Source organism: Manihot esculenta, chromosome 11, assembly GCF_001659605.2.
Source record: "Manihot esculenta cultivar AM560-2 chromosome 11, M.esculenta_v8, whole genome shotgun sequence".
Classification (NCBI taxonomy): Eukaryota; Viridiplantae; Streptophyta; class Magnoliopsida; order Malpighiales; family Euphorbiaceae; genus Manihot; species Manihot esculenta.
Genome location: NC_035171.2, coordinates 21,766,528 through 21,838,616, shown reverse-complemented (window position 1 = coordinate 21,838,616; position 72,089 = coordinate 21,766,528). Strand labels below are relative to the sequence as shown.

Genomic DNA, 72,089 nt, shown 5'->3' with positions numbered 1-72,089 from the left:
GGTAGAGGATATTGGTGGCCTCCCAGTTTTTTTATTTTAACAATAATATAGAGCCGAACGTTGCGCTTTTCTACTAACTGTACCAGCTGGGCACACAAAAGAATGAGGAGCTTTGGTTCTTTAACGGTAGAAAATATTAGACACTCTTTGATCAGATTCCCTCATTTTTGAAATGCTGGAAGTATAAATTTTTTATTCTCCGCCACCGAGTGTTCGGAGGATTCAGTCCCCTTCGAATGAGCTAGAATGTATATATGGAGCTGAGAAATGATGGAGTCCAGCCACAGAGGAGTGAGGAAGAGGCTTTAGACTTCCTCTAGAAGATGGCCACATCCCAAAAGATAAACATCACCATGGCTATGAGGAACACCATTTTATCTTGGCAAAGCCATCTCCTGGCAAGCTAATCTCGGGTTCCTCACCCGCCCAGCTTTCCTTGCCTTGGAGAAAGCATCTCTCTAGTTGGTGAAGTGATTGACACTTATAGTAGCTACTCTGATACTCAAGTCAATAAACTGAAAAAAGGCGAGTGTAATGAGATGTTTTGAACTCAAGAGTAGTTGTGTAAGAATGCGTACCTTGATCTCTGTATTCATCTGCTTTTATACTATAAGAAAATAGATTTGGTTATCACATCTCATGGAAATTCGATTAATACTGGCTAATGGATATGTGATCTGGCGATTATAGGTGTAATGAGGATATGCTGAAACGGTAACTTTCCATGGAGTTTCGCCCTGCAGTTGAGAGGGCGAGTCTTGACGAATAGCTGAGACCTATGGTAACCGAATCTTCTTTTTCGCCAGTGGAACCAAATATCATCTGATTATACCCTTACCACGTAATCTTATCTTTGAGTGCCAGCTCCTAGCCTATTTTGGACAATTGTTGTATTATATCATATATAATACTTTGTTTTATTTAGAATATTATTATTAATATAGCGTAAAGTTTTCTAAATATAAATAATATATACATAATTTATAATATTAAGTATAAATATTTAGTGAAATGCTTTAATATATATTATTTACATGTGGTGTTTTATATAATAAAAATTTATTTGTAATAAAAATTTATTTAATATAATATATTTAATATTATATAAAATAAATATAAAATATATTTAATTTCAATATAAAATTTAAATTATAAGAATATATGTTTTGTGAATAATATACAACTTTAAAGATTTTATTGTAGTTTATCATTAATTTTTTTTAAATTCAATTTAGTCCTTTCGCTAATAAATTGAAAAAAAGGTTTAATTTTATTATGAAAATTTAAAGTTTTGAATATAAACGTGAATTATTATAAATATTTAAATTTTTTAAGTATTTTTAAAATATTATTTAAAAATATAAAAAAATTTTAAAATATTATTTAAAGTTATAAAAATTAAGTAACATTGATACTTAAAATTGCAGTGATATATTATGTAATTTCAGTTCTATAAAATTAATATATAGTATAAAATAAAAAAATATTTTTATAATAAAACATGTATATTATAAAAATAATTAAAAATATTTTTATTATAAAAAATTATATTATAACATTATAAAAAAATAAAATTCTTATAAATATAATTATGATTTTTTGTCGATAAATGATTAATAATTTTTTTATTAATATTTTAAATAATTTCTAATAATTTTTAATAATTTAGTTGATAAATTTATTTTTTTAGTGAAATAATATTATGAAATTAATATAACGTAATATAATATATTATTATTTTATAAAGTATTGTATTTTATATTTTTATTTTTAATCAAAATAATTATATTTTATATTATTATAAATAAAATAAATATTAATGAATTATAAATTTTATTTTATTTATAGATTTCAATTTAGATATTTAGAAAGTTTTAATCGAGATTTAACTATAATTTAATTGTAATTGTAAAATTACAGTTTAATTATTCAAAATTTAAAAGTAGTAATGTAAATATAATTTCATAAAAAATGATTGGATTATTTTATAGAATATATTAGAAATATAGTTAATTAAAAAATAATAAAAAATTAAATAAAATAACGTATGGCAATTATGAGCTTTGATAAAAATTAATGGTTTAATACTTAAATTGTCCAAATTTACAAGATGGAGATATAAAGACACACCAAAATTTCCATCACAGAAATTTGCTCTTAAATTCTCTCATGTATTCTAAGATAGTTGTATTCTCAATTTGTAAGGACACTGTTGTTTACTACAACACAGTGGTAGCAGTTTATTTTTAAAAATTTTGTACAAAGTAAGTTTGTAATTTTGTATTTTGCATTCAAATTTTAATACAAAAGTATTATACCAACTATTACTATATAAGTCCGTGTTGACGGCACCTATTTCTTTCTCTCTTCGTTCTTCAATCTGAGTTAATTCTGGGCTTCCAGGTTAACAGTGCAGGAACCCTAACCAATTTAAAATCAAGTGCATTCATATTAAGTATGCTCTATGGTTGCGGTTTATACCGATCTGCCACATCAGAAAGTGTGTTGCTCATTTGAATTAATAATGTTTATTGTTCTATTTGATATTATTGAATTAGACAATGGTTATATTTTAAAATATAATATTTCCACAGAAATAGAATATATAATTGCATATTGCTTTTATGAATATCTAATATAACCATGAGATTTATTAAATCAGCTTTAGAAAATTTAAGTCTAGTCGATTTAACAAATAAAAGAGAAGTAGAAACATTTAAAAGAAATATAATTCAACAAGGTAGATTTATTAGTGATTATCATACTACCAACCATAATGAATATTGCGATTGTAGAGAAGTAGAAAGAACATTAGAATTATTTAACTCTATGCTTATGTATCTTGAAATATTATTGAGTAATAATAATTTCTAAAACCATGTCTATTAACTGTATGTATTTTTATATATTTTTATACTTATCTGGTATGATGTATGTATGGACCATTGTATGTATACTTTATGAATTTTGTTTTAATTACTGGTATTATACGTTTTGATTATTAGCAATTTAATTTAAGGAATTTATAAATCATAAAATATTTAAATCATACACCTGGGATCGTAGAAATGGTATCAGAGCCTGTGAAGACTCTATGGATCTTAAACAATTCAAATTAAAGTTTTAGGGTTGAAACTGTGTCACGAAAACCATAAGTCAGGCAGAGAGTGGTAAGACCTGCAGTGTGAGTAGAGAAGGAAGTGTATGTGAAGACCCTAGAAATTTAAGATGAATATGTTTAGGAGAAATAGATCTTCTAGGTCTAGGAGACCAGAAGACGAACTCATAACTGATTTAAATATTAATATAGATCATAATCAAACAATATTATCAAGAGAAAATATATGGAATGACCAGCAATTAACAAATTGGAAACCTCCAAAAACACCAGTAGATACAATTTATAAAACAGGTATATTAGATTTCAAATCAGCTAGAGCAATTAAAACGAAAGAAAAAGTTATACCCTTATATGCTGATAAACAATCCATGAGTTTATTAAGTCAAAAAACAATAATAAAATATTTGGACCAAGGTTATAAATTTATGCACATAGGACTAGTACAAATTGCTATAAAACCATTAACTGTTGAAGGATTAAATACTAGCATGCATGTAGCTTTGCGCGACTGTAGACATATTAATTATAAAGATTCACTATTAGGATTATTTGAAACCAGTTTAACAAATGGACCAATTTATTCAAATTGTTTTCCAAATTTTACCATATCATTAACAGACCCTCATATAATGAAAATTCTAACATTAGATATTCTAACTCATAATTATAATATGTTAAAAGGATCTCACATATATGAGATATTTTATAGATTGAATTATAAAATAATGAATACAGGATTATGTCCTAATGCTATAAACCATAAAAGGACAGAAGGAGAAACAATATTTTGGGAAATTGATCAATCCAAAGCAAATATAACCATTCCCAGAACTATACAATGGAAAGATGTAACTTTACCAGAAAGCTGGAAATATCCAGTCAAGACAATCCCTAACAAACCTTTTAAGGAAAATAAAGAGATAGACTATATCATTCAAAATGATGATGGATCATTAGAATTAAAATATAAGAGATCAAACTCTTTTAGACAAGCAACTCCTAATATATACCAACCCTCTCGACATTCTTTAGATACATCTCGTAGAAGACATAGTATAGAGATAAAACCAGATAATAGTATATCAGAAGACTCTACTATTCCTCTTCCTCATTATCAAGGACCTTTTGTTGGAGAAACTTCTGGAACAAAACCAATAGAAGAAACATTTGACCAACATACTAAACCACAATCTACAAAAGGTATCAAAATACAAGAAGGTATATTCAGACAAGGACAATTTAGTCAACCATATGAAGACAGTGATTTTACCATAAATACCTTAACCCAGGTTTTTACCCTTGATAAAGACCAAATTCAAGCTGACTATATGTCAGATCAAAACCGGGGGAAAAGGGATCTATTTTTGCAAACCTATTCTAGAAAAGAACAAAGTTTAATTAAAAGACAATTCTTTGCATTTTGTGAACCAGTAGAGAAAACTATACCATTTTTCACATATTTAAAATATTTTCATGAAAAGAAATTAAATATATTAGAAAAGAAAATACATAAATGGCACAAAGTAAATAATGAAGGAGGAGTTAGTGATCTAGCTCATGAATGTGAAAGACCACCACTTGATAGAGTATTTTTCAAAAGAAACCAAATATCTCATGGAATGCAAGCAATTGTAAATACAAACAATATCGAGGAAAATAATATAAGAGAAATTAATTTACAAAACAACTGGACCAATGTATCATTACATATCATAGGCCAACAATTAGATAGGATCGAAGAAAAGATAGATAGAAATCACGAAGACATTACAAATATAGAACACATAGAAACACCACAGGCACCATCTCCTTTAATACCAAAACCAAACACTATATATTTATCCCAAAGATATAGTAATCCAAAACCATATGATATAATAGATCCAGCTATAAAACCCATTAAGCAACCTTTCACAAAAATGATACCTCCATCACAAAATCCCATAGAAATAGTAACACTAAGTCCAAAAACAGAATTACATGATATGTCAAAATACTTACAAAACATAATAAAGGAACAAAGTACTTCCCCAAAACCTACAGGAGGCGTTAAAATAAAAGCACCTACACAAAGTAAGATATCAAGTGAGAATATGAGTAAAGATAAAAATAAAATAACTATTCTAACAGAATATAATGACACTTCTTCGTCAGAAGAAGATACTATATACAATCCCTTAGAAGCATCAGACTCTGACCAAGACAATGTTATTCCTTTAAATACTATAGGCAAAAGGCAATATGAAACTAGACCAGATGATTTAAAAATATTAGATAGAAAACAAAAACAGTATAATGCAAAAAATATTTATGAATGGAATATAGATGACTTATCTGAAACAGAAATAATACAAATCACCAAGGAAATGGTCATTGTAGGGAATATTTACAAACAAAGAGTTGGCATTACAGAAAAAGATGCCGCTGAAAATATCATATTAGGATTTACAGGAGAATTAAGGACATGGTGGGACAAATTATTAAGCAATGAAATAAAAACAAATATATTAAATGCAAGGAGAATAGATAGTACTACTGGAGAACCAGTAATTGATCAAACAACAGGACAACCACAATCCTTTACCCTAGCATACTTAGTATATAATATTATATCACATTTTATTGGAGACTTAGATTTATATACAGAAAGAAACAGTGAAATATTACAAAATTTAAAATGTAGAAAATTAGAAAATTTCAGATGGTACAAAGACAATTTCCTAAAACGAGTTTATGCTTTAGCGGATCCTAATGCATACCATTGGAAAGAAAAATTCCTAACAGGACTACCAAGATTATTTGCAACCAAACTAAAAGAAACAATTGAACAAAAATTTGGACACATATCATATGATGACTTAACCTATGGAGACCTAATCACATGTGTAAATTTAACCGGAATACGACTATGTAGAGATATGAAACTACAACAAAAATTAAAAATGGAAAATAGACAATCTCGAAAAGAATTAGGAAATTAGTGTGAACAATTTGGATTCGGAACCATAAAGAAACAGAAACATAAAAGATATAAACCTTTTAAAGAAAAAATTTATAGACGATATAAGTATCCTAGGAAGCCATATAATAAATATAATAAGCAAATTACTAAAAAACCTTTTACAAAGAGACCCTTTAAAAGAAATAATTATAAGAAAAACAATTTTAAAAGATCCAATGATAAAACTAACATAACTTGTTATTTGTGTAACCAAAAAGGACATTATGCAAAAGAGTGTCCTGCAAGAAGAAAAATACATGAATTAGGTTTAGAATTAAAAATAGATAACATAGAACAATTGTTAGAAAAAATTGACCAAATCAAGTTATCTTCTTCAGAATTAGATGATGAATATAGTAGTAACGATTCATCAGATACAATAAGTAGTTCAGATAATAACCATAATTGTCAAGGAGAAATTTGTAATTGTAACAATAAAGTAAATGTCTTAACAGAATATCAACAAGTTTTAGAACAAATCGAACAAGTACAAGATTCTAATATTAAGCGAAAAATGTTTAAAAAATTAACAAAATTAATTAATGAAGAAATAAGACAAGAAATTGCACCACCAACTAAGTTCGAAGATATTGAACAATTATTTAAACAGAAAAAACCCGTAACAACAATTTCTTCTATAGATTTACAATCAGAAATAAAACAATTAAAATCAGAAGTTAGACAATTAAAATTAAGATGTGATTATTTAGAACAAAATCAAAAGCTACAACAAAATTTAAATGAAAATCAAAATATAGGACAAAGTTCAGGAAAGGACAAAACTAAGATAGAAGAATTAATAAGCACAGACACAGAAGAAGAACAAGCATTAAAATTCAATGATATTACTAGAATTAAATACCAAAAATGGTATGTACGAATAAATTTGACAATCAAAGATTTTAACTTAGAAACCATTGCCATGTTAGATTCAGGAGCTGACATGAATTGTATAGATCAAGGGATAATACCAAGTAGATATTTTCATAAGACTAAACAGACATTATCTGCAGCTAATTCAACTAAAGTCAAAATAGATTACAAAATACCTAGTGCACATATTTGTAACAATGGAATATGTTTTAAAACCAGTTTCATGTTAATTAAAAATCTCAATACACAACTTATATTAGGAAATCCATTCTTACAAATGTTATATCCCTTTAAGGTGACACAATTAGGTTTAGAAACCAATGTATTAGGTCAAGATATTATATTTCAATTCATAACACCTATTAATTACCATGATGTTAATTTATTCCAACAAGAAAACATAAGTAAAATTAATAATTTAGAAAACCAAATACAATTCTTAAAGAAAGATTTACATTCTATTAGAATAGAAGAACAGTTAGAAAATCCAAACATCAAACAACAAATTAAAACACTTCAAGAACAATTTGAAAAAGACCTATGTTCAGATTTACCAACAGCATTTTGGGATCGAAAACAGCACATAGTAACTTTACCATATGAACCAGACTTTAAAGAACAAGATATACCAACTAAAGCCAGGCCTATTCAAATGAACCAAGAAATGTTAGAATTTTGTAAAAAAGAAATTCAAGATTTATTAAACAAAAATTTAATTAGACCAAGTAAATCACCATGGTCATGTGCAGCTTTTTATGTCAATAAAAATGCTGAAATAGAAAGAGGTGCACCTAGATTAGTTATTAATTACAAACCTTTAAACAAAGTTCTAAGATGGATAAGATATCCAATACCAAACAAACAAGATCTTTTAAACAGACTATACAAAGCAGAGATTTTTTCAAAATTTGATATGAAATCAGGATTCTGGCAAGTACAAATAGATGAAAAAGACAAATATAAAACTGCATTTACAGTACCATTTGGACAATATGAATGGAATATAATGCCTTTTGAATTGAAAAATGCACCAAGTGAATTTCAAAAAATTATGAATGATATTTTCACACCATATGATTTCATCATAACCTATATAGATGATGTTCTAGTATTTAGCCAGAATATTGATCAACATATTAAACATTTACAAATATTTTACAAAATAATAAAAAGAAATGGACTAGTATTAAGCAAATCAAAAATGAAAATATTTCAGATAAAAATTAGATTTTTAGGACATGAAATATATAAAAATACAATAGTACCCATCCAAAGAAGTATAGAGTTTGCTGACAAATTTCCCGATGAAATTAAAGATAAAAACCAACTACAAAGATTTTTAGGATCATTAAATTACATCTCTGATTTTTACCCACATTTAAGAATATTTTGTAAACCATTATATAATAGGTTAAAAACAAATCCTAAACCATGGACAGAAGAACATACAAAAATTATTCAAGAAATTAAAAGATATGTCAAGAAGCTACCATGTTTAAATATTTGTAACCCTGATTTTCCTAAAATAGTAGAAACAGACGCATCCAATCAAGGATACGGAGGTATTCTTAAACAAAACATAAATGGAAAAGATTATATTATTAGATATTATTCAGGATTTTGGAATCCCACACAAGAAAAATATTCTACAATTAAAAAGGAAATTTTATCAATTGTTTTATGTGTAACAAAATTTCAAGGCGATTTATTAAATCAGAAATTCACAATTCAAGTAGATTGTAAAGCTGCTAAAGATGTTCTTACCAAAGATGTAAAAAACTTAGCAGCCAAACATATTTTTGCAAGATGGCAAGTTTTTTTTATCTATTTTTGACTTTGATATTATTCATATAAAAGGAACTGACAATTCTATTGCTGATTTCCTAACACGTGAATTTTTGCAGGGACAGCATGACTGACAAAGGAAAGGAAGTTGAAAAAAGAATTTCTTTACGATCACCAATAATTAAACCATGCAATATAAACTTACTACCTTCAGGACAACATAGTCCTAGACCAATTTATACCAGTACCTCTTCTATTCTACAAAGACCAATGAATCCGATATCTAGTGCATTAGTAATACCAACTTCTCCAAGACCAAGGTTACCCAGTTTTGCTTCTACCAATAGATTTAAAATCAAGTGCATTCATATTAAGTATGCTCTGTGGTTGCGGTTTATACCGATCTGCCACATCAGAAAGTGTGTTGCTCATTTGAATTAATAATGTTTATTGTTCTATTTGATATTATTGAATTAGACAATGGTTATATTTTAAAATATTATATTTCCAAAGAAATAGAATATATAATTGCATATTGCTTTTATGAATATCTAATATAACCATGAGATTTATTAAATCAGCTTTAGAAAATTTAAGTCTAGTCGATTTAACAAATAAAAGAGAAGTAGAAACATTTAAAAGAAATATAATTCAACAAGGTAGATTTATTAGTGATTATCATACTACCAACCATAATGAATATTGCGATTGTAGAGAAGTAGAAAGAACATTAGAATTATTTAACTCTATGCTTATGTATCTTGAAATATTATTGAGTAATAATAATTTCTAAAACCATGTCTATTAACTGTATGTATTTTTATATATTTTTATACTTATCTGGTATGATGTATGTATGGACCATTGTATGTATACTTTATGAATTTTGTTTTAATTACTGGTATTATACGTTTTGATTATTAGCAATTTAATTTAAGGAATTTATAAATCATAAAATATTTAAATCATACACCTGGGATCGTAGAAATGGTATCAGAGCCTGTGAAGACTCTATGGATCTTAAACAATTCAAATTAAAGTTTTAGGGTTGAAACTGTGTCACGAAAACCATAAGTCAGGCAGAGAGTGGTAAGACCTGCAGTGTGAGTAGAGAAGGAAGTGTATGTGAAGACCCTAGAAATTTAAGATGAATATGTTTAGGAGAAATAGATCTTCTAGGTCTAGGAGACCAGAAGACGAACTCATAACTGATTTAAATATTAATATAGATCATAATCAAACAATATTATCAAAAGAAAATATATGGAATGACCAGCAATTAACAAATTGGAAACCTCCAAAAACACCAGTAGATACAATTTATAAAACATGTATATTAGATTTCAAATCAGCTAGAGCAATTAAAACGAAAGAAAAAGTTATACCCTTATATGCTGATAAACAATCCATGAGTTTATTAAGTCAAAAAACAATAATAAAATATTTGGACCAAGGTTATAAATTTATGCACATAGGACTAGTACAAATTGCTATAAAACCATTAACTGTTGAAGGATTAAATACTAGCATGCATGTAGCTTTGAGCGACTGTAGACATATTAATTATAAAGATTCGCTATTAGGATTATTTGAAACCAGTTTAACAAATGGACCAATTTATTCAAATTGTTTTCCAAATTTTACCATATCATTAACAGACCCTCATATAATGAAAATTCTAACATTAGATATTCTAACTCATAATTATAATATGTTAAAAGGATCTCACATATATGAGATATTTTATAGATTGAATTATAAAATAATGAATACAGGATTATGTCCTAATGCTATAAACCATAAAAGGACAGAAGGAGAAACAATATTTTGGGAAATTGATCAATCCAAAGCAAATATAACCATTCCCAGAACTATACAATGGAAAGATGTAACTTTACCAGAAAGCTGGAAATATCCAGTCAAGACAATCCCTAACAAACCTTTTAAGGAAAATAAAGAGATAGACTATATCATTCAAAATGATGATGGATCATTAGAATTAAAATATAAGAGATCAAACTCTTTTAGACAAGCAACTCCTAATATATACCAACCCTCTCGACATTCTTTAAATACATCTCGTAGAAGACATAGTATAGAGATACAACCAGATAATAGTATATCAGAAGACTCTATTATTCCTCTTCCTCATTATCAAGGACCTTTTGTTGGAGAAACTTCTGGAACAAAACCAATAGAAGAAACATTTGACCAACATACTAAACCACAATCTACAAAAGGTATCAAAATACAAGAAGGTATATTCAGACAAGGACAATTTAGTCAACCATATGAAGACAGTGATTTTACCATAAATACCTTAACCCAGGTTTTTACCCTTGATAAAGACCAAATTCAAGCAGACTATATGTCAGATCAAAACCGGGGGAAAAGGGATCTATTTTTGCAAACCTATTCCAGAAAAGAACAAAGTTTAATTAAAAGACAATTCTTTGCATTTTGTGAACAAGTAGAGAAAACTATACCATTTTTCACATATTTAAAATATTTTCATGAAAAGAAATTAAATATATTAGAAAAGAAAATACATAAATGGCACAAAGTAAATAATGAAGGAGGAGTTAGTGATCTAGCTCATGAATGTGAAAGACCACCACTTGATAGAGTATTTTTCAAAAGAAACCAAATATCTCATGGAATGCAAGCAATTGTAAATACAAACAATATCGAGGAAAATAATATAAGAGAAATTAATTTACAAAACAACTGGACCAATGTATCATTACATATCATAGGCCAACAATTAGATAGGATCGAAGAAAAGATAGATAGAAATCACGAAGACATTACAAATATAGAACACATAGAAACACCACAGGCACCATCTCCTTTAATACCAAAACCAAACACTATATATTTATCCCAAAGATATAGTAATCCAAAACCATATGATATAATAGATCCAGCTATAAAACCCATTAAGCAACCTTTCACAAAAATGATACCTCCATCACAAAATCCCATAGAAATAGTAACACTAAGTCCAAAAACAGAATTACATGATATGTCAAAATACTTACAAAACATAATAAAGGAACAAAGTACTTCCCCAAAACCTACAGGAGGCGTTAAAATAAAAGCACCTACACAAAGTAAGATATCAAGTGAGAATATGAGTAAAGATAAAAATAAAATAACTATTCTAACAGAATATAATGACACTTCTTCGTCAGAAGAAGATACTATATACAATCCCTTAGAAGCATCAGACTCTGACCAAGACAATGTTATTCCTTTAAATACTATAGGCAAAAGGCAATATGAAACTAGACCAGATGATTTAAAAATATTAGATAGAAAACAAAAACAGTATAATGCAAAAAATATTTATGAATGGAATATAGATGACTTATCTGAAACAGAAATAATACAAATCACCAAGGAAATGGTCATTGTAGGTAATATTTACAAACAAAGAGTTGGCATTACAGAAAAAGATGCCGCTGAAAATATCATATTAGGATTTACAGGAGAATTAAGGACATGGTGGGACAAATTATTAAGCAATGAAATAAAAACAAATATATTAAATGCAAGGAGAATAGATAGTACTACTGGAGAACCAGTAATTGATCAAACAACAGGACAACCACAATCCTTTACCCTAGCATACTTAGTATATAATATTATATCACATTTTATTGGAGACTTAGATTTATATACAGAAAGAAACAGTGAAATATTACAAAATTTAAAATGTAGAAAATTAGAAAATTTCAGATGGTACAAAGACAATTTCCTAAAACGAGTTTATGCTTTAGCGGATCCTAATGCATACCATTGGAAAGAAAAATTCCTAACAGGACTACCAAGATTATTTGCAACCAAACTAAAAGAAACAATTGAACAAAAATTTGGACACATATCATATGATGACTTAACCTATGGAGACCTAATCACATGTGTAAATTTAACCGGAATACGACTATGTAGAGATATGAAACTACAACAAAAATTAAAAATGGAAAATAGACAATCTCGAAAAGAATTAGGAAATTAGTGTGAACAATTTGGATTCGGAACCATAAAGAAACAGAAACATAAAAGATATAAACCTTTTAAAGAAAAAATTTATAGACGATATAAGTATCCTAGGAAGCCATATAATAAATATAATAAGCAAATTACTAAAAAACCTTTTACAAAGAGACCCTTTAAAAGAAATAATTATAAGAAAAACAATTTTAAAAGATCCAATGATAAAACTAACATAACTTGTTATTTGTGTAACCAAAAAGGACATTATGCAAAAGAGTGTCCTGCAAGAAGAAAAATACATGAATTAGGTTTAGAATTAAAAATAGATAACATAGAACAATTGTTAGAAAAAATTGACCAAATCAAGTTATCTTCTTCAGAATTAGATGATGAATATAGTAGTAACGATTCATCAGATACAATAAGTAGTTCAGATAATAACCATAATTGTCAAGGAGAAATTTGTAATTGTAACAATAAAGTAAATGTCTTAACAGAATATCAACAAGTTTTAGAACAAATCGAACAAGTACAAGATTCTAATATTAAGCGAAAAATGTTTAAAAAATTAACAAAATTAATTAATGAAGAAATAAGACAAGAAATTGCACCACCAACTAAGTTCGAAGATATTGAACAATTATTTAAACAGAAAAAACCCGTAACAACAATTTCTTCTATAGATTTACAATCAGAAATAAAACAATTAAAATCAGAAGTTAGACAATTAAAATTAAGATGTGATTATTTAGAACAAAATCAAAAGCTACAACAAAATTTAAATGAAAATCAAAATATAGGACAAAGTTCAGGAAAGGACAAAACTAAGATAGAAGAATTAATAAGCACAGACACAGAAGAAGAACAAGCATTAAAATTCAATGATATTACTAGAATTAAATACCAAAAATGGTATGTACGAATAAATTTGACAATCAAAGATTTTAACTTAGAAACCATTGCCATGTTAGATTCAGGAGCTGACATGAATTGTATAGATCAAGGGATAATACCAAGTAGATATTTTCATAAGACTAAACAGACATTATCTGCAGCTAATTCAACTAAAGTCAAAATAGATTACAAAATACCTAGTGCACATATTTGTAACAATGGAATATGTTTTAAAACCAGTTTCATGTTAATTAAAAATCTCAATACACAACTTATATTAGGAAATCCATTCTTACAAATGTTATATCCCTTTAAGGTGACACAATTAGGTTTAGAAACCAATGTATTAGGTCAAGATATTATATTTCAATTCATAACACCTATTAATTACCATGATGTTAATTTATTCCAACAAGAAAACATAAGTAAAATTAATAATTTAGAAAACCAAATACAATTCTTAAAGAAAGATTTACATTCTATTAGAATAGAAGAACAGTTAGAAAATCCAAACATCAAACAACAAATTAAAACACTTCAAGAACAATTTGAAAAAGACCTATGTTCAGATTTACCAACAGCATTTTGGGATCGAAAACAGCACATAGTAACTTTACCATATGAACCAGACTTTAAAGAACAAGATATACCAACTAAAGCCAGGCCTATTCAAATGAACCAAGAAATGTTAGAATTTTGTAAAAAAGAAATTCAAGATTTATTAAACAAAAATTTAATTAGACCAAGTAAATCACCATGGTCATGTGCAGCTTTTTATGTCAATAAAAATGCTGAAATAGAAAGAGGTGCACCTAGATTAGTTATTAATTACAAACCTTTAAACAAAGTTCTAAGATGGATAAGATATCCAATACCAAACAAACAAGATCTTTTAAACAGACTATACAAAGCAGAGATTTTTTCAAAATTTGATATGAAATCAGGATTCTGGCAAGTACAAATAGATGAAAAAGACAAATATAAAACTGCATTTACAGTACCATTTGGACAATATGAATGAAATATAATGCCTTTTGAATTGAAAAATGCACCAAGTGAATTTCAAAAAATTATGAATGATATTTTCACACCATATGATTTCATCATAACCTATATAGATGATGTTCTAGTATTTAGCCAGAATATTGATCAACATATTAAACATTTACAAATATTTTACAAAATAATAAAAAGAAATGGACTAGTATTAAGCAAATCAAAAATGAAAATATTTCAGATAAAAATTAGATTTTTAGGACATGAAATATATAAAAATACAATAGTACCCATCCAAAGAAGTATAGAGTTTGCTGACAAATTTCCCGATGAAATTAAAGATAAAAACCAACTACAAAGATTTTTAGGATCATTAAATTACATCTCTGATTTTTACCCACATTTAAGAATATTTTGTAAACCATTATATAATAGGTTAAAAACAAATCCTAAACCATGGACAGAAGAACATACAAAAATTATTCAAGAAATTAAAAGATATGTCAAGAAACTACCATGTTTAAATATTTGTAACCCTGATTTTCCTAAAATAGTAGAAACAGACGCTATGGTGTTTATTATTATTTACATGTGGTGTTTTATATAATAAAAATTTATTTGTAATAAAAATTTATTTAATATAATATATTTAATATTATATAAAATAAATATAAAATATATTTAATTTCAATATAAAATTTAAATTATAAGAATATATGTTTTGTGAATAATATACAACTTTAAAGATTTTATTGTAGTTTATCATTAATTTTTTTTAAATTCAATTTAGTCCTTTCGCTAATAAATTGAAAAAAAGGTTTAATTTTATTATGAAAATTTAAAGTTTTGAATATAAACGTGAATTATTATAAATATTTAAATTTTTTAAGTATTTTTAAAATATTATTTAAAAATATAAAAAAATTTTAAAATATTATTTAAAGTTATAAAAATTAAGTAACATTGATACTTAAAATTGCAGTGATATATTATGTAATTTCAGTTCTATAAAATTAATATATAGTATAAAATAAAAAAATATTTTTATAATAAAACATGTATATTATAAAAATAATTAAAAATATTTTTATTATAAAAAATTATATTATAACATTATAAAAAAATAAAATTCTTATAAATATAATTATGATTTTTTGTCGATAAATGATTAATAATTTTTTTATTAATATTTTAAATAATTTCTAATAATTTTTAATAATTTAGTTGATAAATTTATTTTTTTAGTGAAATAATATTATGAAATTAATATAACGTAATATAATATATTAATATTTTATAAAGTATTGTATTTTATATTTTTATTTTTAATCAAAATAATTATATTTTATATTATTATAAAAATATATATTATAACAAAAATATTTTCTTATATATTATAAAAGTATATTTAATTTATAATAATATATATTTAATATAATTAATATTTAAAAAAACAAAAAAGATACGACAAGGTGCTCTTGCCTTACCTCAACTTTATATATATATCTATATCTATGCGAGAGGGAAAAATAGTGGGGCTTTATAAAGTACCACAATTATATTTTATTAATTATAAATTAAATGTTTTTTAAAAAATTTTAATTTAATTATTTAATTATATTAATATTTTATTTAAATTCAAATTGATTGATGAAATCTTGAATATTTAAATTATAATTGATTAAATTTTATAAGAATTCTTTTAATATTTAAATTACTTGCATTTAAATTTTATTTTTAAATTAAATTATAATTTTTAAAAAATAATTATAAAATATTATTATTTAAAATTTTTTAATTTAATTATATTATTATTCTATTTAAATTGATTGAAAATATTCTTAAATTTTATTACAGAAGATTTTCACTTCTAATTTTCTCTTTTAATTTCTTTATTGAAAAATTTTCTATTCAGATCTTAGATTTTGTCAATAGTAATAAGTTGATTCCTTTATTTTAAAAATTATATCATTTAATTTCTCCATTTTACTTCATTTATATTCTAAATATTATAAATATTTATAATTTTATTTAATTTTTAAATTATTTATAATTTAATCAATTAATTATATTTTTTTTATCTCTCCTTTCTCCTAAAGAAGAGAAATAATAAAGAGGGACAGAAATAGAAAAAAAAAGAATTTAAACGGTAAAATTATAATTTATAAAATTAAAAGATAAAACTATAAATATTATAATATTTAAAAATTAAATAGTAATTTAATAAAAAATTAAATAGGTGATGGAAGCAAAATAAAACACTAAATAGTCTAATTTTTATTAACGATAAAATTTATGAATTAAATAATATATATATATATATATTTTAATTTAATTTTATTTTTTGATAATGAATAATTGTTTGCTGATTGGATAATTTTTCCTCTGTTGCCAATTGAGATTGTCTTTGGAATTTCTAGTTGAGATTAGTTTTTTCTTATTATTTTTTAATTTTTATTGTTATGATAGGGCGGTGGTGTAAAGCTATCTCATATTAAATTTACTGATAAATAAAAATAATTATTTTATTTTTCTTCCTTGAAAGTCATTCACACTAATCTTGGGCTTATTATATACTGCTAGATTTTCTCTTTTTATAATTTATTAATTAAATAAAATTTTAAATTTCTTTCAAATAAAAATTCTAATTAACACTTCATAAACAAAATTATGATGATAATAATTTTTTATTATTTTAAAATTAATAATTTTATTTCATTTAAAATTTCAACATTAATTTAATTTAATTTTTTTTTGGATACTCTGAGTTTGCTGGCGCTGATCATGTGAAGCTGAGTGGTTGAAGTCTTGGAGAGCCGATTTGCTGAACCAAATCAAATCGATTTATTTCGATTTGTTTCAATTTGGTTAATTTCTTTATTCAATTCGGTTCGATTTCCTAGTCTAAACAAAATTCCAGCGCCACCAAACTGGGTCAGTCGCAGCGAGCGCCGAGTGTATGCTTTCTCTGTTTTCCCTCCTCCCTCGTTCTATTTCTTTCTTCAACTTCAGCAAGCTTTTGCAATTCCCTTTCTGTTAAACAAAACAAGAAATGGAAAAGGAAAATCAGAGTACTGGCAAAAGAAGCAACCTGAAACCATCTTCTGCCCAAAAGATTTTTGGAGCCGACATGCTGCAAATCCATGGAGACGACGCTTCCTGCGTAATTGGGAGTATCATCGAAAAGGGTATTTCAGAAAACCCACAAAACAAGCCTCTGACGCCAACTCCACCACCTAAAGTTACCGTTTTACCTTTCCCTGTCGCTCGCCACCGGTCTCATGGACCCGTAAGCTATTCTATGCTCTCTCTTTACTGTCATGATCAGTTAGTTCTTCGTTTCAATTGGAAGCCATCTTCAATTTATAAGCACTGGCATTTAGTTTTATCAGTTTAAAAAAACCATGACTTATTTGTTGTGTTTATTTTATTTTATTTAAAAAAGATGACTTAGTTTGAATTGCTTAGAAAATGTAGAAGTTTTGATGTTGTATTCTTTTTTGGAACTTTGGTTCTTGAAAGGGAATTTCTTTTTCGTTTTCTCAGTGGTAACAACATAGGGTACAAAAGATAAAAGAAATACAAGCATCTAGCTTTGTACAGAGAAACACAACTAATTGTGGAATAGAGATGCACAAATAATTTATCTCAGTTTCATCTAATTGAGAATAACTGATGTAAATGATTTCTTTAATTCTATCTTTTGTATTTTTTTAGCAGCATGAGTTTATGAACTGATGTCTGATCAAATTTCACAGCATTGGGGTCCAATGAGGAGTACAAATGTTACTGAAGATGATGAAGATGGTGAGGATGAGGATGATAATGATTCAACAGAGGTTGATTTTATATCAGGTTATGCAAATCCAGTACAGAGGAGGCAGAAAAAAGGTTTGGATCTTAGACATTGGAGAGATTTAATCCCAAGTGATAATCTATTGGATAGTAATAAGGCGGAAGGAAATAGACCAAAGTTGAATAGGACAGTAAAACAAAAGAAAGACGGAGAAGTAGTTGATAACATGGACAAGAAAAACAAATCAAGTGATCCTTCTCTAGTTGGTAATACTTCAATGGAAGTGGATGCATATCAGGATTCAAGTTCTTTTGTGCCTCCTACTACAAAGGGGGTCAAGTCAAGTGATATTGATGCTGGGGCTGATATGGAAATAGATGACTTGCATCAACTAAATGTTCAGGACAATAATAGAAAGGCCAGCTCTAGTTTCTCCAGAAGTGAATCAAGATCCATGGAAAGTATTCCAAATAATGGTATAGCGAAAGGAAAGCTTGAGAACATGGAGAAGATGGATCCTGCATTCGTAGATATGGTAACTAAGCGAGGGCAGAAAACATCAACAATGGTTTCTAGCTCTAGTTTAAGCAATTTCGGAAAGGAAGAAGGATCTATGTCTCTTGAGAGTGAGATTGATGTTGAGAATCGTGCACGGTTAAAGAAAATGTCACCTGAAGAGATTGCAGAAGCACAAACTGAAATAATGGAGAAGATGGACGCTGCACTGATCAACTTACTGAAAAAGCGAGGCCAAGATAAATTGAAGCTGCAAAATCTTTCAAGGTCAGATAAACGTACTGGTGCTGAACTTGGTAATACAAGTGAGAGTCAAACAAGCAAGAGGTCAAACGTTTCTTCTCATGTAACGAGTGATAGTTGTGAAACAAGGACAATAAATACCTCAACAGATACAAAAAATAGGCCAGAGAATGGGTTGGTGCAGGATTTAGGCCCAAGTGATGGAAATTTGTGGAATAGGTGGAGTGAGAGAGTTGAGGCTGTCCGGAGATTGAGATTTTCTCTGGAAGGGAGTGTTATTTCAGGTGAATTAGAGACGGGTAAGACTTAAAGTGGTCCTTATTGCTAGTTTATTGTTTCTTACATAATAGCTTCTGGCCTTTTTCACTTTTAAGTTTTAACTTCTTTTTATGGACACATTTTATTTGAGCATTTGGATTTTTGAGGCTTAAATGTCAGTTGTGTTCTAAGTGAGTCTTGAGCTAGTTGAACAATTTTTTGCTAGATAATTCTTTGCAATTTTATGTGCTTGGTTATGCAGTACTGGTTAAAAGGCTAAAACCCTTGTAATGTCATTTCAGTGTAATCAAATTATGAAACAGAGGAGTTATGAATGTGAACCAGTATAAGTGTTTTAGCTTAGATATTTACGCAAGTTGAGTGAGAACTGCTTGCTAAGGAGTTTCAGAGGCAAATTTATTTTATTTGTGTTCTGGATTTCTGTATTTTTGGCAAAATTCCTGCAATATGTCAGCTTTGAGGCATAATATGTTTCCTAAATTTCTCTGTGTGAAGAATTCAGCATTACAATGTGGTCTTATATTTTTTTTTTTTATTTTTTCAATTTTATAATACTGTTCTTGAAAGGCAATGTAATAAAAATTCTTATTGCATCTTGAGTGAAAAGCTGTGATATCTAGCACATAAAAAATATATAATTTTTTCTTCTCGTCATTATTATTTGATAATGAAATTTGCACTTTAGATGTGATCTTATTTCCTGAGGGGATAAGAGATGCCTTAATCAGAACTGGTCATTCTTTTTGTGTTCCAGGTGATATATCAATTGACAATGTGGAGAGTGCTTTAAACGTTACTGAACGTGACTTTCTGCGGACGGAGGGAGACCCTGGTGCAGTGGGTTACACAATCAAAGAAGCTGTACAACTCACTAGGAGTGTGGTCAGTTTATATATTATATTAACCAATTAGTTCAATCATTTAAATTAAGAGATATATTATTTAAGATTTTGTAGAGTTGGCTTAAACAAAACATATATTATGTTTCTCCTCTTTGTGTGATTCTGTTGATGACATCAGTTGTAATAGATATTTATTCCCACATTTTTTTTGTGTTCCTGCTTGCATGTATAGAAGCTTATGGATCTCTCTTTTGTGTTTATTTCAGTTCGTTACGTGTTTATTGTGTCGGTTTCTGTACTAATTTTGTTAGTTATAGATTCCTGGACAACGGGGCCTTGCATTGCATCTTCTTTCCTCAGTGCTTGACAAGGCAATACACAACATTCAACACAATCAAGTTGGTTGCACAGTGAAAAATGCTAATCTGGTGGACAAGTTGATTGATTGGGAGGCTATTTGGGCTTATGCACTTGGCCCAGAACCTGAGCTTGTTTTATCATTAAGGTGGTGCTGATTGTTTTTTCCTCTTCATCATGACTGCATCATCTGCCTTATACTTGGACCCCTTTTTTTCTTTCTGTATGGATGGCATGATGATGAAATTAACTACATATTCTGTTGTTTTGTAGGATGTGTCTTGATGACAACCATAGTTCAGTAATTTTAGCTTGTGCAAGAGTTATTCAGTGCATACTGTGTTGTGATTTGAATGAGAATTTCTTTGATATCTTTGAGGTAAAGTATTGTTTCTGGATTCTTTTTTCCTAACATCTTAGTAATTTTGACATTTTTGATGAATCGTTCCTCCAGAAAATAGCTGTGCATGAGAAGGATATCTTCATTGGCCCTGTATTTCGAAGCAAACCAGAGATCAATGCTGGTTTCCTCCATGGTGGCTTTTGGAAGTATAATGCCAAACCTTCTAACATTCTAACTTTCACTGAGGATGTCATTGATGACGAGACTGAAGGGAAACATACAATTCAGGATGATATTGTTGTTGCAGGTCAAGATTTTGCTGCTGGTTTGGTTAGGATGGGAATTCTTCCTAGGTTGCAGTGTCTTTTGGAGGTAAGCATGATTGTATTGACCTTATGAAAAATAATATGAAATTAGGTAATCTGTGAGGCATGTGAGAATTCTCATAACCGCTGATAATTCTCATATTCATGAATAGATATTTAACACTGTTTTGGATACACAAGCACCTTCTTCCCCCCCTATTACTTCCTCCTTCCCCCCTCCCGTTTTCATTCATTTTGATGTTTGTCTTATATGCCTAGCTGCTTTCTTTCTTCAATGAGGTTGCTAAAGACAGACAAGGAACTTGTGAGTTTGAAACGATAGAAAGAAGTATCATATAGTTAATGATATGAGCATCAGGTGCTTTTTGCTGAATACTGTGGCATGGTCTAGCTTCATGATGTCATAATGAAATTAATGTGGAGAAAGACATATTATTCTTCATGAGTAGGCATTGTAGAATGCTGAATAATCAAATGGTAACACCCAACTCAATAATATATAATTCACCTATTCTCTGTCTTTTGATAGTTAAAAGGTGAATATTTGGAATTCTGTGAATGAGGGTTGGATTGGATGTGAATGTGGTGTGGTGTTTCTTTTTACACATCTTATAAAATTATTCCTTGTGGTTACTTTTCATCCATGTTTTTTTCTTTCTTTTATTCAATGGAAGAAAAAAGAAGTGTGTGTGTGTGCGGGGGGGGGGGGGGGGGGTTGTGGGTGGGGGAGGCAGTGAGCAAGGACTTTGAACATCTGAAGCTGATAATATGGTAGGAGTTACATATTTTAGAAATAAAGTGATAAAGTTTCCTGCTTTTTCATTGAGTTGCTACTGCATTATATGATTGTAAAATTGTTTTTGGTTCCAAAGTAAAGGTTCTTATTTTGAAGTTGCTGCTTGGCTTTTTAATATTCCAAAACATGCTTGTACATATGGAACAGGCTGACCCTAACACAGCTTTGGAAGAGTGCATAATTTCTATACTTGTTGCAATAGCGAGGCATTCCCCAACATGTGCAGAGGCAATTATGAACTGCCAAGGACTAGTCCATACAGTTGTCCACAAATTTACTATGGGATACGCTAAAGAAAGTCATGCTTCTAAGATAAAATCTGTTTGTCTTTTGAAGGTACACAGTTTGTCATATTTTTCCAGATAGCTTTCTGATAGTATTTGGTCCTAATCATTTATTCAATGGAGCATTGCATTGTCTCGCCCATCCAAGAAAGAGTTATATTTGTGTTCTATGTTGATGTAAAATAGGCATTGGCTCGATCTGACAAGAAGAATTGCTTAAAGTTCCTGAAGAATGGATCTTTTCAGGCTATAATCCAGCATTTATTTCAATGTACTTCCTCCCTTGACCAGTGGTTGAAGTCTGGGAAGGAAAATTGTAAACTTTTGTCTGCTTTGATGGTTGAACAACTTCGATTTTGGAGGGTCTGCATTGATTATGGGCTCTGTATATCATATTTTTCAGATATCTTCCCTGCCTTGTGCTTGTGGTTGCATCCACCTACATTCAATAAACTTCAGGAGAACAATGTTGTTAATGAATTTTTGTCTATCTCTAGAGAAGCATATCTTGTTTTGGAGGCTTTGGCTAGAAAACTTCCACGTTTCTATTCAAATAAGCACCTAAACAATCGAATCTCAGATTGTGCTGGTAATGAACAGGAAACCTGGTCTTGGAGTTTTGTGACTCCAATAGTTGATTTAGCTTTGAAGTGGATAGCATCGAAGGATGATCCTTATGTTTCTAAATACTTTGAGAGAGAAAAAGGATTTCAGAGACGCTTTGTTTCCCCTGATTCATCAGATGTCTCTTTGTTGTGGGTGTTTTCAGCTGTCATGCATATGCTTTCCACATTGCTCGAAAAAGTGAACCCCGAGGAAACCATGGGCCCTCAAGGAAGTATCAAGAGTGTTCCATGGTTGCCAGAATTTGTTCCTAAGGTTGGACTTGAAATAATTAAAAACCAGTTTTTGAGTGTCAATGGCGCAGAGTTACCAGATGATATTGATGAAGGTGGCACCTTCATTGAGGAACTTTGTCGTTTTAGACAGCAAAGCAAATCTGAATCATCCGTAGCTTCCGTTTGTTGCCTTCATGGACTTCTCCGGGTTATTACTTCAATTGATAAATTGATCAGTTTGGCTAAGGGTGATATACGTAACCCTCCATCCCAAGGATTTAATTTATCCAGAGAAGGGAAAATTCTCGAGGATGGGTTACTGAAATGGTCTCTGGTTGAATGGAACGGTGTTCTCAATGTTTTTATGAAGTTGGTAGGATCAGAGTGGCACTTTGTGCAGTCAATTGAGATTTTTAGTAGAGGAGGACCTGCTCCAGGCGTGGGTCTTGGCTGGGGTGCCTCTGGTGGAGGATTTTGGTCAGTGACTGTTTTGATGGCTCAAACAGATGCAAGATTACTAATTTATGTGCTTGAAAGAATCCAAATGGCATCTAGCATAGAATCACCAACAGATGAAGAGATGGTTGCTGCTATGCATAGGGTTAATTCTGTCTTAGGGGCATGCTTAACTTTTGGGCCAAAGGATAGAGTCGTGATGGAGAGGGCATTCGACATTTTGCTTCAAGTCCCCACTCTCAGATATCTTGGATTCTGTGTACAGCGGTTTCTCCAATCGAATACGAGGATGAAAGAGTTTAGATGGGAATATAAAGAAGAGGACTACTTTCTATTCAGTGAGATGTTAGCTTCTCACTTCAAAAATAGATGGTTGTCTGTCAAGACAAAATTGAAGGCCAAAGACGAAAATAATTCTTCTGTGCACACAAATCTTAAGAGGGGTAAAGTTTATCTGGAAACCATACATGAGGACTTGGACACTTCAAATATGAGTATGACAAGTCAAGCTCAATACTGCAATTCTTTGATGGTAGAGTGGGCTCACCAGAGATTGCCACTTCCAATGCATTGGTTTCTAAGTCCTATTTCAACCATTTCTTACGACAAACATGCTGGTCTTCAAAATTCTTCTAGCGTACCTAATCTCATAAAGGAGTCCAGTGATATAATTGAAGTTGCTAAAGGTGGGCTTTTCTTTCTGCTAGCTATGGAAGCCATGTCTACTTTCTTATCCGCTGATGTCCACTCTCCTATTTGCAGTGTACCACTGGTTTGGAAATTTCATTCATTATCTGTCATATTACTTGTTGGAATGGATGTGCTTGATGATGACAAGAGTAAGGATGTTTATGAAACCTTACAAGACATCTATGGTCATCTTCTTAATGAAGCAAGATTTAATAAAAGTAATAAGCACAGTGTGGATGAAAATGTGAAGTTATTGCTGGAAAGCGAGAAGAAACATAGTCTGGACTTTTTGAGGTTTCAGTCAGAGATTCATGAGAATTACTCTACATTTCTTGAAGCACTAGTTGAGCAGTTTGCTGCTGTATCTTATGGTGATTTGGTTTTTGGTCGTCAAGTTTCTGTATATTTACACCGTTGCACTGAAGCAGCTGTGAGACTTTCTGCCTGGAATGCATTGTCTAATGCTCGTGTTCTTGAAATTCTGCCACCATTGAAGGAATGCATTGCGGAAGCAGAAGGGTACCTTGAACCTATTGAGGTAGTGTTCGCCTACTATTCAAACATTATTTTAGAATGATTCATTTTATAGTCTTCATTATAATGAAATTTCTTTGGGTTCTACTTGCATATTCTGTAAATCTGTGCTGCGAACATCTCCCATATTCACTGAAACTAGTTAAAATTTCAGTTAACGAAGATAGTGTGAGAGCTAGCGAATAGGTAGAAAAGACCATTTTTTGTTATACCTGGACTGTGAATCACTAACTCTGACACCAATCTAGCTGGGGCTTGTAATTTGATAGGACAAGAAAGTGACATGTGACCCATTTGATCTGGCCAGTTTTTTATTGATCTGGTGTGACCTGTTTGACTCAGCTGGACTGACCAGTCTACTAGGGGCAAATTGCTGGCAAGTGGACTTGAACCCAAGACCTCATAAGAGATCTTTGAAGTCATAACTGATTGGCTAACTTGATACCTTATATTCTTTGTCGCAAAATATATATATCTCTTATTCCATCATAATTATTTATTACAAATTTCTTTGCAAAATTATTTTATGTCAATTTTGTTTTTCATATAATATATCAAAGTTATATTTTATTTTTCTGAAAAAGTTATTTCTATTTTATGTTTATAATAGACATGGGTTTAACTAACTATTTCCTATATTACCGAATTAGTAATTCTGAACTTGAAATATTCAAGAAATTGTTATATAATTTATAAAAATAAATATTTTTTTATCTATTTTTACTATTATTTAAGAATTTATTTCTAAAAATAACTTAATTAATACTTAAAATTTAATTAGATAAGAAAGTCCCCTCATTTGTAATTCAACAAACCCCTAGCGTCATCTCATGGATTTAAATCCTTGAGATTTTTTTAATATTTAATCCACAATAAATTTTAAAGATAATCATTTCTAGTCGACTAATACAACTCCATTATCTCTTTACCATTGCAAGCAAACTGTCTTCTTATTTATACTATAATTTGTATAAAATAATGTTTATTTATTTTTTAATATTTAATAAAGTAATATTAAAAGAATAGTTATATCTTTATGCAAATTTTTAGTGTATTACTCGTAAGTATTGAAAAATTATTTAATGGTAATACTAAAACTGAACATTTTTAAATAAATTTAAGAAAGCGTAAAAAAGATCAAAATATATGTTCAAGTATCTTAATCTCAAACTAGTTGGGGTCAGTTATATGAATCACTTTTCGTCATTCAGCTCTATTTGGAATCAATTCCACATCAATTTCTAAAAATTGTGAATATGTTAATACTTCATCTTGCCAGATCATTTTAGGCTTCCTTTTCCAAATTATTTAAGCCTCCCTTTCCTCCCCTTTTCCCTTTCCATTCCTTTCACCATTAGTTTATTACACTTGTGTACTGTGATAATCAATGCTTTACAATGGATAACCAATAAATGTTGAAAGTGTGATTTTAAATAATTAAAAATTAATTAAATTTGTCTAGTTATATTTAATTATTCTTTAAATTACTTTACATACTTCTAATTAATTTTTTACTAACCCATTTGTTCAACTGGTGACCCATTGACCCTGTTCCCCTTCCTAGTTACTTTGTGGGCTGGGTTTAATTACACTAGAAGAGACTCTTGTTTTAAGTTATCTTGAAATTTATTGCTATCAGAACAAGAAGGAAAGGAAAGTGTTGATCTGTTTTGTGTCCAAACATTAAGGTAGAAGTTATGAATGAATTGAATGCATAGTTGTATGAAACTAGTTCTTATTTACATTCAACTCTACAATGATGATGCATTTATATGTTATGGTTGGGCTGTTTACTTGAGATTTTCTAAATGTTTTACTGCAGATAATTATCCTATGATGACAACACTTATTTTTTTTTAAAACTGTTTATTCCTTGTCTAGGATAATGAAGGCATTTTGGAAGCGTACATGAAGTCTTGGATTTCTGGTGCTCTTGATAGATCTGCAGCTCGAGGATCGATGGCATTTACTCTTGTGCTGCACCACCTTTCATCTTTCATTTTCCATGTTCACAGTCACGATAATATCTCTCTACGAAATAAGCTCGTAAAGTCTCTTCTGAGAGACTACTCCCAGAAGCAAAAGCATGAGGTATGCATCTTTTCTGCAAGTCCTATATATGATATGGTTTCTAATACCATCATGGTTTCAAATCAAGGTCGCGACCACGCATAACGGATACAGGCTTATAACGGTTATACTGTAATGGTAACGGCCTGTTATAGTGCAATTTTTTTTGAAAAATTTGCAAAGTTCATGAAACTAAAAGATATTTAAAAATATAATTAAAACTAAGTTATACAACTTAATAATAAGTAGAATTATATCAAATAAACACAAAATTCTTACTTTCGTGTTTATTTAATATATTTTTATTTAATAAGATAAGCATAAAACTAAGTTATACAACTTAGTTTTGTGTTTATTTGATATATTTATATTTAACAATAAGTATAAATATATCAAATAAACACTTAAAAGGTAATGAAGTTTGAGAGAAATTTGAGAGAGTTGAGAAGAAGTTGATTGATATCAGTAAATATAAGCTGCTGTGAAAGCACTTGAGGGAAATATGAATGTTTTTTTAAGTTTTTTGCTTTGGAATGTGAATATGAATAAAGGCTGCTGTGGAAGAACCCTCCAATAATTCATATTCATGTGAATAAGGCTGCTGGTGAAAAAAAAAGCTGATCTGAAGATTCCTGCTGTGAAAAAGAAATGCCCTGTAATGGCTGTTACGCTGTTACAGTAACAAAATTTTATCACCATTATTTCAAGGCCTTAACTGCCACAGCCTCCTTCAAAACCTGTAAATGACGGTCGTTATGTTATTTAAAACCATGAATACTATAAGTAGTCTACAGTTAGAATTGTCCATTACGAAGATCTTGCTGGAACTAGTTTGGTTGTTTTTTTACATTAGTGATTTGAAAATTATAGTACATATATGTAGAACAGAAGTTAGTACAGGCAGCAGGTTGTTTTCAAAGACATTGATTGCCTTCGTATTTATTTATTTATTTTTGGAAAAAGGAAGAAGAAGATAAACGGCTATATTCATCACCTTTATATGATTGTATCCCTTTCTATGTTTCATCACCTTTATGTATTTGTATCCTATGCCTATGGTTTGTGCCCTATGTTTGGACCATATTTACCCGTGGGCTTCCAAGCTAAAAATGCATGTAGTTCACATCAATGACCCAATTGCTTAAGCTCAAATTTATTTTTGGTCAAAGGTTTCTTTTTGTACTTGGGCTCTTTTACTCGGGTGCTGATAGAGGGGCCAAAAAAAAAACACACACACAATTTGTACTTTTACCTCTATAATGCTTTTAAACTTTTTAAGAAATATCTATTTTGCCTCCTTATTTTATGTAAACCTTGAAATATGTAAACTTTTGCATTGTTATCATTAGATTTAGACCTTTGGATTTTTTAGAATCTAAAAATTTCATATTACTCTTGAAGCCATTATTTGGCTCCTTAAAATCTAAATGGCTCATTTAACCAATGCAACTCTTTTATTGTCTCATTGGTATTGGCCCCTCCAGTTGAAGTTCTAGTTCTGCCCCTGCCTTCTACTTCCTCATTTTGTATACAGGTACGGGTGATTGTGAGGGCGATGTTAATTTTCATGGAGATGCATCTAGGCTGTGATCTTTGAAAATTAGATATGATCTGTAGTATAGTTGATGAGTTATGGGTTCGAGAGATTATGCATCACCATTTGATTTTTGGTTAGGTAGAGATGGGTTATGGGAAAAAAAGGAGATAATAAGAGTGCTTAGAAAAAGTAGAAGAATTGAAGAAAAGAGAAAATTAATTTGATTAAACAAAATCATTATGTGAAATTCATTTACAATTTTATACATGCCCTAGCGTTTTCTTGAATTCTGCTATTCAAATTTATGGAGGTTGGAACAAATTCTAATGAGAAATTTCTAGTGAATTTTATGCAACCTAAACTAATTACTGGACTAAAATACATTCTCACAAATATAAAGATTTAGGTTTTTATCTTCTCTTCTCTCCCTTCCTTTCTCAAATTAAGATTTGATACAAACTCTGGCCTATTTTCGATATTTTAGTTTCTTAGGAATTTTGTTTGACTTTTCTGTTTCATCTCTCTTTGAATATGCAGTGGGCATGTTCATGTTTGTAATCCTTGATGGCTATTGTTCACAAGAAATTTTAGGCATTAATTCATAGCAATCACATGGGAATTTATTCTTTAGAAATGAGATGAACTCCCAGTTTATTGGTTTCTGAATAGGTTAAAGGTTATCCATAGCTTAAGTTCTTATTGTTTACTATTTAGAAGCACAAAAATTGTCAAGGACCTATTTGGTTTTTTTATGTTTTTGGTTTTGTTGTCCAATTTGCAGAGAAATCTATAAAAATAAATGTATATTTTTTGTTATTTAGTGGTTTAAAAGAGAAAAGCAGGTTATTGTGACAAGATAACCAGCAAAACCACTTCTTATGGTTTAGGGTTTAAGGTAATTAATATCCATGCTCAAGTCAAACTTATATTTGGAGTGTCCACTTAATTTAGATTCATATTCTGATCTAGTAAAAAAAGTATGTTTTTAAATTTGAATCCCTCAGTTTCATATCCCTCCATCCAAATGCAAAGAAAGAGATAACAGAACAGGGGATTCTTTTGTGTATAAACACGAATAGGTGATATGTCGGAAGTGATATTATTATGGCCTGTTGTTCTCTGTCAATTACTCGGGATGCTGATGAATGACCAGCTTTCTATATTAAACATGCTGTCAGAAGTAGTAACAAGCATTGAACTGCACAATGACTGATGCTGTTTCATTCCTCCTTTATTTTAATTAATTTCCACTGTTTCCTGACGACAGGGAATGATGCTGGACATTATACAGTATTGCAAACCTAATCCTCACCTGCCTGAGGATAGTTCGTCGCAGCAGAGCATAAATATTGACAAAAGGTTTGAAGTACTATCAGAAGCTTGCGACCGGAATTCCTCCCTTTTGGCTGAAGTTGAGAAACTAAGGTCTGCATTTGTAAAGAAATTTAATTCTGTGAAATAACTCAAGTCTGTTGTGTATAGAGGAAGAGCAAGAACAGAAAAAGACACAGATGAACCTACAATACTTAGCTTCAATGAATATGATCAGTCTATGACATATCATGAGGAATCCATAAATTAATTTTCCAATCAAAAGCTGAGCAAGATGATTTCAGATTTCCACATGAGGTGGGGTTGAAGTCATCATTCTTAGTATAATTTATAGGGAATGAGAAAAAGCCTGTAAAGTCCTGGTAACTGTGAACCATAATTCATATCAGCAAGTGATCACATCTGTATGGTATTTTTTGCCAAGTAAGAATCCTGAACTCTATTAATTGCATTGAATGATGTATGTATATATGAAAATATTGGCTTTATACTGTTGATGTTGGTGGCAGATGGAGCATACCCAAGAAGATAAGGGATAAAATTTGGACGGAAAGTGACCACTCACTAGGTTTTGATGGGTGTCCAATTCAATTATTCAACTATAAATTAAGGGAAAAAAAAGGTTTAATATAATATAAGCAGGGACAATTATTGCTCTAATTTTTTTTATTTTGATTTAATATGACTTGAAAAATGTAACCAAGTTTGTTGAAGTAATCAAATAATTGAAGATATACTCGTTTGGCAAATAATTATATATTTATTAAAATTGGTTAGAGTACGTTTATGTTTTATTTGGAGAAAATTATTATAAGGTTTTTATAATTTTAAGAAATTTATTTGCTGATCCTTATGTCAAAATCATTCCATTAAAATACTCCTGTATTTTTTATCAAGAAATTATTTCTTGAGCATAGATAGATTTAATGCAGAGCTTCTCGAAATCCTTTGGGATTCAAACATTTTCCTTATTTGAGAAATATTAATATCTTAATTAAATGAAAAATTATTTTCTCACTAATTTGCAACTTTTATTTTCAAGTTATCTAAGATGAATAAGTTTATTCTCTATATAATTTTATTAGTTATTTATTGATGTTATAATTTTTTTTTCATAATTTATCTCTAAAATTTTTATATAAATACCTTTTTAATTGAAATTTGTCTTTTAGTTTTTCATATTCATATTTTAACCTACTAAATTCTTTAATATGTTTCAATTTAGTTTCAAATTTTCAATATTTATAGATTGACTTACTAAATTATACTTTTATCCTTTAAAGGCCCATTTCACTTAGTTAAGCATGTCATATTTAGCTAGCACCTCAAACGAGCACGTCGAAAAATTCTAAGCATCTCCAGAAAGCAACTCGTTTCCGACTTGCTAATCACACTATCTATTTTATTTGTAAATATGTCCATTTCTTTATTTGAATTTTTTATGATTCAGTTATTAGCATTTTATAGTTATGCAAGTAGCTCCCTTAAAATAGTTTGGGATAAGCTAGCACATTCCCTAATGCCTCTTATTCTAATAGTGAAATAGGCTAACACATACCTAATGATATCACTATTCCTAACTATGAGTTTGAGAATGTTACATATTTTCCCTTTATTATTTATTCATTTGCTCACTGAATAGTCGTATTCACCACTTATATTTTAATATTTCAATTTTTTTTTTTTTTTTTGTGATCTAGTCTAGCAGTCTCATTTTTTTAGCTTGTCCTTCCTTACATCCACTTCACCAGCTGCATAGCCCAGAGGAGGTCAGGCCAACTAAAATTCAATTATTTTGGGATGAATGTATATATGTTTATACTTTCCTAGGCTGTTAGTATTATTTTTTTGAGTAGTAAATACATATTATTTTTTATTTTCACAGAGAGGATAGAAATGTATTTATGATAATTATGAATGTTTGGCATGGAGCCATTTTTCGCATATATCTATACCTTCTAGAATTCAACAGGTTATCATATTAATTAGCATATTTTCAAGGGAAAATCTGTCAGTGTATCCTATCTCATTTCTCTCTATAGGTTAAAGACCGAGTATGACAAATAGTCTTCGAGGCAGTGGTATATTAGATTTCATAATGCAACAATGGCTTATGATTTCACTGTGATTAAAGAGGATCATTGTGTTTATACCAAAAGATCTAAGGATAAATTTGTAATCTTATCATTATATGTAGATGACATACTTTTAGCTGGTAATGATATTGAGTATATTAAAACCGTCAAGAAATGGTTGTTATCTAATTTTAAGATAAAAGACAGAAGAAGCATCATATATCCTTGAAGTCAATATTCTAAGAGATCACTTAAAAAAGTTATTATCTCTTTCACAAGAGCAATATATAATAAAAGTTTTAGAGCGATTTAATATGCAAGACTATAAACCTATAGATACTCCCATTACCAAAGGTGAAGCATTAACCCAAAGGTTATGTACTAAGACTCCAGAAGAAAGAGCTCAAATGAAAAATGTTCCATATTTCAATGCAGTTGAGAGTCTAATATATGTTGTGATGTGTACTAGACCTGATATTTGTTATGTAGTAGGCATGGTGAGTAGATATACTCTAACCTTGGACTAGCACATTGGAAAGCGATAAAAAATATATTAAGGTATCTGAAAGGCACATCAGACCTTTCATTATCTTATTAAAGAGATAACCTGTAGTTGAAAGATTATACAGATGCAAATTGGGCAGGAGATTTAGATGAACGTAAATCTACCTTAGGCTATACTTTCTTATTAAACAATGGTGCAATATCATAGAGTAGTAAGAAATAATATTGTATAGCGCTGTCAATGATGGAAGCCGAGTTTGTAGCATTCTCAGCTGCATACAAGAAACTGTTTGGTTGAAGCAATTTCTAAATCACTTGAGAGTTTTAAAAGGTGCTATACAGCCACTGATAATCTATTGTGATAGTCAGGCAGCAATAGCTTTTACAAAGTTGACAGAGCATATTTTAGGCCATATTATCATGATCTTAATGATGTTTATTTGCACCTTTTCTACCTAATTTGGTGGTTTTGTTCATGTTTTGCAGAAACTAGGTGTGAAAAGACAATCTGGAGAAAATACTCTTAAAACTGCCAAAAAGTGTCAAATATGAAAAGTTCCAGAAAAGGAAAGTTTTCATATATGGAAAGTGCCAAATAAGGAAAGAGTTAGAAAGCACAGTTAGCAAACTGTTCGAAATTTGAACTGCAGAATCTTTCCTGCCTTATTTAGAACATGTGCCAAGAAAGGAAAGTTTTCAAATAAGGCAAGTTTTCAGAAAAGGAAAGTCTTCAAATGAGGAAAGTGCAGAAGCAAAAGTAAATAAGGAAAGCTCAGTCAGAAGATTATTTGAAATTCGAATCGCAGATCTCTCTTTTTCCTTGTTCAAAGATGTGCACACACTGCAGCAATCATATCTTCCAATTTAGGCAGCAAGATCTCATGAAGGCACACTTGCCTCTCCTGCGTTCAACGTTCAAAATTCAAACGAAGGCTCCACCTAAAAAGGAAAGATTAGACAGATGCACTTTCCCTTCTGCATTCAATGATCGCGTGCCAACTTCCTTCTGCAGCATGATCCGCGCACCACTCTCTATTCAGGAAGGAGATCTCAATGCACTTGGCCTTTATTTAGTCCAGATTCAAGATTCAAAAGAAGCTCCACCTAAATAGGAAATCTGGACAACTCGTACTTCCTATTCAGAAGCATCTGCGCGCCTGCCTCTTCTGCAGAGCACCATCCGCGCGCCTCCTTCCTATTCAATGCCATCCGCGCGCACACCTCTCTCCTGAAGGTCAAGCCGCGCCATCTTCCTCTATTGGCAGCCTTGAATCACTCTTCCTTCCTTTTCAAGCACAAGCCTTGCAGTCCGATTATTTCCTCTTCTGCAACAACTTGGGCAACAAGTTGAGCATGGGCAGCATTATGGGCAGCCTCTACACTAATTAGGAAGCAAGGAAGACCTAAGGCAGTACCTAATCTCTATAAAAAGGTACTCTCATTGACAGCCAGGAATTTTTTAGACTCTCAGAGACTCTTCTCCTTCTTCCATCCGGATCAAGCCAGACCGCCGCGCCTCCACCTCCTTCAGCTTCTTCTTCTCTTCTTCTACCTTTCTTTTTGGTTATTTTGTTTCAGCCATGAGTGGCTGAAACCTTTTTATTCTAGTTGAAGAATAAGTGAAGCTTTAGTTGTATTGTGGATTGAGAGACTTGGACTACATTGTTAATATTTTGTTATTCAGTATTCTTGCGATTTCATGCTTTGAGGCATTATTGCTTTGTTATTTAAGATCTACATTGATTCTTTGATGCAAAGTAATATATTGTTAGTTTGAATGATTTTTAGTCCGTAATTGCTTGAATTGTTCAAACAGAAGAACACTTGGTGTACAACCAAGGAAATTGCATGATCTAGTGTTGTCTCCATACATTTGGGTAACTAGAATTGGTTCTCTCTATTTCTTAATGCGATTGACTGTTGTAAAAGGCCTAAGACTCAAAGACGTTCTTTGACAACTTGTTAATTAGTAATTAATTGGAGGACTTTCCCTAATTGATTTAATCTTAAGGAGAGATAATGGAGGTGAGAAGCTTCTTCAATCTCCATGGCCAATTTATTGAATCAAACAAAGGAACATATGAGTCAATGATCAATCCCATCAACTAAAGTGAATCTGAATCTTCAACTAGAGCTCTCACCATTATTGTTTCATTCTTAATTTACCATCTGCTTTCTTTTTAATTGCTCTTTTTAGTAGTATAATCAAATCAATCTCAAAACCCCCATTTTTACTTTACATGCACTTGCACTTTATTTTATTTGGTCCTAACAAGAGAGGTAAGTAAGTGTCAATTCCCTGTGGATACGATCCTTTCACTACTGTCTACAGTTTTAATATTGTTGGTAGTTAAAAAGGTTATTTTTGACCGGTCTCGACAACCGCACTGTCAAAATTGACACCGTTGCCGGGGATTTGATCTAATTTGTTTATTTTTCTTGTATGACCAGATCTGGACGCGAGGAAATCCTACCTTACGATCCGGAAATTGAACGTACCATCAGGAGACTAGGGAAGCAAGCCATTCGGCCTAAAGAAGCTTCCGGTACAAAACCTTCATCTGAAACCCTCCCCATCACAGATCCACCATCGAAAATGGCTGAAAACGTGGCACCACCTGCTGCCAATGCATGCTGTCCGTGAGGGAATACTTCAAGAAAATCCACCCGTGAGGGCCCCAGAGCCAAGAGAGAGGACCATGAGAGAATGGGCAACCCCAATAGGTGATCAAGCACCTTTGTGCATCAACTATCTGCCTTTGACTGTTCCTTTTGAGCTTAAAACAGGTTTGATTCATCTTCTCCCTAAATTTAGAGGATTAGAAAATGAAAACCCACACAAGCACTCGAAGGAATTCACTATTGTTTGTTCATCCATGAGACCTCAAGGTATTTCTGAAGATCATGTTAGACTAAGAGCTTTTCCTTTCTCTCTTGATGACTATGCTAAAGATTGATTATTCTATTTGCCACCTGGATCTATAACTTCTTGGGATGATATGGTCCAAACTTTTTTGAACAAATATTTCCCAACATCTAAGTCAATTGGCATAATAAGAGAAATCACTAGCATAAGACAGAAACCAATTGAGGATTTATATGACTATTGGGAAAGGTTTGAAAGACTATGTACAGGTTGTCCACAACATGCTATGTTAGATAGGTCCCTCATACAATTCTTCTATGGAGGATTGTCGTCATCAGAAAGGAGATTTATTGATGTAGCTTGTGGAGGATCCATTACAGACAAGACGCCTAGGGAGATGAGGGAGCTGATCTCCACTCTTGTAGCCTCATCTAGGCAATATGGAGAAGAAAAGCAAACGCAAAGAGGATTACATGAGGTAAGTACATCCGATGTAGACTCTCGAATTTCTAAACTGACTTCTCTTATGGAAAAGTTTGCTCTTAGCCAAACTCAGCTAGCTCAACAGCCTCAGCAACCTCGGCCATGTGGTATATGTGCCTATGTGGGACACCCAACTGATCAATGTCCTACACTTCAAGAAGAGGACCAGCACGTTAATGCAATTGGGGGATATAACAACTAGGTAAGACGTGATCCCTATTCTAACACATATAATCCAGGTTGGAGAGACCACCCCAATCTCAGCTATGCCAAGACAAACAATCAGACCTACTAGAGGAATCAAGCCCAACCAGCACCTCCAAGTTCAGACCCTGCCATTGGTGAGTTGGCAAAGATGATGCAAATGATACAACAGCAGATTGGAGAATTGACATCCACAATAGGCAGAGTTGTAACTCAAGGTAAGTTACCTTCTCAAACAAAGGACAACCCCAGGGAGAATGTTAATGCCATTACGTTGAGAAGTGGGAAAGAGCTTCAAGATGCCAAGATTGATGAACCAGAAACCATTCATGTGCAAGAGCCAGAGGTTTCAGCTGAAACCATTCCTGCGCCACCTCCACCTGAGCCAGCCGGCCGACCTCCATTGCAAACTGAAACACCTTCTGCGCAAAAAGATGATCACCAGGTACGTTTTCAGATTTCACCACCTTTTCCAAAGAGATTTGAAAAAGCACAGAAAGAAAAAGAAGAAAGGGAGATCCTTGACACCTTCAGGAAGGTACAGATCAACATACCTCTGCTAGATGCTGTTAAGCAAATTCCCAGGTACGCAAAATTTCTGAAAGAACTATGTACCAACAGAAGGAAGCTTGCAGAGAGGGAAAAGGTAAGTGTAGGTGAGGTTGTTACTGCTGTCATTAAAAGAGAACTCCCAACCAAATGTAAAGACAAAGGCATGTTTGCAATTTCTTGTAAAATAGGGAATGTTGGGATTAAGAAGGTTATGTGTGATCTTGGTGCATCCATAAATGTTATGCCCCTTTCCATTTACAATTCTTTGAATGCAGATACACTGAAAGACACTAGAGTTGTGATTCAACTAGCTGACAGATCTGTAGTATACCCAAAAGGAGTGCTCGAAGATGTTCTAGTGCAAGTGGATGAGCTTGTCTTTCCTGAGGATTTTTATGTGATTGATACTAAGGAAGACCACTGTGGTTTCAAAGAAAACTGGAATCACCATTGTGCCAAACGCTGAAGGAGAACTTGTTCCGACTAGAGTTCAGAATGGATGGAGAGTTTGCATGGATTACAGAAAGCTAAATGCAACTACAAGGAAAGATCATTTTCCTTTGCCTTTCATTGATCAGATGCTCGAGAGACTCGCAGGTAAATCCCACTACTGTTGTCTTGATGGTTATTTAGGTTTTTACCAGATTTCAGTGGCCCCAAAAGATCAAGAGAAGACGACATTCACCTGCCCTTTTGGCACTTTTGCCTTCAGAAGAATGCCATTTGGACTTTGCAATGCTCCAGCCACTTTTCAGCGATGTATGATGAGCATATTTTCTGATTATGTTGAAAAAATCATTGAGATATTTATGGATGATTTTACAGTTTATGGCAACTCTTTTGAAGAATGCCTTGCTAATCTGGAAAAGATCCTACAGAGGTACATTGAATCAAACCTTGTTCTGAATTATGAAAAATGTCACTTTATGGTGAACCAAGGGTTGATATTAGGCCATGTTGTCTCAGTTAAAGGCATTGAAGTGGACAAAGCAAAGGTGGACACCATCAAAGATCTGCCTTACCCCACAAATGTTAAAGAGATTCGCTCTTTCCTTGGCCATGCAAGGTTCTATAGGAGATTTATAAAAGATTTCTCTAAAATCACATTGCCATTATGCAGATTGCTCCAACAAGATGTATCTTTTGATGATGCAGATTGTAAGAAAGCTTTTGACTTGATAAAAGAACTGCTTATGACTGCTCCAATTATTCGGGCTCCTGACTGGAACTTGCCCTTTGAGATCATGTGTGATGCAAGCAATTACGCTGTGGGGGCAGTCTTGGGGCAACGTGTGGGGAACTCACCCCATGTGATCCAATACGCATCTCGCACACTGGATGCTGCCCAAAGCAACTACTCAACAACAGAAAAAGAGTTCTTAGCTGTTGTGTTCGCCTTAGAGAAGTTCAGACCATATCTCTTGGGAACTAAGGTCACCATCTATTCTGACCATGCTGCCTTGCGATATCTGCTCAAGAAAAAGAAATCCAAACCAAGACTCATTCGGTGGATTTTATTATTGCAAGAGTTTGATCTTGAGATCCGTGACAAGAAAGGGAAAGAGGATCTAGTGGCCGACCACCTCAGCCGATTTCCCTCTAGCTCTGTGCCATGTCCAGTCAAAGAAGACTTTCCAGACGAACACCTGTTCGTCGCTCACTCTGAATAGGCTCATCGCACCATGCCAACCACACCAAAGGGAAGTACTCAGTTTCTTTGTTCTTTTATGTTTCTTATACATTGAGGATAATGCATGAATTAGGTGTGGGGGTACGACATTTTAAATTTTTGCTTTAGACACATTTTTCCCTTTCAGTTTGCATTTTCCTTTCAGTTTTTCCCTTTCAGGTTGCGTTTTCCTTTCAATAACACACACAACCACAATCTTCTTCTTTTTGATTTGCTTTACTCAAACTGATGAGCTATGTTGGATGAACTTTCTTTCCATGACCCCATTGATGTGATGACTCTTTAAACCTAGGTTGAATTAATTGCAATGAGATATATTCATGCTTGGGAATTGCCTTTTGAATTGAATCTTTGAGCTTGCCATGGTGAAAAATATATTGATGACACTCATTAGAGAGAATAAATTGAGAATTCTGTGAATGAACTTAACATGACTTGTTATAGCAATTGGTGTTGATTTGCCCAAATCATTGAGAAAAAGAAATTCAGAAAAGGCCTAGACTTCATGAGCACAAATTGAAAACTGTTCCAATGGTCAAAAGACTATAAACAGAGCTAGTAGCCACTTGGACAGGTGACCAACTGAGTAACTGGGGTGGGTATCACAAATATGTACCTTCACATAAAAAGGTTGGTGACTTTTTCAAGCAAGTTTAAAGTGCAAAAAGGCTGAATAAAGTACTTCAAGGTAAGGGCAAGTCACTCTGAAAGCTAGAATATGTCTTAATTGAACAAGAACTTGTGCATGTATGATCTCTCTCTTGAGTAAAACCGATCTTAGCCATGGTAAGTAAAGGGAGACAAGGAAAGAGGTAAGTAACCTTGATGCATATATTCTTCATTGCAATGATTCAAAATAGGGGTCTAGAGCAAGAGCTTAAGTGGACATAAAGGATCAAAGCAAAGAGAGCTTGTTTAACTGTGTTTGTTTGCTTGAGGACAAGCAAAAGGTTAGGTGTGGGGGTATTTGACAAAACATATTTTAGGCCATATTATCATGATCTTAATGATGTTTATTTGCACCTTTTCTACCTAATTTGGTGGTTTTGTTCATATTTTGCAGAAACTAGGTGTGAAAAGACAATCTGGAGAAAATGCTCTTAAAACTGCCAAAAAGTGCCAAATATGGAAAGTTCCAGAAAAGGAAAGTTTTCATATATGGAAAGTGCCAAATAAGGAAAGAGTCAGAAAGCACAGTTAGCATACTGTCCGAAATTTGAACTGCATAATCTTTCCTGCCTTATTTAGAACATGTGCCAAGAAAGGAAAGTTTTCAAATAAGGCAAGTTTTCAGAAAAGGAAAGTCTTGAAATGAGGAAAGTGCAGAAGCAAAAGTAAATAAGGAAAGCTCAATCAGAAGATTATTTGAAATTCGAATCGCAGATCTCTCTTTCCTTGTTCAAAGATGTGCACACACTGCAACAGTCATATCTTCCAATTTAGGTAGCAAGATCTCATGAAGGCACACTTGCCTCTCCTGCGTTCAACGTTCAAAATTCAAACTAAGGCTCCACCTAAAAAGGAAAGATTGGATAGATGCACTTTCCCTTCTGCATTCAATGACCGCGCGCCAACTTCCTTCTGCAGCATGATCCGCGCACCACTCTCTATTCAGGAAGGAGATCTCAATGCACTTGGCCTTTATTTAGTCCAGATTCAAGATTCAAAAGAAGCTCCACCTAAATAGGAAATCTGGACAACTCGTATTTCCTATTCAGAAGCATTTGCGTGCCTGCCTCTTCTGCAGAGCACCATCCGCACGCCTCCTTCCTATTTAATGCCATCCGCGCGCACACCTCTCTCCTAAAGGTCAAGCCGCGCCATCTTCCTCTATTGGCAGCCTTGAATCACTCTTCCTTCCTTTTCAAGCACAAGCCTTGCAGTCCGATTCTTTCCTCTTCTGCAACAACTTGGGCAACAAGTTGAGCATGGGCAGCATTATGGGCAGCCTCTACCCTAATTAGGAAGCAAGGAAGACCTAAGGCAGCACCTAATCTCTATAAAAAGGTACTCTCATTGATAGCCAGGAATTTTTTAGACTCTCAGAGACTCTTCTCCTTCTTCCATCTGGATCAAGCCAGACCGCCGCGCCTCCACCTCCTTCGGCTTCTTCTTCTCTTCTTCTACCTTTCTTTTTGGTTATTTTGTTTCAGCCATGAGTGGCTGAAACCTTTTTATTCTAGTTGAAGAATAAGTGAAACTTTAGTTGTATTGTGGATTGAGAGACTTGGACTACATTGTTAATCTTTTGTTATTCAGTATTCTTGTGATTTCATGCTTTGAGGCATTATTGCTTTGTTATTTAAGATCTACATTGATTCTTTGATGCAAAGTAATATATTGTTAGTTTGAATGATTTTTAGTCCGTAATTGCTTGAATTGTTCAAACAGAAGAACACTTGGTGCACAACCAAGGAAATTGCATGATCTAGTGTTGTCTCCATACATTTGGATAACTAGAATTGGTTCTCTCTATTTCTTAATGCTATTGACTGTTGTAAAAGGCCTAAGGCTCAAAGACGTTCTTTGACAACTTGTTAATTAGTAATTAATTGGAGGACTTTCCCTAATTGATTTAATCTTAAGGAGAGATAATGGAGGTGAGAAGCTTCTTCAATCTCCATGGCCAATTTATTGAATCAAACAAAGGAACATATGAGTCAATGATCAATCCCATGAACTAAAGTGAATCTGAATCTTCAACTAGAGCTTTCACTATTATTGTTTCATTCTTAATTTACCATCTGCTTTCTTTTTAATTGCTCTTTTTATTAGTATAATCAAATCAATCTCAAAATCCCCATTTTTACTTTACATGCACTGTAATACCCGGCTAGACTCCGGTATCGGAATCCCTACCGTCCGGTGGGACCTCGGATGTCGGAAACCTCTAGAAGGGTAAAACCATGATTTTATGAAATGTTTTCATGTATTTCATGTTTTTAAATAAGAATTAAATGAGTTTTTGCATGAAAAATCTTTGGAGGAAAACCCAGGTTCGGCCGCCGAACTTTGAGGTTCGGCCGCCGAACATGCATGCTTTCGGAGGGACTTTAGGCGCCCGAAAGTTTTGAGTGAGGGAAATGCAGGTTCGGCCGCCGAACTCCAAGTTCGGCCGCCGAACCTTGCATGCATGCGGAGGCACCTTCGGCCCCCGAACGTGGCCTGGCCAGTCACTATAAAAGGGACCCTTAGCCGAAATGGGCGAGGTTTTCTCCCATTTTCGGCCACAACAAGCTTCCGATCTCCCTCTCCTCAAATCTTGTGTTCTTTCACTAGATCTCCTCCATCTTTCTTGAGTTTTAAACCCACATTGCAAGTTTTAAGCTTTAAAGGCAAGTTTTGGAGCTTTGGAAACTCAGGAGCTCTCGTGCTTGGATCTCCGAGTTGAGTCGTCTCTTTCTCGATCTTCAAGAGGTAAGAGCCGATCTTAAGCTCAATGTATGTTTTAAATGAGTTTCATGAAGTTTTAAGGGGTAGAGAAGCATGTTAGAGTTAGTTGAGCATATGTTAGGTTTATGTGATTTTTTGAACAATGTGGCTTGCTTGATGTGTGTTTGAAGTGTTGTAGATGGGGTATGTGTTTGTTTGAGGCCCCTAGGACTGGTATGATGTGTATGCATGAGTAGAATCAAGTTTATGCAGGTTTTGAGATGTTTTGGAGGCTGTGGACACAAGGGAGCCAAGTTTCTGCCCTTCGGCAGAAACTCAGGTTCGGCCGCCGAAAGTGACTTTCGGCCGCCGAACCCCCTTGTGGAGGCAGTTTCGGCTGCCGAAGCCTGCCCCCGAAACTCAAGGTTCGTCTCTGTCTGGGAGGTTCGGCCGCCGAAAGTGCCGCCGAACCTGCATGACTTTCGGCTGCAGAGGGACTTTCGGCCGCCGAACCTGCCGCCGAAAGTGCCCTGTTCAGCCATTTCTTGCATGTTTTCATGTGATGTTTTCAGGATGTTTTAGGGGGTTTTTGGGGAGCTTTTCAGAGTCACGTCCATGTATGTTTGGTGCCTCATTTGAGTCCACCTGTGTAGGTTCGGACCCGAGGAACCGAGACCCCCGGTTGTGAGATAGTTGTTCAGAGTTCGTTGTCAAGCTTCAGGTACCAGGTGAGTGGAACAACCTCTTAAGCTTTAAAGTGAATGAATAAATAAATAAATGAATGAATCATAAAGCATTGCCCATGCATCATTATGCCATGCAATATTAGGTTGCTTGCATTAGAATGCACGAATATGTTGCATTGCATAATTTGTTGTTGATGTGGATGAACATTGAATGATCCATTAGCCCTCGTATGACATGATAGCCTATGTGAGTCCAGGTGTGCCTGCTACGGCTCTACGCCCCTGGCACTATGATTGATGATGGAAGTCCGGGTGTGCCTGCTACGGCTCTACGCCCCCGGCATGTATAAATAAGAAGGATAGGGGCTTAATGGTGACAAGTTCATCCTTGTTGTGAAATGTTTGTGTTATGACGCATACATGAAAGCATGAATAAGATAAAGAAAGAAAATAAAAGTTATTTGATAATAAATAAAATGAATAATAATGTACCTAAAAATGGAGGAATTAAAACAAATGTTTTTAGTTTCTGCTCACTGGGCTTTTAGCTCACCCCACTCCCCTTATCCCCAAAGTTGCAGGTACAGGAGAGATCAAGAAGTCGGCTAGAGTGAAGTCAAGTTATATGTATGTAATAGCTAGAGTATGTGGACATGACATGTGATAAGAATGTAATGTAAAGTTTGAACAGCTATGTTATGTAACTATGTTATTGAGGATAGAGTTGTGCTTGACCATAGTATGTGTTAATCCCTTGGTATGTACATGATCTTTTTTTTATGATGTATATGTGAACCAACTCAACACAGATTATATATTGCCATTGAGGCTTTGATGAAATCCCACAGAGGGACTAATGTTTATGTATATGATGAATACAGTGCATGCACAGGTTGAGTTTGGTGTATGAAGGAAAAGAAAAGTTTTTATTCTTATGTATGTTTGTTGATCATGTATGGGATTAAACAGGTACACAGGATGTATGTAGGCTTGCTACGGGTCCCGGCGGCCTTAAGCCGATCTGGATCCTAGCGCCGGTAACGGGTCGGATTTCCGGGTCGTTACAGAGTGGTATCAGAGCCCTAGGTTCATATGGTCGGACCTAGAGTGTCGGGCTCATAGATGTTATAGAAGGTCAAGCACAATAGGCAAAAATCATGTCCACTAGGATAGGATGTAGAGTCCTATCTTGCTATGATTGTATGATATGCCATGATGATATGCTATGTGTGTAATGTAGCTGTGAGGTTCATGCTTGCCGACATGAACCAGTTAATGCTGATGTTTATGTGATGTTTACTGTTTCTCAGAAAACAGGACGAGAGGAACCCGTCGATCTGCACGATTGACTGGAATACCACCTCAGGACGAGGGCACTGATGCCCGTCCTTCAGCTTTGCCTAGGGCAATGTCCAGTAGGTCCAACGGAGACAGAGTAGCTAGAGACCCTAGAAGGTCTTTGGATCTGGGTAGAAGCAGATCAGTAAGGGGAACAGTGCAGGGAGGAATGTCTGAGGATATGGAGGTAGATCAGAGGAGGGATGGCAGTCTTGGTGTGAGCATGCCGGAAGAGGGCATGGGAGAATCAGAAGGAGGCACTCAGGCCTCGAGTTATGTCCAGCCACATCACTACCCACCCTATTCACACCATCCAGGGTATTCGATGGGAGGTACATCGGATTACCCCAGTTTTAGCCCTTATCCTCCACATATGCCATACCCACCTTACTACCCACCATACTCTCAGTACCCCATGTACCCACCTCCACCTCCCTTTACCAGTACAGCAAACCCTACCCCAGGGGATGTTGTACCTCCACCACCACCAGTATCTACTGTCCCGGAAACACAAGTACCCAAACCTACCTCATCTGGAGGGAGCAAGGTCAAGATGACCGATTATATGAAGCTGGGTGCTCCCCAGTTTGAGACTGGTGATGATCCGTTCGTGTATTTGGAGCGGGTCAAGGCAATTACAGATGAGATAGGGGCTGATGACAGTAGAGCCATTCAGATGGCCGGGTTCACGTTTAAGTGCAAGAAGGCACGGGAGTGGTTCAAGAACTATGTGAACCCGAGAGTGGACAACATGAATTGGGAAGAGTTTGCAAACGAGTTTGCAGGATGGGCTTTCCCTGATAGTTCAAGGGAATTGAAGATGATAGAATTCGAGCAGTTGAGGCAAACTGATGACATGAGTGTAGACGAGTACACAGACAGGTTCCTGGAGTTGTTGCCATATGCTGGGCTGAATTTGGACACAGATCAAAAGAAGTCAAGGAGATATATTATGAGGCTGCACTCCAGGTATTCCTCTTTGGTACAGTCAGCAGAGAGAGAGAGTTTCCATGCCATAGTGGATATGGCTAGGAGAATGGAGGCTAGTGCTATCGTTGAGGGGAAGGTAAAACAGTCAGTGGCACAGTCTTCTGGTTCCAAGACCCCAGGTGGGGAAAGGGTAGACTCTTCTTCTCTAAGTGCAGCAGTTGCAGGCAGTAAGAAGTGGGACAGAGGCCACAGAAAATCTAAGAAGAATAAGTTCTGGAGCAAGATCAAGTCAGGTCTGGGTTTAGGCAGTGGCTCAAGCTCTGGCGCAGAGATTACAGCATGTATGAGATGTGGGAGACCACACAAGGGAGTATGTCTGGCAGGGACAAACACATGTTTCAGATGCGGACAGGCGGGTCATTTGGCTCGAGACTGTCCTAGAGGAGCCTTTACAGCACCGTCTCAGCAGACAACCTCCGGCAGTGTGGTGCAGCCAGTAGCTCCAGCCGCAACACAGGCCAGTGGCAGAGGCAGAGGGAGAGGGTCAGCCTCTTCATCAGCAGGATACAGAGGTGAAGGTCCATCAGCTCCGGCACGGATCTTCACTATGACTCAGCAGGAGGCCAACACATCCAACACCGTGGTGGCAGGTAATCTCATCATTGGGTGTTCTGATGTGTATGCCTTAATGGACCCGGGTGCATCTCATTCTTTTGTTGCTCCGAGAGTCGTGGAGAGGGTAGGATTGATGGTCTCTGGGTTAGAGTGTCCCCTATGGGTCAGTGGACCCAAGTGTGACCCGTCAGTGGCAGAGGCAGTCTGCCAATGTAGTCCAGTTTTCATAGAGGGAAGATGCCTTTCCGCCGACCTTGTGGTTCTAGATTTGACAGATTTTGACGTCATTCTAGGGATGGATTGGTTATCGACCCATGGTGCTACCTTGGACTGTAGAGACAAGGTAGTCAGATTCAGAGATCAGGATGGGTCAGAGGTCGTCTTCAGAGGAGACAAGAGGGGTACACCTAGAGGTCTGATCTCAGCTCTTCAGGCTCGTAGGTTGCTTAGGAGGGGATGTCAGGGGTTTCTAGCTCATGTGAGGGAGTTAGATAGTCATGTCAGAGAGCCCGCCTCAGTGCCTGTGGTGAGTGAGTTCTTAGATGTTTTCCCAGACGAGCTTCCAGGACTACCACCTGCAAGGGAGATAGAGTTTGAAATAGAGCTGATGCCTGGAACTAGGCCTATCTCTATCCCTCCCTACAGGATGGCGCCAGCAGAGTTGAAAGAGCTAAAGGAACAGTTGCAAGAACTGGTGGACAAGGGTTTCATCCGACCGAGTACCTCACCTTGGGGTGCTCCAGTGCTCTTTGTAAAGAAAAAGGATGGATCCCTTAGGCTTTGTATCGACTACAGACAGTTGAACAAAGCCACCATCAAGAACAAGTACCCTTTGCCGAGGATCGACGATCTATTCGACCAGCTAGCAGGAGCAGGTTGTTTCTCCAAAATAGATCTGAGATCAGGGTACCATCAGTTGAGGATAAGGAATGAAGATGTACCGAAGACAGCTTTCAGGACCAGGTATGGGCACTATGAGTTCCTTGTGATGCCGTTTGGGTTGACCAACGCCCCTGCAGCATTCATGGACCTCATGAACAGAGTATTCAGTCAGTATCTGGATCACTTCGTTATTGTCTTCATAGATGATATCTTAGTGTATTCCAGAAATGCAGAGGAGCATGCCCATCACCTGAGGATAGTTTTGCAGACCTTGAGAGAGCATGGCTTGTATGCCAAGTTCTCCAAGTGTGAGTTTTGGCTTAGGAGCATTTCATTCTTGGGGCACATTGTGTCAGAACAGGGTATTGAAGTAGACCCCAAGAAAGTAGAGGCTGTAGCTAACTGGCCTAGACCCACCACAGTGACCGAGATCAAGAGTTTTCTGGGTTTAGCAGGTTACTACAGGAGGTTCGTTCAGGACTTCTCAAAGATTGCTGCTCCTATGACCAAATTGACAAAGAAGAATCAGAAGTTTATATGGACCGATCAGTGTGAGGAAAGCTTTGAGGAGCTTAAGAGGAGGTTGACTTCAGCACCGGTGTTAGCTCTGCCAAAAGGTGATGATGACTTCTCAGTATATTGTGATGCGTCCCGTGTGGGACTGGGTTGTGTGCTAATGCAAAATGAGAGGGTGATCGCTTATGCTTCTAGGCAGCTGAAGAAGCATGAGCTGAATTACCCCACACATGACCTGGAGATGGCGGCAGTGATCTTTGCACTCAAGATGTGGAGGCATTACCTTTACGGGGTAAAGTGTGAGATCTTCACAGATCATAAGAGCCTGCAGTACATCCTGAGTCAGAGAGAACTGAACTTGAGGCAGAGGAGATGGGTAGAGCTGTTGAGTGACTATGATTGCAAGATTCAGTACCATCCGGGTAAGGCGAATGTTGTGGCAGACGCCCTAAGCCGGAAATCACTCGGCAGTCTATCCCACATTTCAGCAGAGAGGAGGCCGGTGGTGAAGGAGTTCCACAGACTTATGAGTGAGGGATTACAGTTGGAGTTGTCTGGCACAGGTGCTTTGATTGCACAGATGAAGGTAACACCAGTGTTTCTGGAGCAGGTGGCTCAGAAACAACATGAGGACCCAGAGTTAGTGAAGATTGCCAGGACTGTTCAGTCAGGCAAAAATAGTGAGTTTAGATTTGATGATAAGGGGATCCTCCGCTACAGGAACAGATTATGTGTGCCAGATAACATTGGTCTGAAGGGAGATATTATGGGGGAAGCCCATAATACCAGGTATAGTGTTCACCCTGGAGCCACCAAGATGTATCAGGATCTGAAGAGAGTGTATTGGTGGCCAGCTATGAAGAAGGACGTGGCACTGTTCGTGTCAGCCTGCGATGTGTGTCAGAGGGTGAAACTAGAGCATCAGAAGCCGGCTGGAATGCTTAACCCGCTACCTATTCCAGAATGGAAATGGGAGAACATAGCTATGGATTTCGTAGTGGGGTTACCGGCAACATCCAACAGACTAGACTCCATATGGGTGATTGTGGACAGACTCACCAAATCTGCTCACTTCATTCCAGTTAGGAGCAACTACTCTGTGGATAAGTTAGCGCAGGTTTATGTGGATGAAGTCGTCAGACTGCATGGGGTCCCGGTATCTATAGTGTCAGATAGAGGGCCCCAGTTCACCTCCAGGTTTTGGCGGAGTCTGCAGAGTGCTATGGGTACCAGGTTAGATTTCAGTACTGCCTTCCACCCCCAGACTGATGGACAGTCAGAGAGGACCATCCAGACCGTAGAGGATATGCTCAGAATGTGCGTGCTAGATTTTGGCGGTTCTTGGAAGCAACATCTACCTTTGGTGGAGTTTGCCTACAATAACAGCTATCATGCTAGCATAGGGATGGCTCCATATGAAGCTTTATATGGGAGGAAGTGCAGGTCACCCGTTTGCTGGGAAGAGGTAGGAGAGAGGTCCTTAGCAGGGCCTGAGCTTGTAGAGATTACCAGCAGGGTGGTGCCCATGATCAGAGAAAGGATAAAGACTGCCACCAGCAGGCAGAAGAGTTATGCAGACATCCGCAGGAAACAGCTAGAGTTTCAGGAGGGGGATTTGGTTCTGCTCAAGGTGTCTCCTATGAAAGGAGTGGTTCGGTTCGGGAAGAAGGGTAAGTTAGCTCCACGGTACATCGGTCCTTTCGAGGTGCTTCAGAGGGTCGGTAATGTGTCGTACAAGCTGGACTTGCCTGCTTCGATGGGGAGAATCCATCCGGTTTTCCATGTTTCTCTGATACGGAAGTACGTGTCGGATCCTGGAAAGGTTCTTAGTGAGCCTGATATGGAGATCCATGAGGATCTCACCTATGTAGAACAGCCAGTGCGGATCCTAGACACTCAGATCAGAAAGTTGAGGAACAAGGAAATCCCGATGGTAAAGGTCCTTTGGAACCACCACAACTTAGAGGAATGCACCTGGGAGACACGGGAGTCCATGCTCCAGCAGTACCCCCATCTGTTTTGAGGTGAGTGTTAGTTGTTCTATGTGTTGCATGTATGATATGTTGTATGTTATGATCGATGCCATGCTTTGTATGTTAGTTGAGGAACATTCGGGGACGAATGTTCTTAAGGGGGGGAGAATGTAATACCCGGCTAGACTCCGGTATCGGAATCCCTACCGTCCGGTGGGACCTCGGATGTCGGAAACCTCTAGAAGGGTAAAACCATGATTTTATGAAATGTTTTCATGTATTTCATGTTTTTAAATAAGAATTAAATGAGTTTTTGCATGAAAAATCTTTGGAGGAAAACCCAGGTTCGGCCGCCGAACTTTGAGGTTCGGCCGCCGAACATGCATGCTTTCGGAGGGACTTTAGGCGCCCGAAAGTTTTGAGTGAGGGAAATGCAGGTTCGGCCGCCGAACTCCAAGTTCGGCCGCCGAACCTTGCATGCATGCGGAGGCACCTTCGGCCCCCGAACGTGGCCTGGCCAGTCACTATAAAAGGGACCCTTAGCCGAAATGGGCGAGGTTTTCTCCCATTTTCGGCCACAACAAGCTTCCGATCTCCCTCTCCTCAAATCTTGTGTTCTTTCACTAGATCTCCTCCATCTTTCTTGAGTTTTAAACCCACATTGCAAGTTTTAAGCTTTAAAGGCAAGTTTTGGAGCTTTGGAAACTCAGGAGCTCTCGTGCTTGGATCTCCGAGTTGAGTCGTCTCTTTCTCGATCTTCAAGAGGTAAGAGCCGATCTTAAGCTCAATGTATGTTTTAAATGAGTTTCATGAAGTTTTAAGGGGTAGAGAAGCATGTTAGAGTTAGTTGAGCATATGTTAGGTTTATGTGATTTTTTGAACAATGTGGCTTGCTTGATGTGTGTTTGAAGTGTTGTAGATGGGGTATGTGTTTGTTTGAGGCCCCTAGGACTGGTATGATGTGTATGCATGAGTAGAATCAAGTTTATGCAGGTTTTGAGATGTTTTGGAGGCTGTGGACACAAGGGAGCCAAGTTTCTGCCCTTCGGCAGAAACTCAGGTTCGGCCGCCGAAAGTGACTTTCGGCCGCCGAACCCCCTTGTGGAGGCAGTTTCGGCTGCCGAAGCCTGCCCCCGAAACTCAAGGTTCGTCTCTGTCTGGGAGGTTCGGCCGCCGAAAGTGCCGCCGAACCTGCATGACTTTCGGCTGCAGAGGGACTTTCGGCCGCCGAACCTGCCGCCGAAAGTGCCCTGTTCAGCCATTTCTTGCATGTTTTCATGTGATGTTTTCAGGATGTTTTAGGGGGTTTTTGGGGAGCTTTTCAGAGTCACGTCCATGTATGTTTGGTGCCTCATTTGAGTCCACCTGTGTAGGTTCGGACCCGAGGAACCGAGACCCCCGGTTGTGAGATAGTTGTTCAGAGTTCGTTGTCAAGCTTCAGGTACCAGGTGAGTGGAACAACCTCTTAAGCTTTAAAGTGAATGAATAAATAAATAAATGAATGAATCATAAAGCATTGCCCATGCATCATTATGCCATGCAATATTAGGTTGCTTGCATTAGAATGCACGAATATGTTGCATTGCATAATTTGTTGTTGATGTGGATGAACATTGAATGATCCATTAGCCCTCGTATGACATGATAGCCTATGTGAGTCCAGGTGTGCCTGCTACGGCTCTACGCCCCTGGCACTATGATTGATGATGGAAGTCCGGGTGTGCCTGCTACGGCTCTACGCCCCCGGCATGTATAAATAAGAAGGATAGGGGCTTAATGGTGACAAGTTCATCCTTGTTGTGAAATGTTTGTGTTATGACGCATACATGAAAGCATGAATAAGATAAAGAAAGAAAATAAAAGTTATTTGATAATAAATAAAATGAATAATAATGTACCTAAAAATGGAGGAATTAAAACAAATGTTTTTAGTTTCTGCTCACTGGGCTTTTAGCTCACCCCACTCCCCTTATCCCCAAAGTTGCAGGTACAGGAGAGATCAAGAAGTCGGCTAGAGTGAAGTCAAGTTATATGTATGTAATAGCTAGAGTATGTGGACATGACATGTGATAAGAATGTAATGTAAAGTTTGAACAGCTATGTTATGTAACTATGTTATTGAGGATAGAGTTGTGCTTGACCATAGTATGTGTTAATCCCTTGGTATGTACATGATCTTTTTTTTATGATGTATATGTGAACCAACTCAACACAGATTATATATTGCCATTGAGGCTTTGATGAAATCCCACAGAGGGACTAATGTTTATGTATATGATGAATACAGTGCATGCACAGGTTGAGTTTGGTGTATGAAGGAAAAGAAAAGTTTTTATTCTTATGTATGTTTGTTGATCATGTATGGGATTAAACAGGTACACAGGATGTATGTAGGCTTGCTACGGGTCCCGGCGGCCTTAAGCCGATCTGGATCCTAGCGCCGGTAACGGGTCGGATTTCCGGGTCGTTACATGCACTTGCACTTTATTTTATTTGGTTCTAACAAGAGAGGTAAATAAGTGTCAATTCCCTGTGGATACGATCCTTTCACCACTGTCTACAGTTTTAATATTGTTGGTAGTTAAACAGGTTATTTTTGACCGGTCTTGACAACCGCACTGTTTACGAAGTATCACAAATATCATGAAAAGATCAAACATATTGACATTAAGTATAATTTTATAAGGGATATGGTTGCACATAAATGTAATACTCGGCTAGACCCCGGCATCGGAATTCCTGCTTTCCGGCGGAATCTTGGATGTTGGAACCCTCTAGAAGGGTAAAATCATATTTTTATAAATATTTTAATATGTTTTTATGGTTTTAATGAAGAAAGAAATTGAGTTTTGAAAGAAAATATTTTGGAGGAGAAACCCAGGTTCGGCCGCCGAACATGGTGGAGTTGCGGAGGCACTTTTGGCTTCCGAAGGTGGTCTGGCCAGCCACCTATAAAAGGCCCCCTATCCCAAAATGGGCGAGTTTTCTCTCTATTTTTCGGCAAGGTGAGTCTCCGCCACCCCTTTGTCGATCTTGTGTTTTCTCCTCAAATCCTTCAAGTTTTGACAAGTTTTAACTTGGTTTTGAAGATTTTTGAGCTTAGAATGAAGTTTTGAAGCTTGGAGACCCCGGAGCTTGATTTCTTCCATCTCCGAGTTTGGATCGCCTCTCCTCTCATTTTTCAAGAGGTAAGTGGGGATCCTACCCTTCTTTTATGCTTTATATAAGTTTTGAGGGGTTTTAGAGAGTTTTAATGCATGATTAGGCTAGTTGTAAATGTTAGGGTTTATGTGAGTTAAACGATGGAATGTATGTTATTGTATGTTATAATGTGATGTTGTTGGGGTATAGGCTAGTTTTAAGCCCCTAAATGCTTAAGAATGTGTTTTTGCATGATTTGGTTTGAGTTTGGAGGGATTGGGAGGCAAATTGTGCATGGGAGGCTGAGTTCTACCATTCGGGAAGAACTCAGGTTCGGCTGCCGAAGCCATGTTCGGCCGCCGAACCTGCCTATGGTGGCATGTTTTGGCCGCCTAAACTCGCCCTCAAAAGTTGGACTTTCAGCTCTGGAGGGGAGTTTCGGCCGCCGAAGGTGCCGCTGAAAGTGCATGAGTTTCGGATCTGGAAGGGACTTTCGGCCGCCGAAGGTGCCGCCGAAGGTGCATGGCTTTCGGATCTGGAAGGGGGTTCGGCCGCCGAAGGTGCCGCCGAAAGTGCGCTGTTCAGCCTTCCTTTGCATGTTTTCTATGATTGTTTTATGATGTTTTAGGGGGTTTTTGGGGAGATGTTTAGAGTCATGTTAGTGTATGTTTGGTCCCTCATTTGAGTCGACCTGTGTAGGTTCGGACCCGAGGAACCGAGGACCCCAGCAGTGAGATAGCTGTTCAGAGTCAGCCTGAGGTGAGTAGAATGGATCTTTATGTTTCAAAGTAAATAAATTTTGAGCATGTTCATGCATCACGAATGCCATGTTATATACTAGGTTGTTTGCATTAGAGTTCACGAATATGATGCATTGCATTAATTATTATTGGTGTGGATGGTTATTGGATGATCCATTAGTCCTCGATATGATATGATATGGTATGGTACGGAAGTCCAGGTTGAGGCCCATTCTACGCCCCTAGCACGATGTAAGAGAAAGTCCAGGTCGAGGCCCATTCTACGCCCCTGGTATATTGGAATGTTATGTTATGTTATGTTATGTTAAGGGAAAGACTAGAGGCCCATTCTACGCCCTGGCACTATTGGATTATATAGAGGGCTATTGGTGACAATTCCATCCTTGATGTGATTTGTTTGTGATGTGATGCATTTCATGAAAGCATGAATTTTAATATATTGTTTTACTATTATGCTCACTGGGCTCTAGTAGCTCACCCCTTTCCCTTAATCCCCTAGGCTTGCAAGTTCGGGATAGACCAGGAAGTCAGCAAGAGTAAAGGTGTTATGAATGTAATAGTTTAGTAGTGGACATGATATGAAAAGATAATGTAATGTAATGTAATGAAATGCAAGATATTATATAGAATTGTATTGAGGATTAGTATTGTGCTTGACCCTAGAGTTTATGGTTAATCCCTTTTGATACATGATCTTTATGTAATGTTTTATTAATGTATTATAAACCAAGCTTGATGTATGTAATGTTGACTCAACTAGAACATTTGATGAGGGCTCTAGTATGAGAGTTTTATATATTCAGCTTCAGTGCATGCACAGGTCGAGTTTGGTAAATGAAAAGTTTAAATTTTTATGAAAATGTTTGATCATGTATGGGATTTATCAGGTATGACAGGTTGTATGCTAGGCTTGTATGGGTCCCGGCGACTTTAAGTCGATCTGAATCCTAGCGCCGGTAGCGGTCCGATTTCGGGTCGTTACAGATTGGTATCAAAGCCCTAGGTTCATATGGTCGGACCTAGAGAGTGTCGGGCTCATAGATGTTATAGAAGGGCAAGCACTGTAACGACCCGAAAATCGGACGGCTACCGGCGCTAGGATCCAGGTCGAGTTAAGGTCGCCGGGACCCGTACCAAGCCTGCTATACTCTCTGTGTACCTGTAAAATCCCATACATGGTCAAACATTTTCTGTAAAAACATAAAACATTTCTCTGTACCAAGGCTCAACCTGTGCATGCACTATCTCTATACTACAAGACCCCTTACTAGAGCTTGCTCTAGACGGGTTCAACTCATACTCTGTTAAGCCTGGTTATTATATTACATGTCCACACTAGCTATTATACAGCTCTTTACTCTTCCTGTACCCTGCTGAACTTCCCCTTAACTCTGATCCTGCAAGACTGGGTTAAAGGAGAGGGATGGGCTATACTAGCCCAGTGAGTAGAACAATAAAAACATGTTAATAAACATGCTCATATGGAATGCATCATATCACAAGTAAATCACCCATCTCAGACGGACAGATTCAAAACTCCCTCTGTTCTGTGCCCGGCCCGCGAAGGAGCTCCTTAGGACTTGATTATGCACCCTATGGTGCTCTGTGCCCGGCCCTCTCAGGGCTCTTCAGGACTTTACTCGGAGGGCTAGTGAATCCAAAACTATGTCCGATCCGTACAAGCATAGAATAATGCAATGCGTCACATTAGTGTATTCTAGTGCACTAAACCTATTACATATCATGATGCATGGAAACATGCTAAAAGCATTTCATTTCTCAATTTAAAACATTAAGTTTAGTTCCACTCACCTCTGGCTGACTCTGAACTGACTCTGAAGTAGTGCTCACTGCTGCTCTCTTCGGTTCCTCTGGTCCGTTCCTATACAGGTGGACTCAAATGAGGGACCAAACTAACTCAAGAACAACTCTAGAATACTCCCCAAAAACCCCTTAAAACATCCTAAAACAATCAAGTAAAACATGCAAAAGAAGGCTGGACAGGGCACTTTCGGCGGCAGGTTCGGCGGCTGAAAGTCCCTTCCAGAGACGAAACTCAAGCACTTTTGTAACGACCCCAAAAAGGACCGTTACCGGCGCTAGGATTCAGGTCGGCTTAAGGCCGCCAGAACCCGTAGCAAGCCTGCTATACTCTCTGTGTACCTGTAAACCTCATACATGATCAAACATTTTATATGAAAATAAAACTCTTTTCTGAACCAAGGCTTAACCTGTGCATGCACTATCTCTGTACTCATGTACTCTGTACTCTGTATCCCTGACTAGAGCTTGCTCTAGATGGGTTAATTCATACCTGTTAAGCCTGGTTTTCACATACAGGAAAACATATATACATATACAGATCATGTACACAACATATATCACTAGGTCTAGGTCAAGCAACAACTATTACATCTCTTTAATATTACATGTCCACTCTAGGCTATTACAGATCTCTTCATACATGCAAACGTCACCTCCTCAACATACATATACTTATGTATATGATCACAGGGGTCCAAAACTAGCTAATAACCCCAAAGAACAAAACAAACCTAACACATAAACATATATACATGCATAACTCATCAAAAAGCTACCATGAACAACCTAAGCATGCATCTCCTATCACCAATCCTCCTAAAACCTTCAGAAAAACATATACACAGGTTCTAACTCGTCCCTTACCTTGTAAACAGGAAGATGCACGTTCTGAACAAGGGAAAACGGATCAACCTCTTCTCACACTCTCAAACTCTCTCAAACTCACTTTTGCTTCAAACCTTTCAAAACTTGGTGAATGAGCAAACTCCTGCGTGAGCTGCTCAAATCACTTGCAGATGAGTCATAGAAGACGTGGCTAATTCATGGCAAGAATCTGAGGCCAACATCTGTCAAAAACCATGACTCAGCTCACCAGCCAACTCATCGTCGGCTGCCCAATGACATGCAAGACCATGCAACATTCGGGGGCCGAACTTCCCTTCGGAAGCCGAACACCTTCGGCGGCCGAACTTACCTTCGGCGGCCGAACTTGGCTCAACTGCCTTAGGTCATTTCAACTCAAAACTCACTTCCCTTAACCTTAAAACATTTAAACACATCATAACCCTTAATAACACACAACTCCTACCCTTAGATAGAATCCCAATACCCCGGATTCCGCCAGATAATAGGAATTCCGGTGCCGGATTCTAGCCGGGTATTACATTCTCCCCTCCTTAAGAACATTCGTCCTCGGATGTTCCTAAAACATATAAAAACAAAACACAAGGAGGAAACTAACCTCAAAACAGATATGGATACTGCTGGAGCATAGACTCCCGCGTCTCCCATGTGTATTCTTCTAGGTTATGGTGGTTCCATAGAACTTTCACCATTGGAATCTCCTTATTCCTTAGCTGTCTGATCTGCGTGTCCAGAATCCGCACTGGCTGCTCTATATAGGTGAGATCTGTATGAATCTCCACCTCAGGCTCACTCAGAACCTGATTCGGATCTGACACAAACTGTCGTAGCATAGAAACATGAAATACCGGGTGAATCCTCTTCATAGAAGCAGGTAAATCCAGCTTATACGACACATTTCCGATCCTCTGCAATACCTCAAAGGGTCCAATGTACCGTGGAGCTAATTTACCCTTCTTCCTAAAACGAACCACTCCTTTCATTGGAGACACTTTCAGCAATACCCAATTACCCTCTTGAAATTCTAACTGCTTCCTGCGAACATCTGCATAACTTTTCTGTCTACTCTGAGCTGTTCTGATTCTTTCTCTGATTATGGGCACCATTCTACTGGTAATGTCTACTAACTCTGGTCCTGCAAGAGCTTTCTCTCCTACCTCTTCCCAGCAAACAGGGGATCTGCACTTCCTCCCATATAAAGCTTCATAAGGAGCCATCCCAATGCTAGCATGATGACTGTTATTGTAGGCAAACTCCACCAAAGGTAGATGCTGCCTCCAAGAACCGCCAAAGTCTAACACACATAGGCGAAGCATATCCTCTATGGTCTGGATGGTCCTTTCTGACTGTCCATCAGTCTGTGGGTGGAAAGCAGTACTGAACTCTAATCTCGTGCCCATCGCACTTTGCAGACTCCGCCAAAAGCGGGAGGTAAACTGAGGTCCTCTGTCTGAAACTATAGACACTGGGACTCCATGTAGTCTCACTATCTCATCCAAATAGACCTGTGCCAACTTATCCACAGAATAGTTACTCCGTACTGGAAGAAAATGAGCAGATTTCGTGAGTCTGTCCACAATCACCCATATCGAGTCTATCCTGCTGGACGCTACTGGTAAACCCACTACAAAATCCATGGCTATGTTCTCCCATTTCCACTCTGGAATCGGTAACGGGTTAAGCATTCCTGCTGGTTTCTGATGCTCTAATTTCACCCTCTGACAAACCTCACAGGCTGTCACGAACTGCGCCACTTCTTTCTTCATGGCTGGCCACCAATAGATCCTTTTCAGATCCTGATACATCTTGGTGGCTCCTGGGTGAACACTATACCTTGCATTATGAGCTTCCCTCATAATGTCTTCCTTCACACTGCCCCTAGCTGGTACACAAAGTCGACTCCCATAGCGAAGGATCCCTTTGCTGTCAAATCTGAACTCTGCACTATTGCCTGACTGAACAGTCCTAGCAATTTTCATCAACTTAGGGTCCTCATGCTGTCTCTGAGCTATCTGCTCCAGAAACACAGGTGTCACTCTCATCTGTGCTATCAACGCACCTGTACCAGACAACTCTAACTGTAATCCCTCGTCAAAGAGCTTATAAAGCTCCATCACAACTGGTCTCCGCTCTGCTGCTATATGGGATAAACTGCCTAGTGACTTCCGGCTTAGGGCGTCTGCAACAACATTCGCCTTACCCGGATGATACAGGATCTTACAATCATAATCACTGAGCAATTCTACCCATCTTCGCTGCCTCAAATTCAGCTCTCTCTGACTCAAGATGTATTGTAAACTCTTGTGATCGGTGAAGATCTCGCATTTAACTCCATAGAGGTAATGCCGCCACATCTTAAGTGCAAAGATAACTGCTGCCATCTCTAGGTCATGGGTAGGGTAATTCAACTCGTGCTTCTTCAACTGTCTAGAAGCATAAGCTATTACTCTATCACTCTGCATCAATACACAACCCAATCCCACTCGAGATGCATCACAGAACACTGTGAAGTCCTCATTACTCACAGGCAGAGCTAACACTGGTGCTGTGGTCAATCTCCTCTTGAGCTCCTCAAAGCTCTCTTCACACTGGTCTGACCATATAAACCTCTGGTTCTTCTGAGTCAATTTGGTCATAGGAGCTGCTATCTTTGAGAAGTTCTGAACGAACCTCCTGTAGTAACCTGCCAGTCCCAGAAAGCTTTTAATCTCAGTTACTGTTGTGGGTCTGGGCCAGTTAACTACAGCCTCTATCTTCTTGGGGTCTACCTCAATACCCTCTGCTGATACTACATGTCCCAAGAAGGAAATGCTCCGTAACCAAAACTCACACTTCGAGAACTTGGCATATAAACCATGCTCTCGCAGTGTCTGCAAAACAATCCTCAGATGCTGGGCATGCTCCTCTGCATCTCTGGAATACACTAAGATATCATCGATAAATACAATGACAAAGTGATCCAGAAACTCACTGAATACCCTGTTCATGAGATCCATAAATGCTGCAGGGGCGTTAGTCAACCCAAACGGCATCACTAAGAACTCATAATGCCCATATCTGGTCCGGAAAGCTGTCTTAGGCACATCTGCCTCTCTGACTCTCAACTGATGATACCCAGATCTCAGATCTATTTTCGAGAAACAACCTGCTCCAGCTAGCTGGTCAAATAGATCATCAATCCGAGGTAAGGGATACCTATTCTTGATAGTGACCTTGTTCAACTGTCTGTAGTCGATACAAAGTCTAAGGGATCCATCCTTCTTTCTGACAAAAAGCACTGGAGCACCCCAAGGTGAGGTACTAGGGCGGATGAAACCCTTATCTACCAAGTCCTGCAACTGTTCTTTCAACTCTGTTAACTCAGCTGGTGCCATCCTGTAGGGAGGTATAGAGATAGGTCTAGTACCTGGTAATAATTCAATGTCAAACCCTATCTCCCTATCAGGTGGTAGTCCTGGCAAATCGTCTGGGAACACATCGAGAAACTCTCGGACTACTGGTACTGTGGCTGGTTCCCTAATCTGACTATCTAGCTCTCTCACATGAGCTAGGAACCCCTGACAACCCCTCCTAAGCAAACGACGAGCCTGAAGGGCTGAAATCATACCTCTGGGTGTACCTCTCCTGTCTCCTCTGAAGACACACTCTGACCCATCCTGGTCTCTGAGACTCACTAGCTTCTCTCGACAGTCCAACGTAGCACTATATGCAGATAGCCAATCCATCCCTAGAATGACATCAAAATCTGTCAAGTCTAGAACCACAAGGTCAGCTGGAAGGCATCTACCCTCTATAAACACTGGACTGAAACGACAGACTGACACTGCCACTGATGGGTCACATCTAGGTCCACTGACCCAGAGAGGATACTCTAACTCAGAACTGATCAAACCCAACCTCTCTATGGCTCTCGAAGCAATAAAGGAATGAGAAGCACCGGGGTCCATCAAAGCATACACATCTGAACACCCAATGATGAGATTACCTGACACCACTGTGTTCGACGTGTTAGCCTCCTCCTGTGTCACTGTGAAAATCCGTGCTGGGGCTACCGGATTTCCACCTCGGGAACCTGCTGCTGAAGTAGAGGCTACCCCTCTCCCTCTACCTCTGCCACTACTCTGAGGCATGACTGGAGCTACTGGCCGTACAACTGGCTGTACCACACTGCCTGAACTCATCTGCTGGGATGGTGCAAAAGTCATCTGCGGACAATCCCGAGCAATATGCCCTTCCTGTCCACATCGAAAACAAGCTGTAGATCCCAACTGACAAACTCCGCCATGTGGTTTTCCGCATCGTCTGCAGACTGGAGCTGTGCCAGAGCTTGAGCCACTACCTATTCCCAGACCTGACTTGACTTTATTCCAGAACCCTTTCCTTGTTCCTCTCGCTCTATCCCATCTTTTACTGCCTGTAGAACCTGAACTGGGGGCTTTAGAACCCGAAGCTTGTGCCCTAGATTGTTTCTGAATATTGGCATTAGCTTCCATTTTCCTGGCTGCATCTATAATAGAGTGAAAACTCTCCTTCTCAGCTGGAAGGATCAAAGAAGAATACCTAGGATGAAGTCTCATGGTATATCTCCTTGCTTTCTTCTGATCAGTATCATAGGCTTGACCCACGTACTGAAGCAGATCCAGGAACTTATCTGTGAATTCATCAACACTCATCTCGTCTGTCTGTCGTAACTGTTCAAATTCAATTATCTTCATCTCCCTTGAACTGTCAGGAAAAGCCCACCCTGCAAACTCATTGGCGAACTCTCCCCATGACATACTGTCCATTCTAGGCTCCACATAATTCTTAAACCATTCTCTGGCCTTCCTACACTTTAATGTGAAACCTGCCATCTCAATGGCTCTCCTATCATCTGCTCCCAATTCACTGGTGATCATCCTAACTGCTCTGAGGTAATCAAATGGATCATCTCCCGTATTGTATTTAGGAGCATCCAATTTCAAGTACTCCGTCATTTGAACTTTACCTCCAGATGAGCTAGGTTCATGCCTGTCAACAACAGGGACTACTGGTTCTGGTGGTGGTACTGGTTCATTTGGCTCTAGGTGTGCTGCACTTGGATGTATAGGGGAAGATGGATACATAGGATATGGTGGATATGATGGGTAATAGTGAGGATATGGCATATATGGCATGTATGTAGGATATGGGTCAAAACGAGAGTATTCCGACATACCCTCCATCGGATACTCTGGCTCCTGAAACAAGGATGGATAACCATAACCTGAGGCCTGAACACCTCCCTCGGAATCGCCCATACCTTCATCCATAGACGGATCAGTCTCCATAGCCTCCCTCTCTTCCTCTGATCTACCTCCCCTAGCTGTACCTCTTCTGCTCTCGTCTACAGACCTTCTAGGGTCTATTGACATGCCTTCCCTGCTAGATCTCTGAGACCTTGCCCTTGGCAATGCAGGAGGACGAGCAGCTGGTCTCTCACTCTCTGGTGGGACTCCAGTCAATCGGGCTGATCGATGAGTTCCTCGCATCTTTACTCTGGAAACACAACATATAACATATCGCTTTAGCACATAACACATAAATATCACATATCACTCATACACATGCAACACTCATGGCATATCATAGCAGATAGGACTCAAGACCCTATCCTAGTGGACATGATTTCCTATTGTGCTTGACCACTTCTAACCTGTCTGAGCCCAACACTGTCTCTATAGGTCCGATCATGTGAACCTAGGGCTCTGATACCAATCTGTAACGACCCCAAAAAGGACCGTTACCGGCGCTAGGATTCAGGTCGGCTTAAGGCCGCCAGAACCCGTAGCAAGCCTGCTATACTCTCTGTGTACCTGTAAACCTCATACATGATCAAACATTTTATGTGAAAATAAAACTCTTTTCTGAACCAAGGCTTAACCTGTGCATGCACTATCTCTGTACTCATGTACTCTGTACTCTGTATCCCTGACTAGAGCTTGCTCTAGATGGGTTAATTCATACCTGTTAAGCCTGGTTTTCACATACAGGAAAACATATATACATATACAGATCATGTACACAACATATATCACTAGGTCTAGGTCAAGCAACAACTATTACATCTCTTTAATATTACATGTCCACTCTAGGCTATTACAGATCTCTTCATACATGCAAACGTCACCTCCTCAAGATACATATACTTATGTATATGATCACAGGGGTCCAAAACTAGCTAATAACCCCAAAGAACAAAACAAACCTAACACATAAACATATATACATGCATAACTCATCAAAAAGCTACCATGAACAACCTAAGCATGCATCTCCTATCACCAATCCTCCTAAAACCTTCAGAAAAACATATACACAGGTTCTAACTCGTCCCTTACCTTGTAAACAGGAAGATGCACGTTCTGAACAAGGGAAAACGGATCAACCTCTTCTCACACTCTCAAACTCTCTCAAACTCACTTTTGCTTCAAACCTTTCAAAACTTGGTGAATGAGCAAACTCCTGCGTGAGCTGCTCAAATCACTTGCAGATGAGTCATAGAAGACGTGGCTAATTCATGGCAAGAATCTGAGGCCAACATCTGTCAAAAACCATGACTCAGCTCACCAGCCAACTCATCGTCGGCTGCCCAATGACATGCAAGACCATGCAACATTCGGGGGCCGAACTTCCCTTCGGAAGCCGAACACCTTCGGCGGCCGAACTTACCTTCGGCGGCCGAACTTGGCTCAACTGCCTTAGGTCATTTCAACTCAAAACTCACTTCCCTTAACCTTAAAACATTTAAACACATCATAACCCTTAATAACACACAACTCCTACCCTTAGATAGAATCCCAATACCCCGGATTCCGCCAGATAATAGGAATTCCGGTGCCGGATTCTAGCCGGGTATTACAACTTTCGGCGGCATTTCGGCTGCCGAAAGTCCTCTCCAGAGACGAAAGTCCCCAACCTTCGGCGGCACCTTCGGCGGCCGAAACCCTCCTCCAGAGCCGAAAGTCCAAACTTTCGGGGGCAAGCTTGGGCAAGCTTAGGCAGCCGAAACCACCTCCTTAGCATGTTCGGCGGCCGAAACTGGATTCTCCAGTAAGGCAGAAACGTGTTCTGCTTCATGCAAACGTACCCAATCTTCACTCAAACATGTAAACCACAACTCCACAACCTGCATATACTCAAGTATAGGCACAAAGGGGTCCAAAACTAACTTAAAACCCCAACAAACAACACAACTAAACACCTAAGCATGCTTTGACCACAAATCCACCAAAAACTCAACTTACCCTAAACATGCATCTCTACCCATAAACCGCCATAAAACTTGCATACACCATGAAAAGAAGTTCAGGATCTTCACTTACCTCTTACAAACAAGAAGATAAACGATCCCAACGTGGAGATATGGAGAAACTCTCCCTTAAAGTCTCTAACTTTAAAACTTTTGGTTGATTTGCTCAAGAGCTTCAAAACAACATAAAACTCATCAAAACTTTGAAAGATTTGAAGAAAACATGAAAATCACCCAAGAAAGAGCATGGTGTCACCTCTGGCTGTGAATGGAAAGAAAATCTTATCCATTCACCGACCTAGGGCCTTTTATAGGTGGCTGGCCATACCACCTTCGGTGGCCTAACGTGAAACCAAAACTCATGCATGTTCGGCGGCCGAACTTCACTTTCGGCGGCCGAACCTTGCATTTCTTCCTTGGCTCTTTTCTTTCCAAAACTCCTTTCCTTTTGTCCTTAAAACATTAAAACATACTAAAATCCTTTACAAAAACATAAATCTTACCCTTTTAGCGGATTCCGACATCCGAGAAGCATTCCGATGCCGGACTCTAGCCGGGTATTACATTCTCCCCCCTTAAGAACATTCGTCCCCGAATGTTCCACAAACAATGAAACACATAAAAAGGAGGAAAACTAACCTTAAAACAGATATGGATATTGCTGGAGCATAGACTCCCGTGTCTCCCAGGTGCACTCTTCTAGATTGTGGTGGTTCCACAGGACTTTCACCATTGGAATTTCCTTGTTCCTTAGCTTTCTGATCTGCGTGTCTAGGATCCTCACTGGCTGCTCTACATAGGTGAGATCTCCAAGGATCTCCACTTCAGGCTCACTAAGAACCTTACTTGGATCTGACACGAACTTTCGGAGCATAGAAACATGGAAAACCGGGTGAATTCTCTCCATAGAAGCAGGTAAATCCAGCTTATACGACACATTCCCGATCTTCTGTAAGATCTCAAAGGGTCCAATGTATCGTGGGGCTAGCTTACCTTTTTTCCCAAACCGAACCACTCATTTCATTGGAGACACCTTCAGCAATACCATATCACCCTCCTGAAACTCTAACTGCTTCCTGCGGATATCTGCATAGCTTTTCTGTCTGCTCTGAGAAGTCTTGATCCTCTCTCTGATCATGGGCACCACTCTGCTGGTGATCTCAACGAACTCCGGCCCTGCAAGAGCCGCCTCTCCTACTTCTTCCCAGCAAACAGGTGATCTGCACTTCCTCCCATACAAAGCTTCATAAGGGGCCATCCCTATGCTAGCATGATGACTGTTGTTGTAGGCAAACTCCACCAAAGGTAGATGCTGCCTCCAAGAACCGCCAAAGTCTAACACACACATTCTGAGCATATCCTCTATGGTCTGGATGGTCCTCTCTGACTGTCCATCAGTCTGTGGATGGAAAGCAGTGCTGAAATCCAACCTTGTACCCATAACACTCTGCAGACTCCGCCAAAATCTGGAGGTGAACTGAGGTCCTCTGTCTGACACTATAGACATTGGGACTCCATGCAACCTTACTATCTCCTCCAAACCTGTGCTAACTTATCCACAGAGTAAGTACTCCTTACAGGGATGAAATGAGCAGATTTCGTCAGTCTGTCCACAATCACCCATATGGAGTCTAATCTGTTGGACGCTGCCGGTAAGCCCACTACAAAATCCATAGCTATGTTTTCCCATTTCCATTCTGGAATCGGTAGCGGGTTAAGCATTCCAGCCGGCTTCTGATGTTCCAGTTTCACCCTCTGGCAAACTTCACAGGCGGACACAAACTGTGCTACTTCTTTCTTCATAGCTGGCCACCAATATACTCTTTTCAGATCTTGATACATCTTGGTGGCTCCAGGGTGAACACTGTACCTTGCATTATGAGCTTCCCTCATAATGTCTCTTTTCAGACTGATGTCATCTGGTACACATAGTCGATTCCCAAAGCGGAGGATCCCTTGGCTGTCAAATCTGAACTCTGCACTGTTGCCTGACTGAACAGTCCTGGCAATTTTCATTAATTTAGGGTCCTCATGTTGTTTCTGCGCCACCTGCTCCAGAAACACAGGAGTCACTCTCATCTGTGCTATCAACGCACCTGTACCAGACAACTCAAGCTGTAGCCCTTCATCGATGAGCTTGTAAAACTCCATCACCATTGGTCTTCTCTCTGCTGCTATATGGGACAAGCTGCCAAGTTATTTCCGGCTTAGGGCGTCTATCACAACATTCGCCTTACCCGGATGGTACTGGATTCTACAATCATAGTCACTGAGCAATTCTACCCATCTTCTCTGCCTCAAATTCAGTTCTTTCTGACTCAAGATGTACTGTAAACTCTTATGATTTGTGACGAGCTGTCTAGAAGCATAGGCAATCACTCTGTCATTCTGCATCAAAACACAACCCAGTCCTACTCTGGACACATCACAGAACACTGTGAAGTCCTCATTACTGACAGGCAGAGCTAACACCGGTGCTAATGTTAATCTTCTCTTTAACTCTTCAAAGCTCTCTTCACATTGGTCCGACCACGCGAACCTCTGATTTTTCTGTGTCAATTTGGTCATAGGAGCAGCTATCTTTGAGAAGTTCTGAACGAACCTCCTGTAGTACCCTGCCAAACCCAAAAAGCTTTTAATTTCAGTTACTGTGGTGGGTCTAGGCCAGTTAGCTACAGCTTCTATCTTCTTGGGGTCTACTTCAATACCTTCTGCTGATACAACATGCCCCAAGAATGAAATGCTCCTCAACCAAAACTCACTCTTCGAGAACTTGGCATACAACCCATGCTCTCTCAGAGTCTACAGAACTGTCCTCAGATGCTGGGCATGCTCTTCTGCATCTCTGAAGTACACTAAGATATCATCAATAAAGACAATAATAAAGTGATCCAGATACTCACTGAAAACTCTGTTCATGAGATCCATGAATGCTGCAGGGGCATTAGTTAACCCGAACGGCATTACTAAGAACTCATAATACCCATATCTGGTCCTGAAAGCTGTCTTTGGCACATCTGCTTCTCTAACTCTCAACTGATGATACCTAGACCTCAGATCTATTTTAGAGAAACAACCTGCTCCAGCTAGCTGGTCAAATAGATCGTCGATCCTAGGCAAGGGATACTTATTCTTGGTAGTGACCTTGTTCAACTGCCTATAGTCGATACAAAGTCTGAGGGATCCATCCTTCTTTTTGACAAACAACACTGGCGCACCCCAAGGTGAGGGACTAGGGCGGATGAAACCTTTCTCTACCAAGTCCTGCAACTGCTCTTTCAGCTCTTTTAATTCTGCTGGTGCCATCCTGTAGGGAGGAATAGAGATAGGTCTGGTACCAGGCAGCAATTCTATTGCAAACTCTATCTCCCTATCAGGTGGTAGTCCTGGAAGCTCCTCTGGGAAGACGTCTAGAAAGTCTCGGACTACTGGTACTGAGGCTGGTTCCTAACCTGTCTATCTAGCTCTCTCACGTGAGCTAGAAACCCCTGACAACCCCTCCTAAGCAAACGACGAGCCTGAAGGGCTGAGATCAAACCTCTAGGTGTCCCCCTCCTATCTCATCTGAAGACACACGCTGACCCATCCTGGTCTCTAAGACTGACTACCTTGTCTCTGCAGTCCAAGGTAGCTCCATGTGTAGATAGCCAATCCATCCCTAGAATGACATCAAAATCCGTCAAATCTAGAACCACTAGGTCAGCTGGAAGGCATCTACCCTCTATGAACACTAGACTAAAGCGACAGACTGACACTGCCACTGATGGGTCACATTTGGGTCCACTGACCCAGAGAGGACACTCTATCTCAGAAATGATCAGACCCAATCTCTCCACGGCTCTTGAAGCAATAAAAGAGTGAGAAGCACCGGGGTCCATCAAAGCATACACATCAGAACACCCAATGATGAGATTACCTGACACCACTGTGTTCGACGTGTTTGCCTCCTCTTGTGTCACTGTGAAGATCCGTGCTGGGGCTACCGGACCTTCACCTCGGGAACCTGCTGCTGAAGAAGAGGCTGACCCTCTCCCTCTGCCTCTGCCACTGCTCTGGGGTATGGCTGGAGCTGCTGGCTGTGCTACACTGCCTGAGCTCATCTGCTGGGATGGTGCCATAAAGGTCGCCTGAGGACATTCCCGTGAAAAATGTCCCTCTTGCCCACACTTATAACAGGCTGAAGATCCCAACCGACAAACTCCTCTGTGCTGTCTCCCACATCTCCTGCATACTGTACTCCATGTGCCAGAGCTTAAGCCACTACCCATTCCCAGACTCGATTTGATCTTGTTCCAGAACTTGCCTTTCTTGGCCTTAAACTTTTCTCCGTTCTTGTTGCCAGAAGCTGCTGCACTGGGGGTCTTACAACCCGAAGACTGTGCCGCTTGCTGTTTTACTGTTCCTTGAATAATGGCACTCGCCTCCATCTTTCTTGCGGCATCCACTATAGCGTGGAAACTTTCTTTCTCTGCTGGAAGAATCAAGGAGGAATACATGGGATGCAGTCTCATGGTATATCTCCTTGCCTTCTTCTGGTCAGTGTCATAAGCCTGACCCACATACTGAAGCAGATCCAGGAACTTATCTGTGTATTCATCTACACTCATCTCCTCGGTCTGCCTCAACTGCTCAAATTCTATCACTTTCAACTCCCTGGAACTGTCAGGAATTCCCACCCTGCAAACTCATTGGCGAACTCTCCCCATGACATGCTATCCAACCTGGGGTCCACATAATTCTTGAACCACTCTCGCGCTTTCTTGCATTTCAACGTGAACCCTGCCATCTCAATGGCTCTGCTATCATCAGCTCCTAACTCATCGGTTATCATCTTAACCGTCCTGAGGTACTCAAATGGATCGTCTCCCGTATTGAATTTAAGAGCATCCAACTTCAGATACTCGGTCATTTTCACTTTGCTTCCCTCAGCTGAGCTAGGTTGCGGTGCTTGGACAACTGGGGCTACTGGTTCTGGTTCTGGTGGTGGAGAAGGTGCTGAACTTGGCTCTGGGTAGGCTGTACTGGGATGGAAAGGTGTGGGTGGATACATGGGATATGGTGGGTAAAAAGGAGGATAAGGCATATAAGGCATGTAGGTAGGATATGGGGTAAAACTCGAGTACTCCGATGTACCTCCCATCGGATACCCCGGGCCCTGTGGAAAAGGTGGATAATGGGGTGGATAACCAAACCCCGAGGCCTGAGCGCCTCCCTGAGACTCTCCCATACCCTCTTCCGACCTGCCCATACCCATACTTTCCTCTCTTTGCTGATCCACATCCATAGCCTCCCTCACTTCCTCTGAGCTCCCTCCTCTATCTGCTCCTCTTCTGCTCTCGTCAAAAGACCTTCTCGGGTCCCTTGACGTACCCTCCCTGCTTGATCTCTGAGACCTTGCCCTTGGCAACGCTGGAGGACGAGCAGCTGAACCCTCATTCACTGGTGGGACTCCAGTCAATCGTGCAGATCGACGAGTTCCTCTCATCTTAACTTTCTGGAAAACAAGACATAACAGCACACATCAGCATATAAACATCACATAACAACAATGCACATGCAGAACTCATGGCATTACACCTCAGCAAATAGACAGGACTCAACATCCTATCCTAATGGACATGCTTCCTATTGTGCTTGACCTACTAGAACCCCTATGAGCACGACACTCTCTATCTAGGTCCGACCATATGAACCTAGGGCTCACTACACCCCGTCGGTCCGATCATGTGAACCTGGGGCTCTGATACCAATCTGTAACGACCCGAAAATCGGACCGCTACCGGCACTAGGATCCAGGTCGACTTAAGGTCGCCGGGACCCGTAGCAAGCCTGCTATACTCTCTGAGTACCTGTAAAATCCCATACATGGTCAAACATTTTCTGTAAAAACATAAAACATTTCTCTGTACCAAGGCTCAACCTGTGCATGCACTATCTCTGTACTACAAGACCCCTTACTAGAGCTTGCTCTAGACGGGTTCAACTCATACTCTGTTAAGCCTGGTTATTATATTACATGTCCACACTAGCTATTATACAGCTCTTTACTCTTCCTGTACCCTGCTGAACTTCCCCTTAACTCTGATCCTGCGAGACTGGGTTAAAGGAGAGGGATGAGCTATACTAGCTCAGTGAGTAGAACAATAAAAACATGTTAATAAACATGCTCATATGGAATGCATCACATCACAAGTAAATCACCCATCTCAGACGGACAGATTCAAAACTCCCTCTGTTCTGTGCCCGGCCCGCGAAGGAGCTCCTCAGGACTTGATTATGCACCCTATGGTGCTCTGTGCCCGGCCCTCTCAGGGCTCCTCAGGACTTTACTCGGAGGGCTAGTGAATCCAAAACTATGTCCGATCCGTACAAGCATAGAATAATGCAATACGTCACATTAGTGTATTCTAGTGCACCCAACCTATTACATATCATGATGCATGGAAACATGCTAAAAGCATTTCATTTCTCAATTTAAAACATTAAGTTTAGTTCCACTCACCTCTGGCTGACTCTGAACTGACTCTGAAGCAGTGCTCACTGCTGCTCTCTTCGATTCCTCTGGTCCGTTCCTACACGGGTGGACTCAAATGAGGGACCAAACTAACTCAAGAACAACTCTAGAATACTCCCCAAAAACCCCTTAAAACATCCTAAAACAATCAAGTAAAACATGCAAAAGAAGGCTGGACAGGTGATAGAGCATAATTTAGTCCATATTTTCATGATCTTATTGATGTTTATTTGCACCTATTCTACCTAATTTTGTGGTTTTAATCATGTTTTGCAAGTATTAGGTGTGAAGAAACAATTTGGAGAAAATGCTCTTAAAAGTGCCAAAAGAAGCCAAAATTAGAGAAGCAACCTTCGGAGGCAACTTTCGGAAGCCAAAACTCAGTCACCTTCGGCGGCAACCTTGGGCGGCCGAATGAGGACTCCAGAGACGAAAGTAGACCACCTTCGGCGGCACCTTCGGCCGCCGAACCATGTAGGCAGAGACGAAAGTCCACTACCTTCGACCGCCGAACTCCAACCTTCGGCCCCCGAACCTTCATATCAGAACCGAAAGTCCAGCCTCCGAAACTCAACTTAGGCAGCCGAAAATGCGCTCTATTGCACTCTTTCCTTGTTCAAGAAGCTATATCCCAAGTTGCCATATTTAAGGAGCCAAATAAGAGAAATATCTTGAGATCCAAATCATCAATATTCACATTCAATTATTGGATTTCAAGATCCCCCTTATTAAGGAAAGAAAATCCAAAGATCACATGCTTCCTACTTGGTGCCATGCACATTCAAAATTCAAAAGGAGTCTCCCCCTTCCTTATTAGTGTATGGGCAGCCTCTTAACTCTTAAGGTAACATCTTGAAGACCTAGGGCAGCAATTGAAAAGACCAAAGTGCCCCCACTTGCCTTCCATCACATGCAACTCGTTTTTGCCTCCATACATGCACAAACAAGGCACATACAACACCAAGGGCACTTTGGACAGCCTCTAAAAGTCTCCTGGACTTCCATGAAACCCTAGGCAGCCTCTCAAGATCTATTTAAAGGCTTCAAGAAGACAAGAAGATAGCTTTTCATCCTCCCAAAATCGGCAAGGCTCTCCAAGGCTCTCTCCACACTTTAGTTCTTCATCTTTTGCTTTCTTTTCTTCTATTTTCTGTTTTGGTTCAGCCATGAGTGGCTGAAACCTTCTTTCTAGTTGAGGATTGGTTGAAACTAAGGTTGTTTAAAGGGTTGTGAGATCTGAATAGAAACTTTTGTCTTTGATTTTATTCAATATTCATGCAATTGATGCTTAATTCTAAGATTGCTTTGTTGTTTTGATCAAATTGGCCACTTGATTCTTGATTGCAAAGTTAATTGATTGTTGGATTAGGATATTTGTTAGTCCGTAATTGCTGGAAATATTCTGTCCATAGAACTCTTGGTGTAAAAATCCAAGGAATTGCATGATCTAACATCATCTCATGCGTTTGAGTAGTTAGGGTTTGGATCTTTCTTGTTCTTCATGCAATTGGCAATTGTTTTGATGCCTATGGCCCAAGGACGTTCCTTGGCAATTTGTTGATTAGTAATTGGTTAGAGGACATTCCCTAATCAGTTTGTTCATAAGGAAAGACATGGTGGTGAGAAGCATCTTCCACCCCCATAACCAACCTATTGAATCAATCAAGATAACCATGTTTCAATGATCAACCCAAACAACCAAAGTGGATCCATATCTTCAACTAGACCTTTCTCTTATTGATTTCTCTCTTATTTTAGATTACTTACTATTTTAATTGCTTTTATTAGTTGTTAATCAAATCATCTCAAAACCCCCCTTTTTACTTTTATTGCACTTGTTTCTCTTTCTCTTTGATTACTTGCTTTCACTTGTGCTTTCAATTAGTTCTATTGGTCTTGTTTGAGATAAATAAATAGGCATTCAATTCTCTGTGGATACGATCCTTCACCACTGTCTACAGTTGTAAATTGTAGGTAACCAAGAAGGTTATTTTTGATCGGCTTCGACAACCGCTCCTGTCAAAAATTGGCGCCGTTGCTGGGGAATTGATTTTACTTGTTTGTTTATTTTTTTCATGACCAGGTCTGAACATAGGGACACTCTGCCCTTTGATCCAGAAATTGAACGCACTCTCAGAAGACTTGGAAAGCAAGTTTCAGCGCCTGAAGCACATTCTGCCCAACCTTCGGCCGCCGAAAGTCAGCAACATTCGGCCGCCGAAGGTCCTGCACTCCAGCAACCAAATTTTGCACCAATGGCAGAACCTTAAGCACCAGCTGCTGCCCATGATGGACATGCTGTCCAAGGCCAGATAATTCAAGAAAATCTAGCAAACAGGCCACAAGCACAAAGGGAAAGAACCATGAGGGAGTTAGCAACTCCTATAGGTGATTATGCTCCACTTTGCATCACCTATCCACCTCTTACAGTTCCCTTTGAACTGAAATCAGGTTTGATTCATCATCTCCCTAAATTTAGAGGTTTGCAAAATGAAAATCCACATAAGCACTTAAAAGAATTTAAAATTATTTGCTCATCCATGAGACCTCAAGGGATCTCTGAAGATCATGTTAAACTAAGAGCTTTCCCTTTTTCATTAGATGACCATGCTAAGGATTCGTTATTTTATTTGCCACCTGGATCTATAACTTCTTGGGATGATATGGTCCAAGCCTTTTTGGACAAATACTTCCCACCATCTAAATCAATTGGCATAATAAGAGAAATCACTAGCATAAGACAAAAACCAACTGAAGACTTATATGATTATTGGGAAAGGTTTGAAAGACTATGTACAGGTTGTCCACAACATGATATGTCAGACAAAGCCCTCATTCAGTTCTGCTATGGAGGATTGATTCCATCCGAAAGGAAACTCATAAATGTAGCCTGTGGAGGATCTATCCTAGACAAGACACCTGGGGAGATGAAGGAACTAATATCCAGTCTTGTAGCCTCATCTAAGCAATATGATGAAGAGGGGCAAACGCAAAGAGGAATCTATGAGGTAAATACATCCTCTGTTGAATCTCAAATTTCAAAACTAACTTCTCTTGTAGAAAAGATCGCCCTTGGCCAAGTCCAGCAAATACAACCAATTCCGCCACCTAGGCCATGTG

General features: G+C 37.5%; 1 protein-coding gene across 1 annotated transcript; it reads left to right on the top strand.

The window, feature by feature from the left end:
- Positions 1 to 17,571: 17,571 nt before the first annotated feature.
- Positions 17,572 to 30,397, top strand: LOC110625646 (transcriptional elongation regulator MINIYO). The gene is made up of 10 exons (XM_043961725.1): positions 17,572 to 17,958; positions 18,428 to 19,523; positions 20,258 to 20,385; positions 20,663 to 20,850; positions 20,976 to 21,081; positions 21,157 to 21,417; positions 22,315 to 22,503; positions 22,638 to 24,974; positions 26,852 to 27,061; positions 29,845 to 30,397. Exons 1-10 carry the CDS (start codon positions 17,722 to 17,724, stop codon positions 30,037 to 30,039), a joined length of 4,947 nt encoding a protein of 1,648 aa, XP_043817660.1. The 5' UTR covers positions 17,572 to 17,721; the 3' UTR covers positions 30,040 to 30,397.
- The last annotated feature ends 41,692 nt before the right edge of the window (positions 30,398 to 72,089 follow it).

What these genes read in the sequence shown, in the direction of transcription:
- LOC110625646 (XM_043961725.1), top strand. Translation starts at nt 17,722, where the DNA reads ATGGAAAAGGAAAATCAGAGTACTGGCAAAAGAAGCAACCTGAAACCA. An exon ending in ATTTCTTTGATATCTTTGAG is followed by an intron (nt 21,082 to 21,156) that starts GTAAAGTATTGT and finishes TCGTTCCTCCAG; the next exon opens with AAAATAGCTGTGCATGAGAA. An exon ending in AATCTGTTTGTCTTTTGAAG is followed by an intron (nt 22,504 to 22,637) that starts GTACACAGTTTG and finishes GATGTAAAATAG; the next exon opens with GCATTGGCTCGATCTGACAA.